Raw genomic sequence first — 71,920 nt, 5'->3', positions numbered from 1 at the left:
TTCACCCCTTCACCCACCCCCCCACCTCCCTTCTCTGGTGACCATCGGTTTGTTCTATTTAAGAGCCTCTGTTTTTGTTTGTCACTGTTTTCTTTGTTCGTTTATTTTACATGATATAGGATCAGATTGTGTGATTCTACTTAATTGAGATTCCCAGAGCGGTCAGATTCGTAGGGACCGAGAAGAGAAGGGAGGGGCTGTGGGAGGAGAAAGTGGAGCCCTTTTCATGGTGGCAGAATTTCAGCCGGGAGGTGGGAACAGGAGATGGACCCGTGGAGATGGCTGCACTGTAATGTGCATGTACTCAACCTTGATGGGTTTCTTTATTTTCCAAATGCTAACAATTTAAAGACATTTTTCTCTTTTTGTACTAAGTTATTTTTAGGGCTGTGTCAGAATCTTTGGAATAATGTTCCCTTTCTGCAATTCTGTGTGTGTGTGAGCCCTGCTCATACACACTCAGCCCAGAGCCTTTCCACGAATCATCCTACCCTCCGGAGAGATCTGTGCTCCCTGCAGACCTGCTGTCTGGGGTCTGGCCTCACCCAGTGTCAGTCACCACTGACGCTCCTTCTCAGATCTGGGACCGGTGACAGGCTGAGCATGTATGTCCTGCCCCAAACCTCGGATCTACTCAGTCTTTATCTGGTGTGGTTTTAATAAATAAGGCAGTGTGTTCTCCTAGGCCCGTCTCTGTCCTCTGCTTTGACTTCACATCCTGAGAGTATATGTAACATACAGTGAGTGTGTACACACTTAAAACACACGCGCGGCTGCACACCTTTCTGTCTTTACGTCTTCTACTTGAATTTCATGGGCCACGCTTTCCACGATCATGTTCACAAGCATCAGTCCTTCTTTCTCCATTCAGATGTTTGTCTCCAGTTAGAATGGTTGATAGCCGGGGAAGTATTGATGAAGAGGGAAGAAGAAAACATTGGCTTTCTTTAAAAAAATCCCAGTATTAAAGTAGCAGTGATGCACAAAGTGTCTGAAGGAACCAGCAAGGTACGGAAATGAAGAAAGGGGTCTTCATTGGGTCTCGGGGGTTGGGAAAACGTGTCAGAAGGGAGTCGCTCCTAGACTCCAGTAATAATTGCCAAGTCTTCTGAGTTTTCATCAAAAGATAGAAATCTAGATTTCGTGAAATCACCCAGTTGTTTGCACACTAAGTAAGACTAAAGCAAAACTGTAAACAAAAATTACTCTGTGTACCCAACAGAACCTGATCTGTGGGTAAAGAGACAGCTGCCAAGTGTATGATTTACAGTCTTAGTGTGTCCAAGTCCAGGGCATTCCTTAGGGAGAGAATGTGTGGTTACTTACGGCGAGTTGATGGGTTTTTCTTGGCCTCAGTCTGACGATCAGTGCCTTCATTTGTGAGGTGGTGTTGAATTCTGTTTCCCACTACGTCCCGCACTTTTAACAGTGAAAACAGCAGAAATGTCAAACATTGCTTCTTAAACCTGCACACAATTTTTTCACGTATTTCAGAGCAAGTATATAATTTAACTGATCAGAGAAACTTTAGATTTAGTTTGAGACATTCTGAGTTCTTTCAATACTCTTGTCTCTTTCAATAACTGGTTTCCTATCAAAATAATTTCATATTCTGGCCCTGGTTTTGTGTACCTGTGAATTTTTTCACTTCACTTGTGTGATTTTCTGCTTTACCCACAAGATTTAAGTCTAAGTAGTCTGAATACCTTCGCCCACCGACATCAACCAGATGGCCACGCACAGAGCAGGAGGCCTTGTGACTGTGTTTCCGCTGTAGACAGAAGCCGTGCGCCTGAGGTCGCAGTCCTGTGCGGTGTGGAGGGGGACGTGCCGCAGGACAGCTCCGGCCGGGCGGTGGCTGCGGTGGCTGGCGCAGTGGCCGGCTCAGGCCCCCGTTCTGAGCCCCGCAGGCCGGGCGGCTTCAATAACAGATGGCGTTTTCTCTCAGTTCTGGGGCAGAGGTCCTCGCTCGAGGCTCGGCAGTGTCGGTTTCTGGTGCTGGCCTGCGGATGGCTGCCCTCTCCCTGTGTCCCCACGTGGCCCTTCCCCTGCGTGTGCCCTCAGGAGAGGTGTCCCTGGTGTCTCTTTGTCTTGTAAGGACAGTCCTGTCAGATCAGGGACCCACTCTTAGGACTTCGCGTAGCCCGAATCACCTCCTTAGAGGCGCTCTCTCTCCAGATGCAGTCGCGCTGGGGGCTGGCGCTTCCACATGGGGAGTCTGTGGGGACCCAGGTTAGTCCACAGCACCGCCTCGTAAGGGGGTGCTCTTCCGGGACACTTGGCCTTTCCGAGTAGAACGGCTCAAATAATCTAATGACAGACATACAGGCTGGGGTTATAGACATGCTGCATAATCGCAGAGGTGTGCAAACTGAATATTCTTTATTATTACCATTATTATTTTAATTTATATCCAAGTTAGTTAGCATGTAGTGCAGTAATGATTTCAGGAGAACCCAGCGATGCATCCCTTACAGGTAACGCCCCCTGCTCATGCCAACAGTGGCTTCCTCAATGCCCCTCTTCTGTTTGCCCCTCCCCCCCCCAGAGCCCCTGCAGCAGCCCTCAGCGAAACTGAATATTCTTGTTTCCTCCTTCATAGTGGCGGAAAAAGCTTTGAGCTCATTTAATATGAAAGTAAAACATTTTAAATGGGTAAAAGTTAACAAAAAATATATACATTTATATGTATTATATTACATGCAGCATTATGTATTATGTATAAGTACATATAAATATATAATATGAGGTAACATGTTTCCAGTCTAATTCATATTCTAAAATTTAATTTTGCAGATTGCTTGACCCTAGAGGTAGTAAAGTGCATTTGTTTTTGAAGTAATTACAATATAGAAAATGGCTTTTAATTGGGAGAAAAGAGGACATAGAATGAAGAAAATAAGTTAGTAAAATAGCTGATAGTGTATATTTTCATTTTTTTAAATGTTCATTATATATATATATTTTAATGTTTTATTTATTTTTGAGAGAGAGAGAGACAGTGTGAGCAGGGGAGGGTCAGAGAGAGAGGGAGACACAGAATCTGAAGCAGGCTCCAGGCTCTGAGCTGTCAGCACAGAGCCTGATGTGGGGCTCGAACCCACGAGATCATGACTGGAGCCGAAGCCGGACACTCAGCCTTCTGAGTTACCCAGGCTCCTATTCATTTTGAGAACGAGAGAGCGTGAGAGGGGAGGGCAGAGAGAGGGGGACAGAGGATCTGACGCATGGTCCATGCTGACAACACAGAGCCCCACAATGGGGCTTGAACTCTGGAACCCTGAGATCATGACCAGAGCTGAAGTTGGACGCTTAGCCAACTGAGCCATCCAGGTGTCCCCAGCATTTTCTTCTAATGGAAGAACCTCCTTTGCCAGATGGTAACAGAGTCTCTCTCACGAAGCCCTGGTGACTGCAATCCTGTCTTCCCGTGGCCACAGCCTCAACTTCCCCAACAGCAAGCTCTATTCTGGAAGGTCTGCTCTCGGTGCCAGGCCAGCTGGTTTCTGCATGTCCGTTCGTGAACCTGTTCATCATGTAGCCTTTCTGTGTGTTGGGTGTGGGGCTAGACCCTGAGTTCTCAGATGTGTAACCTCTGCCAGTTATAAGGGAAAGGGATTTGGTTTGTTCCCTTGGTAGGGTGGTTTGTCTAGACTTCTTAGTGGAGCAGGAGTGGGGAGAGAATGTGAACTTGGAGGGTCACGAGGCTGTGCGCACGGCCGCTCTTCTCCCTGTGATCGGAACAGCCTGCTCAGCGGGGCAGGCCGTGTGCAGATGCCGGTGCCCGCCCACCAGGGCCAGAGTCTGCAGGGCGAGGGGGGCAGGGCCAGGACACGGCCTCCCGTCACCCTGTCAGTCAGAGCCCTTTCTCCCCGCTGCCTCGGGGTCAGAGGAAGTGGGTGTCCGTCTGTCGGGCTCCTCATCTCAGACGACAAGGATCACTGCCCAGCAGTCTCTACGAAAATTCAGCTCTGACGTGGTGATCTGCTAGTGACCATCCGCAGCCAATCCAGGAAGGATTGTGAGGAATGTGCAGGAGGCCGAGAAAGCCAGGTGTCTTGTGAGCAGTCAGAGGTGTGTGACACGCAGAGTGCACTTACTCTCCTGGCCACCATCGCTTCTTCCGTGGGTGGTGTTGTCACTTTCTTCTGAAAGGCCTCCCTCGTCGGGCCTACTTGGGTCCAACCAGTTAGTCACTCAGCTCAGGTATTTATGGACAGAGGATGTCGGCTCTGTGGAGGTCAGACAGTGGAGAGCTGGAGGGGGAGCAGGCCTGGCGAGGAGCCGTGGCGGGATGGGCCGTGGGCCGAGCCTGCGTGTGACCGGAGGACTCTGGCTGAGCTGGGCCTCTGCTCTGCGATCATGACTTAGTTTCTCACGGGGGGGGGGGGGGGGGGGTTTCCTCAAGAGGTTCTGCCCACAAAGCTTCCATTGTGTTCCGGAGGCTGGGTGCTGCTTATCCCCATGGCTGCCCTAAGAGCCGTCATGGGGTGATCTGAGGCGCACCCCGCTCCCAGAGGAAGAGGAGAGCCCCCCAGGTGTCCCGTGTTCACGTCAAGGATGACCCTCCCGAGGGGGCCTGGTTTGTGCGTGATCGCCGGGGGACCATCTCAGCGTCCTGCGTCTGCCGTGGCCCGCGCGTGTGCGTGGTCGGGTTTGCTTCTCCTGCAGAAGCCAGAGGTAGACCGTCCTTGGCTGTCTCCTTGTCAGAGACCGTGCGGTGTGTTTAATACTTAAACTGTAAAAGTTGCACTTGGATTGCTGCAGTTGTGACGTGGGTGCCGATTATACGTCTCTCTCCCTCAGCTTGTCCCAAGATCACTGGACGCCAGACCGTGGAGACCTGCGGGCCGAGAGAGGAGGGCCGGAGGGGACAGAGCGGCGCTGGTGAGTCCTTGGCAGTGACCGCTCCTCGCAGCCGCGCTGGGGAAGTCCCGGGAGGCCCGGCTGGACGCGGCTCCGACGCTGCGGGGGCTCGTCCGTCCGGTGTTTTCCTCTCCCGAGTACGTGCTCTGTACCGACCTCCCTTTTTTCTTTTTAACAAAAGCTGTGTTTGTGGCTAAAGGCCTCGTGCATAGTGGAGGTCAGGAGGTGAGTGCAGCACGCTCTCTCCCCACAGCTGCTCTGTGGCTGATCCGCACGGGGCCTGGTGACAGGGGCCCAGGGGGTGCACGTGGACGGAGGCTTACGTGCAGAAGGTGAGGGAAACGGTACCGTTGGTGGAAGACGGGCAGCGTGCGACAACACAGTTGCTTTAAACCGCCCGCCCCTCCCGAGAGCTCGGGGCTCAGGTGACTCTCCCTGGTGACCCCCAGAGGACTGCCTGTCTTGCATTGCTCCTTTAGGACGTCGCTTCGGGCTTTCTGTCATACACACCCACCATGAAGTGGTGCTTTTGGGGCGCCCTGGGGCTCCGTCCATGGAGTGTGTGACTCTGGCTTTCAGTTCTGGCCATGATTTCACAGTTCGTGGGGTCGAGCCCCACCTTGGGCTGGACGCTGACAGCTGGGAGCCTGCTTGGGATTCTCCCTCTTTCTCTTCCTTTCTCTCTTTCTCAAAAATAAATAAGCAAATGTTTTTAAAAAAAGAAATGGTGCTTTGGAGCCTTGCTAAGCGGGTTTTCCTTCGGGTTAGCTCTGACCCTGGCAGTATTTCATGGCCACATCTAGTAAGTGTTTGGTGTATTATTTGTCCCTAAGACTCTAAATCCCTCTCCTTGGAAAAGCGCTTGCTGGAAGAATGGTCTGCTCACAGTCACGGCCTGTGCGCTGGCCCGGCTGATAGCGCCACGCGTTTGGGTGTCCGTGAAGGAGAACCAGGGGCTTCAAAGCCTGCGCCTGCATCGCTGCTTCTAAACTAAACACCATGGAAGACGTTCTGGGGCCCCAGGGTGTGAGACTAGGAATCGTTTTAGAGACCGAGTGTTTCTAGACAGCAAAGTGAACGCAGTCACAGTCCCCAGATACTCAGCTGGCCTAAGTCATTACTCTCCCTGGGAAGGTGTATGAGTGGCTATTCAGATGACCATACACCTGCATAATCGGCTCCTTCACCTTTTGCACAGAGCTTTTCGTTTTTAACCTTGTAACATGCCCAGACCCTTCCTTTCTTCACGCCATGGTTACGTGTTGGAAGAAGTACTTTTACACTCGGAAGGTGACAGGGACCTCTGTGCTTACACCATGAACTTGTGAGGTTAGCAGCCATTTTTCTGGGATTCGGTAAAACCAGCATTTCTTGTGACTTTATTGGACTGCTGTTTGTTGGGGCCGCTGATGTGTGAAGCTGGTCCGTTGCCGTGAAGTGGGTCCATGCACACCAGGAACCCCCATCCTTGGAGACTAAGGCACCTCTGTCCTCCCCAGGTCAGCTCAGCGAGCTCTCGCCGTGGGTGATGACTGCGTTGGCTGAGGTCTTGTCGCGGGGGAGGGGATGGGACTCTCGAAATGTAACTCGTTTCAGAAAAGTATGAGTCCAGGCTGGTGACCCAAACCCAAGGCACGAATCTGGAGAGTTCCCGGAATGAAATGGTGCCAGCTCGCCCAGGGCTGGAAAATTCTCCCGCCTCAGCCACGACATCACACTGCTTGTGCTGTGGGGCACCCTGGCTGAGCAGGGGGCATGGAATTAAGGAAACTTCTGACATGGGCCCTCCACTTGGCTTGTCCCGGGACCTGGGCCAGGGAGGGCCTTCGGCACCCACGGAGAAGCAGGACGCTCAACCGACTGAGCCACCCAGGTGCCCCACAAGTGCAGTTTAAAATCTCTCTGAGCCGGGAGAGGGGGAGAGAGTCTCCCTTCAGTTCCGATGGTTAGATGCCTTTGAGCGGGTTTGGCTGGACCTCTGATGATCTAACCTATTTGGAGAATCTCTGACTCCCACCTTAAAATTAGGTTAGATAGTGCCAGAAACTAAGGATGGCTTGATAACTTTGTTCCCTGTGTCGTTTCAGCATTATGCTTTAGCGGAATACAAATTGAGGCATTTTTTGGTTTGATAAAGAGGATGTGCATCTCCCACAGACAAAGGCAGGAGGGTAAAAATGGCTGACTAGACACTGAGGTCATTGTAATTTCTACTTAGAAATATGTGGAGTAATTAGACGAAGCAAAGGAGACAACAAATGTGGATATAAGTAGTCTGATGAAATGGGATAAAGTTGTGGAAATCAGAAGGGTGGGAGATCAAATATGTGACCGCTCTCTCTGATGATGTGATCCTAGCAAATTCCCGTACGTCAGTTCAGTCCCTGCGGGATTCTAGGAAGCATCAGGTTCAACTGTGAAGTAAGCGAAATGCTTACATTATAGCCTCACAGTACCACACCTGTTGCAGTGGTTTTGGATTTGTGGATACTTCCTAACCTTCTACACGGATATCAGCAAATCCTAATTTGAAGCCCTGCCCATGGAGTTAAGAACTCAGATTCGGGGGGATGCTGATGGAACAGAGGAGAAAGAAGAAGGTATGTGACGAGGCCGATGAACCGAATTAGCCTGGATCGTCGGATTCCACAGTCAGACTAATTCTCTTCCAGCGTGTGGGCTTCTAAACCGTGATGACTTCCCTGTGGGGTTGAGAGGTGGCAGCGGTTATTCTCAGTCAAGGATGTAGCAAAACTATTATTCTGGGCTCTTGTTGAAGACTTGCTGTTCTGCGTTGGTACGTTGATACTGTAAATGAATCGTCTCTTTGACATCACGTTCCTTAGACATTGGGTTTGGTATTTACTTGAAAGACGTATCATTTCCTTTAAGGTCACAACAATGTCAGACTGAAGAACACAGACAATTCTTTAAAAGATGCACTTGTAACCAAGTTAGGAGCTGTCTTTGTTGTTAGGGGATGCTGGCAGTTTGTAGGTGGGGCCACAGCCAGTTTCAGTGTTACATTCACATTTGTTTTTGACATGCACCGAAGAATACAGTAGCATCGGCCACAGAATTGTCCACGGGAGAAGCTTTGAGGTGTTAAGGAAGGCACTGTCCCTAAGCTGTGTACGAAAACAAAAACGTAAGTGCGGGGGCGCCTGGGTGCCTCAGTCTGTTAAGCATCTGACTTCAGGTCAGGTCATGATCTCAAGGTTTGTGAGTTTGAGCCCTGCGTTGGGGCTGTTCTGTCAATACAGAGCCTGCTTGGGATTTTCTCTCCCTCTCTCTCTGCTTGTCTCCTTCTAATGTCCTCTCTCTCTCTCTCTCTCAAATGAAAAAATAAACATTAAAAAAATACAAGTGCAAGAGTGAAGAACCTTGCTCCCTTATTGCACAGTGGAAATGTCTCTCGTAGGCATGATTTCTACTTGGCTATTTCATTATGTCTTGCGAAGACCTTAATACCGAGGGCTAAATAAAAGCTTATTTGTTTTGGTCCCCCATTGTGAATCTGTCTTCTGTTGGAGAATTATTATTTCCTCAATTCGGCTGCTGAAGGTTAATATATGGCAGAATTTAAACACAACCACATTAGGCACTTCCATTTAAAACAGAGCTTATAGTCCAACTCATGGTGAATAGTTTACATTTCCCTCTTTCTGAAGATCTAGGGACTTGTTACATAAGTTGAGTATAATGTGTCTGCAAGAACAAAGCAGTATGGCTTCCAGGGCTCAGAGTCATCCTATGGAAAGCTCCGGTCTGTCTCAGTCATCCGTACCTTAGCATCCTCTCTGCTTTTCCCAGAGAAAATGTGCACTCGGATGCCCTGTAAGTAATCTCAATGCTTCTTGTTCCCCAGCTCCATTGGCGAGAGGTTAAGAGAAAGTGCATCTGTGGGTTAGAAGAGCTGAATTCGGGGCCCGAGTCTCCAGCTTTTTAGTTGTGCGACCTGAGGCGAGCCACATGGCTTCTCTGAATCTGTAATTCCTCCTCTTTGAAACCGCCACACTAACAGTAGCTCAGCATTTTCCTGAGTTGTGAACATCAAACAAGATATCGGTGAGACCATGTTGGAAAACAGCGGTCTACAGAACTAGGAGAAGCTGATGTGAAAATCTGGAAAGTAGCGCGAGTTGTCTTGTTTCCTGAGCTGAGTGTGTTGTGTCAGGCTCCCCCCCGCCTCCCCCTGACCCCGCAGACTGATGCCCAGGTGTCTCCCCGCCAGACCCCCAGAGGCCGATGTGGGTCTGCCAGGACTTGCTTCCCGGGTCACAAGGTAGATGCATGAGGCGGAGTAAGAGTGCCCAAGGCACCCGAGGGATCCGCGGTGGTCATAACAATGGGAGGTCCGTGGTTCTTACAATCGTATGGTTTCCTTCCTGTAGTGAATGTTTAGGTACCCAGGTCTCATAGGGCTTGAAGGTCCCGTGGACGTGTAGGTCTCTCAATCCACCTTGTCGGTAGAATGTCCTCAACTCTGCATTGGAGCACAATGTTGTTTTCAACGAGAATATTTAATCTTGTGCCTTTCTGTTTAATTGGACGTGGGTTTTCTTTAGTTTGGCCAGCTTCGCACAACAGAACCTTTCAGGTTTTTTTCTCTCTCCCTTCCTCCCTCCCTCCCTCTCTCTCTCTCTCTCCCTCCCCCACCCCCTCCCCACTTTTTTTTCAGTAAACAAGTCTTTACTTGACAGAAGGAGATAGCTGGAGATGCACCTTCACAGAAGCCCCGATGCTGTCCCCGATGCTGTCCCCCTGACGTGAGCTGTCCCTGTTTGTGATCTAGAAATCTGGTCATCGCGGCTCAGTGTCCGGCAGTGCAGCCGGCCGGCCCCTCCAGCGCCGCAGAGACGCTTTGAAGCCGCTTCTGTACTGTGTCGGCAGCATCAGCACGGACGGATCTGAAGGCTGTAATGGCTGGGAAAGGTGACACAGCCTCCCGTAATTGACTGTGGCAATATAAAATATGGCCTGCTCTGTTTTGTAACAAGGTGGATATTGCTTTCTTTCTGGGTTGCAGGGAAACAAAGTAAGCAGAATTGCCTTTGCTATTAAGTTTCCAGGTTAAAAGCTGCAAATCTGGGTTGTAAAGTGTGTCTTCCCTGGCGGTGTGTAGTAAATTACCATCCCGCCCTGCTGCAGGGACAACATGTTTCCAGCTTAATGTATCAGGTGCTTTGTATTTTCTCCAGCTATTTAGTGTAGGGCAAATGGGCCCATAAAACAAGGAACAGCAAGGAGTGACATATGTCATTTTAGTTTTTTTGCCTTCAAATAATTGCCAGGTAAAATAATGAAGTGCATTTTTCTTTAAATTAAGAAAGTCCAAATATTTTGGATCTTCTTGTTATGAATGAAGATTGCAGATGCGTCATTAATAGCTAGAGGTTGATTTGTACCTACAGCAAAGATTGTTATCCACGTACTGAACCCACCCACTCAGAAAGTTCTGGTCCGAGGAAGCAGATTTTTTTTTTTAGTGGGAAAAAAAGTTCTTTGTTTCAATTACTATTGCATTATTTGAAATCAAAGGGCAAGTTAGACTTAATCTGACTTTTACTTTGTGTGATTTCGGGTTTATTTATTTGCTTGAGTCTGATAGGCATTTAGGAAAACGTCTGTGAAAGGACTTGATTTCGTCCTTTCCACATTTGTTACCATCTCTTTAAAAACGGATGCAAGGGGACATGCTCACCCACCAGCAAAGCTACACAGCACCTCCTCTGAGGGGCTCTTAGGAATGCAAACACCATTCAGACAATTTCACCGGACAGACCCACTGTGGAGCCCTTCGGAGGGAGGCAACAGGGCAGAACAGAAACTTTCCAGTATTTCTATGTTAAGCTAAGAATCGTAAAAGCAAATTCATTCTAAGGAAAGAGATAAATACCATGCTAATGGCTACTGCCAGAGTTTACAAAAGGAAAGAACAATAAAGAGGCGACTTCCCTGGTATTTTAGAGGTAATAGAAATAAACCTCTAAAGAGAAGCATAAAATATTTATTGCAGAGCACACTGTACACTCTAGAATCACACAGAACCGCTGGCAGTGATTAAGTGGTCTGTGGCCGCATAGAGAGATGCCGAGGCGCTAGCATACAAGATATTGATTACATGATGATCCCAGCAGTTGGGTTCCTGCAGCTGCTCGCAACACGGGGAGGAATGAAAATAACACATCAGTTTCTGTAGGCTACATTGCACACAAAATGGTGCAGGTGATGAGCTACGTGAATGATGTTTCCTTCTCCCATTCATAAATGTGAGAGCCGTATAATGAATTAATCCGTCTGGAACCAGGAAGCCTACTATAGCGTACGGTTCTTAAAATTGCCAACGGGATACTTGGGTTTTCAGTTCCACTCTAATACTGGCCCCTCATTTGGTTTTCACTTAAAATCTCAATGTGTCATGGTACCCAAAAGGATTTGTTTCTTTCTAATGGCAGCACTCAGGTGTAGAAAATTGAGGACCCTTAAATAAGTCAGAGGGAAATAGGGGAAAAATTGCACATTTTGAAATGATTTGAAGTGATATATGAAGTTCCAATGTCGATGGGTGGTGCTATGTAGATTATGTTAAATTTCAGTTACTCCACTGTCATCAACACCTGTATTTATTATTATTTTTAGTTGCTTAACATCAAGCCTTAATTTGGAGTATAGTTGCCCTTAAATAAGAAACAAATGGTTAAGAAGGAAAATAGAAATACATACTCAGCCATGGGACGATGGGATTAAGATGAGAACTTGAGAAAGAGGAGAAGGGAGATGACAGTCTAAAAATGACGGAACTGCCTTCCTACCCACGGTCCCCCAGCCCCGGTGTCCTGCAGGCTGGGGTGTGCATCCAATTCCTCACCCACCAAGGCCTATCATGACTTTTTCACATCCTCACAAGAGTGAACCCACACAAGGAACAGCTACTCCCATCCTGTGTCTGTGGTTTTTCTCCCTCGTTCATGGAAAAAGACGTGGAGTCAAGCGCCGGAGGGAGTGTCAACCTAGAATCATAAGATAAAATGTGTCCCTAACAGGAGGTTCTTCCTAAGACTGTTGTCCCCGTGAGAAGCTTCGTCCTAGTGGAAGACGAGATGGGAAGATGCAACGGGGCCCCCACGGGGGTTTGTGGTTGGCGGGCTGTGTCTGGAGTTACACTGACGCGCGTTCGTCTCCGTGCGTGTCTTGACAGATTCGTGAATCTCTATCTGTGTATCTGTGTTAGCCAGATCATTTGTGAGTTACAGTATATGAAGCCCATACAGTAGACTGTGTATTTGCAAATATATCATACAACAGATGACGGGAAGATATGCTAATTTTGAATTTTACATTTTAATGTAAATGCATTTTTGCTGTCTGGCTGCTCGGAATGGTGTAGGCTGTCTCATGAAGGGCGTTTTATTTAATAATCATGCCGGTCTGAGATTAAAATTAAGGTGTTTCACATTGAAGTGTGATACTGATCACAGGGAAGAATGTCAGAGAAGGGATAACACTTATTTAAAAATTTACTAATAAAAGTTGCCGGCATCTATAGAACTAGAGACAGAAGTTTGCCGCACACCTGGGTTGCCTCACTCATCTTCAGTGGCCATCGGCATCGGGCCGGTCCTGTTTCATCCAAATCCCCAAACACTATCCTCCATCAAGGCCTTATTTCAAGGCAGTTCTTAGAGCACTTAATACGTACTTCAGTACCTGTCTCTAAAAGTTCTTTTGAGAAATGGAACTACTGGACTATTATCCTTAAAAAAAGTAGTGATTACTCCTTAACGCCATAAAATAGTTTATCAGTGATTGGATTTCCCCTCATTGCTGTATACATTATTTTTAGACTTTTTTTGTGTTTGAATCGAGACCAAACAAATTCACATTTAGGGAGGCCTCCCCTCCTTTTTTTAAATAACAATAACTCTTAAAAAAGAATATGCCTTTTAGAGCTTAGAAATCCACTTCTACAGATTTATGTAATGGTTCTGCCTTATCTTTATAGATTTGGTTATCTTTCTTGAAAATGTAATACTCCTCTTAGGTGTTTTCTTCTGAAGAATCATGCAGACCAAGGAACCTTTTGAGGCCCTGGCCTTCTTTCATGAGTCTTACAAAGGAAATGAAACTCTCTAAAGTAAACGGTGACCCAGGAGTCCAGTGACATTTAATTTGGGCGCTTCCCGTTTATATAGTGGCCACAACTACCATGAATCTAAAGTGTGCGCTTTCATCTATTTTATCTCGTCAAAAATTTCATGACTTTGACCTTTTCTTTTCCCGCAATCCATACATATATAGTAGAATTTTAAAAGTATTTTTGGCAATCAAGATTTTCTTCTGATCCTTGTGTGAAAAAAGAAACATTTATGATCTTGAAAAAAGCATATGTTAACTTCCCTTGAATTCTTTAGATCAGCTCAAAGATGAATTTGCCATTTTAAGACTATAATATTGAAAAGATCTGTCTTCAAAGTGAACCCATGCATAAGTACTTTTTTTATCTTAGGGAATTTATATTTTTTTAAAGGAAAACAGCAACCGAACTTGAAAACCAGTATGTACCCCATGGATCAAGCTTTTCAAAGAACGATGTCTCAAAAAATAGAGCTTTTGATTTCTTAAAATGATCTCTGAAGTCCCATCTTGAAATACATAAATCAACAAATTGAATTTTAATGGAAAATCAAAGGTGTTTTTTGAAAGGCTCTCAAATGAAGCTTTGAAAACTAGGAAGACACAGTTATCAGCTTGTTGTGATGACGTTGCCTTGACGCCCGCATTTTATTCTTAAGTAGGAAAGGACACAGCGTCAAGGACAGATGAAGAAAACAACTTATCTACAAACAGAGGCACGCCCCCCTCTGAAAGACTTTCCTGAAAGTCTGCTGAGCACCGGCCACTACAGTCAGACTGACATGTTGTACGTGCCTGTTCATGGTTGTCATTGTGTGTCTATCTTTCGATTATAAAGCGATAAAATGGAAGGTGAGGCCAGTGAGTAAAACGTTGGTGTAGATTTCCTCTGACCCGTTTAAAACTATTAAACATATAAAAACAAATTGCTGCAAAGCAGTTTCCTGAGGCTTGTTGTGTTGTTATTCCCACGTGCACGTGGGGGACGTGCTGCTCCGGGGTGGGCTGGGACTCCAGGGTTGCAGGGGTGGTGCTCAGGTCACCATGGCTCCCTCATGGCGCCACTTCTCATGCTCGTCCGCACCGGAAACGGGACAGATGCAAGATGAACATTGTGCGATTTCAGACTAAGAAGAGCTTTCCTTGGAGGAGGAAGAATTGAAGAGATAAGTCAATAAGCAGGAGCAAATTGAAAGTAACTGGTAAAGTGCCAGAAAATTAAAGTGGCACATCTTTTTAGGGAGTGTGATAAGGGCCCTGCATTGATGACGGCCTCTGTGCACTTTGTTCTTCTGTGTGTCCTCTCCAGGTGGAAAAGAGAGCATCCCTGCACCCGTTTGCTCAGTTTCCTGCCGTGGGTAATTACAAAGAATGCATCGTTATTGAGAAAGAAAGTTAGTTTTCAGTGAAGGCTGGGCCTGTGTACCATAATGAGTAAGACTTCATTAAATCTAAAATTGAAGTGTAGACGATCGAGTGATGTGTCATGTATCATTCCTTAATTTTGAGTGTGTATATTTCATTCATGACCCTGGGAATATTTCTGAAAAAATGCACTGTGAGTGGAGAGCCCGATGCGGTGCTCCGTCCCAGGCACTGTGAGGTCATGATCTGGGCTGAAATCAAGAGGCAGGTGCTTAACCAGCTGAGCCGCCCAGGCCTCCCGGCCCAGGGAATACTGAAATCCTCTGTGTAGAGACAGTGAAAAAGGGAATCATACCCACAGTTTGCTCCTTGAGTCTGACTTGGTTTCATTCATTCACACTATGACCCGGGATCTCAACTTTTTGGTTTCCAGGATAGTTCCTGCTTAAGGTGTACGTGTATGTGTTTACATAAAGAACTCAAAATTTCCCCACATTTGGGGTGCTATAGAGTAGTCATTTCATTTTATATGATTGAAATTGGTCCCGTCTGGGATTCTCCTGCTAATTGTTATTAAAACAAATTATATTCTTGTTTCAAAAACATACGATGTTGCTTGATGGAAACTAAAAACAAAATTAAGGTTGTGTGTGAAAACTATAGTTCAAATAATTACTATGGAAGTGTCAGCCCCTCGGGAGAGTTTTCTTGTGATTTTTTAATGTTTATTTATTATAGAGACAGAGAGAGACAGAACATGAGTGGGGGAGGGACAGAGAGAGAGGGAGACTCAGAATCTGAAACAGGCTCCAGGCTCTGAGCTGTCAGCACAGAGCCCGATGTGGGGCTCGAACCCATAAACTGTGAGATCATGACCTGAGCCGAAGTTGGATGCTTAATTGACTGAGCCGCCCAGATGCCCCAAGTTTTTTTTTGTTTTTGTTTTTGTTTTTTTAAGTTTACTTATTTTGAGAGAGCAGAAGAGAATGAGGGTAGGAAGAGAGAGAGAGGGAGAGAGAGAGAATCCCAAACAGGCTCTGTGCGTTCAGTGCAGAGCCCAACATGGGGCTTGAACTCATGAACTGTGAGATCATAACCTGAGCCGAACGCTTAACCAGCTAAGCCACCAGGCGCCCCTGCTTCAGTAGAGATTTAGGTGAAGGCTCACGGTGGTGTTTTCTTGAACTGTTGGTTTCCACGGATTGTTCTGTCTGGAGTCCTACATTCCAAGTAGCGTCAATCTGTGTGTTAGCCTCTCCAGCCTGGCCTGCGGTTTTCCTGTGGGTGAGGCTCCGCTCATCCACAGGGATGTTCCGGAAGAGCCACCAAAGTGTGGTGGCTCCAGTCTGTGCAGGATGAGGGAGGAAGATCAGGGCTCTGCGCTGCCCTGCGCCCGGGGCTCACCTCCGCGGGGCTTCAAGCCGAGGACAGAGGTGGACTCAGTGCATCTTGTGATGCACACTCAGTTCACAGGGTTCGGAGCTGTCCTGTTCTCCACTCTTCAGCCGTGATCTCTTTATTTCGTGTCATTAAATGGATGGTACTTCAGTGCGTCTGAAACTTAAAAATTGAAATGCATTTTTATTAAAAAAATTTTTATGTTTATTTTTTATTATTGAGACGGAAACAGAGCACGCGTAGGGGAGGGTCAGAGAGAGAGGGAGACACAGAATCTGAAGCAGCTCCCGGCTCCGAGCTGTCAGCACAGAGCCCGACGCGGGGCTCGAACTCACAAACCATGAGATCATGACCTGAGTCGAAATCGGACACAACGGACTGAGCCACCCAGGCGCCTCGAGATGCTTTTTTATTTATACTGCTGTATATTCACCTTTGTTGGCTGTACTTAACCTTATTGAATCTGTTGTTATTTAGATATTTTTCTACTGCTTTTTTTCTATATATTTTTGTTTTTTTATCCACTTGTTTCATGTGATCCTTTAATATTTATCACTTCTTTTTTTAATGTATGTATGTATGTATTTCTTTATTTAGAGAAGGAGGGAAAAGTGCGAGGGGGGGAGGGACAAAGGAGAGAGAGAGGGAATTCCACGTACGCTCCGTCCTGTTGCACAGACTGTGAGATCATGACCTGAGCCCAGATCAAGAGTTGGGTGCTTGGCTGACTGAACCACCCAGGCGCCCCTTATCACTTCTCATTTTTAACTTAATCTATAAATGTTCAGTTATTTTGTATTTCAGAACTTTTCTGTTCCTTTCTTTAAATGTATTGTCTTGTTTTCATCCTCTTAATTTCTTCCTTTACATTTTATGAAATTTTTATCTTATTTTTAAGGAATTATCTGTATTGCTTTGACTTTCTTCATATTTTCTACTCAGCTCTCAGAATTTTTCATTCATGTTCTTAGCCTTTTAGGTTATTTTTCAATTTTTTCCCCACCTATTAAACACATTTTTAAACAGTTTTATTGCTCTTTTATTAAATGTAAATTGTATTTTTTAGATAATGACAGTAAAGAAGGGAGGCTACAGAGGAGCTGGCCCGTGGGAGCATTCACACTGCAAGGCAGGTGGTTGGAGACTTTCTCTTCTTTATTTGTTTCCAAAGTCATTCCTCCCACATCCCCCTTTATAGATCTCTCTTTTCTAATATCAGGTGCCAGATGTTTCTTTGGAATTCTCAAACTCTTAGGATCATTATCCAATTATACATGTTTGTGATATTTAAAAACAGTACACATGCGAACTTTCAGTGTAGTGTTCTTTGAATTTGAGCAGGATTCCATTTGTGGGACAAAAATCTTTTGAAAAATATGTTTTACAATGAAAATAAATGTTAGATTTTGGGCAAACTGTTGACAGTTTTTGCAATGGCAGGAAGTGGAAATGAGCAAGACCTCAACTTGACAGGAGAGTGAACGCTTCTGGCGAGGACGGAGTTGGATTCGGAAAAATACCGGGAGGGACTGGTTTCCTGATGAACACACCCGAGCCTCCAGGACGCGCTTTCTTGCCCTTAAGAGTAACGATAGTTCCGTGTTCACATATTCAGTGTTGCGGTGACGGCATAGAACGTCCTTACTGTGAATGACAGGGACCGTGTCTCTGTGGGCCCCGTGGCACAGGAGGGCTTGTGCGAGGCTTCCTGGTAGGACTTGCCCGGCATGTGGTCTCTGACGCTTGCTGTGGTGTCATCCACATTCCTTTTTAGCTCCTCATAAAATGTCCCATCCTGGTTAGTTTTCCTGGGCTGCTTCCTGGAGTTACACAGGGCCAGCGAACCCTGGTCAGGAACGGAGTGATTCCTGATAGAGAGTTTTAGCCCTGTCTTTACAGGATGTGTCCATCTATAGAGCAATCTGGGACTATCACGTTCATGACTAAAAAATTCAAAACAACTAAGGAGAAAAAATATTCATTTCATGAACTGATTTCTGGCCCTGGTCTCTCTGAGAAGTCTGAGAGGTGATGGAAAGGTTTTGTGTTCCACTGGTCTATGCAGAATAAACACGGAAAGCCATTTTGTAACATTGAAAAGTCCCCAGGCAACCCAGACCACAGTGAGCTTAGGGTCTGGTAGTGTGTGTGTGTGTGTGTGTGTGTGTGTGTGTGTGTGTGTGTACACACATAACAAGTATACACACACACATATACATATACATATATTTCTTGACTTGACAGTTCCGTTGAGCTTTCCTTTTGAGTTTGCCTGACTTTGAGGACTCCGTGAAGGAGAGTCAAAGACCCTGATCAGGCTCTCCTGCTGATCTTCATCCTCACCGACCGGGGTTCCCATGTAAATAGTAACATTTCCCTTGCCTTTCTGGGCCTTGAATCTTCCCGGTGCCCCCAGCCAGCTCCTCACTGTACCTGCCCCGTGGTGGACCGTGAGACTCCTCACCTGCGTGAACTGCCCTTGGTCTCTGCTCTAGAACTTTGAGTTGGTTTAGGAATCGCCTAGACTCTCCTACTTTAAGCTGTCTGTTAGGTGATCTCTTATTTTATGGGAGTAGTGACGACGAATGGCAGATGACAGATGAAAAAATGCCGAGTGGTGAGGCCAACCGTGATGTTCTTTTACATCTGAGAGATTTTCCAGATTCAGTCTTTCAAGAATTAATACTCTTTGCTAGAATACTGCTAGTTTTTGTCCCCAAGTAGAAACCCAGAGAACAGACGAAGTAAAACCAAAAATTCACTTAGCAAATTCAGAGTTTTAGACCGATTCTTTCTCCCCCGCCCCATGCAGTCATTAGGGAATTTGCAGGAGGCCAGTCCTTGGTTATTTTACTCTCTGTCAAGTACCCAGATCCCGAGCCCCTTTGATAAATATCTGTTTCTTACAGTCTTGACTTCCCTGAAGGTGGATCATAATCGGTTTCAATATTTCAGTTACTCCTGAATCCTTGGATATCTGGACATTTTTGCAGAATCTTTTAAACACTACTCACTCATTTATAGCAGGGTAGTATGATATCAGTGTTTGCATCCGCCGGATTAACAATGCTTCACTTCCTGACTTTATGCCCGAAGGGCAAGTCCAGAATGCAAACACCCGTTGTAAATTTCTTTTCTTGGGGAAGATTTTTTTAACTTTATTTATTTATTTTGAGAGAGAAAGAGAGCGACCGTGAGCATGTGCGAGCAGAGAGGAGCAGAGGGGGAGAGAGAATCCCAAGCAGGCTCCACACTGTCCGTGCAGACCCCAATGCAGGGCTCAAACTCGCCAACCGTGAAATCATGACCTGAGCAAAACTGCGGCAGATGCTTAACTGACTGGTCAACCACCCCACTTAGGGAAGAATTCTTACTTTGGTTATTTCTTGGCTGTCACGAAGATCCAGGGGGAAGAAAAGCCTTTCACTGGTGGTCAGGTGCGGTTTGGTGTCCAGGGTTAAACCACACAAGTAAATCAGGATCTTACATCTGTAAAAAAAAGACTTCTGAAACACTGGAAATGCAAATTGATTTGTTTGTCCTCTGGAATCCTATTGATTATAATCTTATGAAAATCTTGAAAATGATTCATTCTCTAAGAGATCAAAGTATTGGAAATATATATAATATACTAGATGAGGAAAGTGAATGATAAAATTATTATTTTAAAAAATGCTTTACTGATTTAACTTTTCCATTTAATTTTAAGGATGCCACTCAAGAAATGTAAAGTGTAATTTTCAGGTCTGTTGAAAAACTTTAGGAAATTAGGCAAATGGCAGGAAAAATGATCAATTAATTAAACTAGAAGTTACAAAGTTGTTTTGGTAACTTATCAGAGAATTTCCTGAGATTCTATTTTTCTGGTAATTGTCATGTAATTTGAAAACTGCATCACAAAAATTGCTTCTTATTGTTATAATTGCCTTAAAAGGAGTAAAATTACGTACTTCTCTTTTTTTACAGTTTCAAACTGTATTGCGACAGTACCTTCAGCAGCCTCTCTAATCCTCTGTCTTGCCAAGTTAAAGATTTAAAATGTAAAATGAGTTAAAAGACTCTGCTGTAAGGTCTGAGTACTAATAGAAGTTCCAGTGGGATAACTGGTTATTCTAGAAGTTTACCCACACGCAGGACCAGGAGAGCCATGCTGCTGAGTTATGCAGCCTGTTTCCGTATTGATTTCTTATGCTTGATTTCATGCTTTCGATAAAACCAATTTTCAAGAGCATATTCCTAAGCATATTGGTTTCTACAGAAGTGCAGTAAGGACAGGGTCAACTTCTTTGTGTGTGTGTGTATGTGTGTGTGTGTGTGTGTGTGTGAAGGTATGTATGGAATAACTTATTTATACACTAGTTTTCATAAAATTTGCATGAATTTTAGAGGCGTCTGAGGGATAGCCTAAAAATAAAGTCATTGGACAGCCTTTCTTTGGGTGGCAAATTGAATGAAATGCAACATGGAATAAAATCTTACTAAAGGAGTTTGTAAGTGGTGAAAAGGAATGGAGACTCTACCATTAACAGTCCAAGAGTCTCTGCAGCATTCAGGAATTGGTGATTGTTTCATTGGCTGGAAACACTGTACAAGTGAAGCCCAAGGAACGTTACAATGACATTGAGTTATTCATTCTTCTTACGAAGCCGTCATGCTCACACTGTGTCAATAATTAGAGCGATCAGGATGGTCCTCTGATCTGATGCACTCTCTTCTTTTTCTGTCCCTCCCTCCATCCCTCCCTTTCTTCCTTTCTTTCTATTTTCCTTCCTTCCTTTCAGGATTTCATCCATATGATTTATTCATGCTAAAGGAATAATAATAATAATAATACACTGAATTTTATAGTGCTTGAGATAATATTGCAGAGAAATATCACATGCAATTTTATCTTCACCACAAAACTCCTTGGAAAATAGGTCAGGAGTTAGCATTTTACTTAAAATATTATTTAAATATTATTTAAGTATTTTCAGTGGCACATGGGTGATCATGACGTTCATGACATGGTTTTGCCCACATGACGACCTTCCCTCTAGGTAATCACTTTTAACAGTTTTCCATCAATCATGTCATTTCTTCTTTTCTTAATGTTTATTTTTGAGAGAGAGAGAAAGAGAGAGACAGACACACAGACAAGTGGGGAAGGGGCAGAGAAATAGGGAGACACAGAATCCGAAGCAGGCTCCAGGCTCCGAGCTGTCAGCACAGAGCCTGATGCAGGGCTTGAACCCATGAACCATGAGATCATGACCTGAAGCAGGATGTGTAACCAACTAAGCCATCCAGGTACCTTTCCGTCAATAATTTATTAATTTTTCTAAAATCTATATTAATTATGGACCATAATGTTTACATATAGCATATATATTTGCACAGATAAATATTTGTGTATATTTTGATATAGGTTTTTTATTTACCTACAAACTTGAGTTGTACTGTGTATTTTGTACAAAGCTTGCATATAGACCTGATTAATTAAGGCCATTTCTGTAAACTAGAACATAAAAATGCTTAATTTTTTATTTTTATTATTTTTTTCAATGTTTATTAATTTTTGAGAGAGAGGGAACACAAGTGGGGGATGGGCAGAGAGACAGGGAGACACAGAATCCGAAGCAGGCTCCAGGCTCTGAGCTGTCAGCACAGAGCCCAGTGTGGGGCTGGAACTCATGAACCACGAGATCGTGACCTGAGCTGAAGTCCGATGCTTAATTGAGCCACCCAGCACCCCATACGTAGCTTAACTTTTTTAAAGTTCAGTTCTTTCGCAGAGATGTCCCAAATTTATTTATGTAGTGAAGTTCCCCCCTGACAGACCCTTAATGCTGTTTCTGCCTTTTTATTATGAAAAAGCTACATACATTGCTGCACATTTACCCCTCTATTTATATATCATTTCAGAGATATTTTGTGGCTTATCTCCTCTACTGGTTCTGTTAGAGTAGATTCTCGGAAGTGAGAATTTTAAGGCATAAAATCTTACACAGTCAAAATTTGAGAACTTGTGTGCAGCTCCCTGCCCCCAGATCCTGCACCGTTTTGTGCTCCCAGAGACGTCGTACAAACATGTACCTGCTCTGTGCTTCTGTTGACACTGGCCGCAGTGAGTCTCTCAAATCTGATCCAATCCGTATCCTGTTGTTTTGTTTGGATTTTCTCTGATTCCTAGTGAGTTTGAGCAGCTTTTCAGGTTTTTTTTTTCTCCCATAATATTTTATTGTCAAATTGTTTTCCATACAACACCCAGTGCTCTTCCCCTCAAGTGCCCTCCTCCATCGCCACCACCTGTCTTCCCCAGCTTTTCAGGTTTTAATAACCACGTCTGTCTTCACTGTTTTGGCTCACCTATGAATATTCTTTGCTTGGTATTGCATTGTTTTTCCTTTTGGTAACCTGTAGTACTTGCTTAGATGTTCAGAATATTAAATGTTTGTCTTCTATATGTGTCCTGAGTATTTTCTTCTATGCTGTTGCTTATTGTTTAACTTTGTTTATTGTGCCTTTGTTACCCTAAAATTCCTGACGGTGTGTAATCACACTTTCCCCCCTTTCTGTCTTTGTGCTTTGTGCACTGCTGAAAAGTTATCTTTTCAGAACACAAGTGATGGACGTTAGCTGCATTTTCTGCTTTCGTATTTAGAGGTGAGCTCTTCAAACTGCTGGGAATTAATTTTTGTGTTTGGCGCAAGGTAGTGACGTAACTTTGTCTGGTTCATTGTCCTGATATCACAGTCAGGTGGGGTGTGCTGCTTCACCATCTGCTTAATTTCTCTTCAATCCTGGTCTTGGCTTAGATTTTCAGCGTGTTTCATTGATACATTTGCTAATTTCTGCCCTGACTTTAGACTTTAAAAAATACTGTGTCAGGGGCACCTGGGTGGCTCAGTCGGTTAAGCGTCTGGCTTCGGCTCGGGTCATGATCTCACAGTTTGTGGGTTCGAGCCCCACATCGGTCGGGCTCTGGGCTGACAGCTAGCTCAGAGCCTGGAGACTGTTTCTGATTCTGTGTCTCCCTCTCTCTCTGACCCTCCTCTGCTCATGCTGTCTCTCTCTGTCTCTCAAAAATAAAACACTGTGTCTTTAGACAAATAAAGTAAATAAATAATAAGTAAAAAATAAATAAAATTAAAGTTTCTGCCTTACTTTCCCCCCATCCACCATATTTGGCCAAAATATCTAGTTTAACTCCTTGATGTACTTTATTTTTTTATTGTTTTAATTACTATTATTTCTTAATGCTTATTTATTTGAAAGACAGAGCACACATCGGGGTGGGTCAGAGAGAGAAGGGGACAAGAATCGGAAGCAGGCTCTAGGCTATGAGCTGCCAGCACAGAACGGGACACAGGATTCAAACCCACAAGTGATGAGATCATGGCCTGAGCTGAAGCAGGATGCTTAATTAACTGAGCCACTGAGGCACCCCATCCTAGATGTACTTTAGAATCAACATGTCAGTCACCCTAAAAAGAATCCTTCTGGGATTTTGAGTGCGCCTAAATCTACTTCATCATTTAATGTAGTTGATGATCACATTACATATTTTTTCTTATTTCTAAGGATTTGAGCCTGCCTAGGAGGAAAATTTAGTGCTTACCATGTTCTGTTTAATAATATATTTTCTATTTCTTTACCCTTTCATTTTATGGATTATGAATATTTAGAGTTTTAGGTTTTTTGACATTTACTTTTGTATGAAGAATGAGGTATGGGTCTTAGGCTTTTTTTAAAAATACGTTTTTATTTATTTTTGAGACACAGAGACAGAGCATGAGTGGGGGAGGGGCAGAGAGCGAGGGAGACACAGAATCCAAAGCAGGCTCCAGGCTCTGAGCTGTCAGCACAGAGCCTGACACGGGGCTCGAACTCATGAACCACGAGATCATGACCTGAGGCAAAGTCAGACGCTTCACCAGTGGAGCCATGCAGGTGCCCCTGCATCTTAGGGTTTTTTCCTTCAAAATGGATAACCAATTGTTCCTGTTACATTTATTGTATAATCACCTGCTTCCTGACCAGTTTGAATGGAGATCTAGAACTTTCTTCAGGACCGTGCCCAGAAGACTTCAAGGTGACTCCCCTGCAAACACTCTGCGAATTGAGTTTCCCAGGCTCCACCTTAAGTTGCATTTTCTCCCTCAGTGTTTGAATAACTGAGGCATTTTGTCAGGGAGCTGGGGCAGTCAGGAGCACGTCAGACTCTCTCTCTCTCAAGCTTCATGCGTACATTTCTGCCATTGTAGACGGACACACGGGGGGTGGGTTGCTTACAGCCCCTCTGAGGGGAGGCTCTACTGCCATTGATCTGGAATTGCTTCAGAAAGCAAAGATCCCTGTTCTTAGTTGTGGGCAGAATAAACCTCTCCATGTTACTTGGTGTTTTATTATTCATCTTTATTCTTGGTGCACACTTTCCCACCAACCCAACCCTGGGCAGTTGCTTAGTTTCTTGGAAGTATATTATATGGCCTAGGAGGCCACTAGGAGGCAACGCAACTTAAAAATAAAATAGTTCATCATGTATGAAGAAGAGTTGATTTTCTTTCCTTGCTTTTTTTTTAAATTAGGAAGAATGATGAATCATAACACCTGCCCTAGAAATTTTCCAGAGCAAAATAATATTTCATAATCCATGGAAGAAGACTAGAATTCTTAAAAAGTATTGTCCTGGAAAGAATGACACTTAAATTACAATGGAAGTGTTTTCGGTTGGTCAGCTGGAAAAGCTCCAGGCATTTGCATGCTGATTAAAGAAAGTTGAGGATAAAATATAAGTAATCCTTGGGGAAAAAAAACAAACAACCGCATCCATTTTCACACACTTGGATTATCTAAAGTAGGGGAAAATAGCAAGTGTGTCTAATGATTGAATCAGAATTCTAAAAATGTCCTGTCTGGGCAGGAGTAACACAATAGCTGGAACAGAATGGAAACTGATTAGGACAACAGTACGTTCCAAAGAACGACACGTGTACAAGATGAGGGAGGAAAGAACTAGTAGAGATGAACAGATTTGTGATGAAGGGATGGGTGTCAGAGCTGCTCCAATATATGTAAGAAACCAGCAGTTTTATTTAATGGCGGCCAAGAAGCTGGAGCCAGACGTGTGGAGGCCCCATTGGCTTAGGTGCTCCTCTAACTCTTTAGAACTGTTTCCTCAACAGCCAAATGGTGATGCCTACCTGCAAGGTTGTCATGATAAGTGAGGACGAGTTCCTTCACAGCCAGTCCAGTCCAAAGCTGTCTGCGCTCCGTTTCTTCCTCGCACACCCACTCAGGGGACCACCATTGCTTTTGTCAGGGCCCGGTGACCTGACCTCCGGGCTGTTCCATCCTGGGCCGGTTCTCAGGCTCCCGAGCTGGCGCAGCGTTAAGCACAGCTGATCATTCTCCAGTCCTCGGAAGACAGTCTCCATCTGGCTCAGACACTGATCTACCGCCCGGCTTCCGGGCCTTTCTTCCTCAGGCTCCTCTGTGGTTCCTGCTCACTCCCCGACTCCTAGGTGGTGGGACACCCGGGGCTCAGTCTGAGCTCATCAGTCTGAAAGCTTTAAAAACCACCCACATGCAAGTTAAATATCAAACATAAATCTCCAACCTCCCCTCTCTCCCGAGCATCAGATTGCACATACCCTTCCTTTTCCGGTGTCTCCACGTAGACAAGCACCTGAAGCTCGCTTTGTCCGAAGAGGAGCACCTGTATAACCCCATGGAGCCTGCTCTTTCTCCTGCCTTCCTCAGGTCCGCAAATGGCAACCTCATCTTTCCAGCTATTTGGAACAAAACCTTTGGGTGCATCCTTTACTCTTCGCTGTCTTTCAGGGGCCACGTTCTACCCATCAGGAATCTCTGTTGGCTCCACCTTAAATGTGTCCTCTACTTCTCGTCATCTGCTCGGCTAATGCCCTGCTCACATCCTTCAGTAAACATTGCCTGGATTATTGAACTAGTCTCCTAACTGGTTTTTTTGTGTCTGGCTTTGCCTCCTCTTCTGTCTGCGTTCAGCACAGCAGCCAGAGTGACCCCGTGGAACCACGGCGGTTCATGTCACTTGCCTGCCGTGAACGCTTTCCTTCTGCCTCATCCAGGGTAGTCGCGCTGCTCCTTATAGATCAGCCTGCTCCCCCCTTGCTCGGTACCTCTTGGGCTTTTCCCCCAGCATTTCCACATCTAACACTGTCCACTCGAGTAACACTGCCTGCTTGTTCCTCAAGCAAACCCCACGTGCTTCGACCTTAGGATCTTTTCCTTGCTGTTTCCTATCCCTAGAATGGCTCCATTTGTGAAGTTGTCTGTAGACTTGGTTATGACTTGGCAGTGACATAGTAGAGGGGATTCAACACTCAGGGTACTTGAACTGATTGAGTATGTGAGTCCCTTTCTGCTTTAGAGACTACAACTTTATTAATTAGTGGAAGAAATTGATTGTATACCATGTAATAATCACTGAGTTTCCACGAGGTGTCCAACAGCTCAAGTGTGACAGGTTAGAATGGAAACATGTTTTCTTGCCATACAAGTAGCTTCTAAACATGTTATTTATTTACTTAATATAATTTATTGTCAAGTTGACTAACATACAGTGTGTAAAGCGTGCTCTTGGTTTTGGGGGTGGATTCCCGTGGCTCATCACTTACATACAACACCCAGTGCTCATCCCAACAAGTGCCCTTCTCAGTGCCCATCACCCATTTTCCCCTCTCCCCAACCCTCCATCCACCCTCAGTTTGTTCTCTGTATTATGGCTTGCCTCCCTCCCTCTCTGTTTGTAACTATTTTTTCCCCTTCCCTTCCCCCAGGGTCTTCTCTTAAGTTTCTCAAGATCCATATATGAGTGAAAACATATGTGTCTTTCTCTGACTGACTTATTTCATTCAGCATAATACTTTCCAGGTCCATCCATGTTGCTGCAAATGGCAGGATTTCATGTATTCTCATTGCCAAGTAGTATTCCACTGTATATGCAAACCACATCTTCTTTATCCAATCATCAGGTGATGGACATTTAGGCTCTTTCCATAATTTGTCTATTGTTGGAAGTGCTGCTGCAGACATTGGTACGTGCGCCTCTATGAATCAGCACTTTCATATCCCTTGGATAAATTCCTAGTAGGGCTATTTCTGAGTTGTAGTGCAGTCCTAGTTTCAATTTTTGAGGAACCGAGTGGTTTTTAATAACTGTCTTTGCTTGGAACCTCATCTCCAGTACGTAGTGTCAATAAAAGTGGGTCTACGTAGAGCTCATAGTGGGCTGATAAACACCGTGTGTCCATAACGCTTACAGGAGAGGTAGGTGTCCCCTGGGGAGTGCCTGTAAGAACCCGTTGTTAAATGCTTTGGGCATCACCATGCAGTTCTCTGGGATTTGTGACGCGATTTGACCTCTCATCATTTTGGGTAGTGGGCTCTGAGGAGTCTGGAGCAATCTAGTTCTTTGGGGGCACTGGCAAATTGTTCAGCTTTATTTGAAATAGCAGCATTACATTGTAGAAAGAGTGGTGTTATAAAGAATCGGAACAACTCTGTGCTGAATAATTCAGAGTACGACCCTTAGGAAAACCCCCAGATGCCAGAGCTGTCCGGTTGCTGGTCACACCTGTGTTTTGTAATTAATGCATTTCGTAAGATTCAGGGCAAGTAGAGGAGCTGATTCATGGTAAGAACGATCATCGATTAGCGGTCTTTTCATCCATTTCTTCCAACTGAGCTACAACAGTAAAATCTTTTCAAAGGAGGATTTTCCAATATCTGTGGTGGAAAGATAATGATCAACCTAAAATCTTGAGGGAATAATCACTTCTGAATGTGGTGGAAAATTCAGGCCCCTGAAACTTTTCTCTGGCTTTTATCAAGCAGTTGTTACCGCAGTCAATACCCTGTCACTGTTAATTAGAAACTATTTGTGCCGTAGCTGATTTGTCACTCTGTAAAACTCCTGTGGCGCGACGCAGGGCAGTCAGTGCCACGGCTCAAAGGAGAACAAAAGTCAGTTTTCAAAGGATCCAAAACACACTAAGTGGTGACCCAAGTTTGCTCCCTCCATTATTGCTGGTAGGTCGGAAAGCTAATTAAAAATCTCTGCTGGCACAAATGTGTGTTTGGTGTTCTAAAATATGTCATCTCTCAAAAGCTGACAGAATGAAACCACTGAAACTAGCCTTTGACTCGACTTTGTTTTCATGTGTTCATTGATTCTGACCCTAAAAATGCTAAAGTTCTGTCTTTATCGGACCAAAATGTGGCTGAGTAGATTTGACATTAGCCTGGAGAAGTTTCTAATCATGTGGACAAATCCAGGAAGGCAATTATTTCTGGTCTCCTTGATGGCCAAAGAAAAATTGAAATCATAACTCTGATTTAGCTAGTTGTCTAATTATCTATTTCAAATCCTGTTTTATTTTTTCCAGAGCCTCACAGAAAACTCTTTAATAATTTTCTCTTTTAAAGGAAAGCTTGATGGTCCATAAATGAAATTGTGAAGACCAGATATTTTGCAATTGACTTATGTGTCTATACCAGTGACAGAAATGGGAGAATTTAATAAAATACAACACTGAAAAAATAAAGTGACTTTTAAGAAGTCGATCACTCCGTGATATAAATATAAATCACAAATATGTTGTGATTGCATATCTGTTTTACAAGTGCTAGTTTTGGTGAATTAACTACTCTTTCTGTTTTTTTTTTTTTACAACGGCCCAATACTTTTTTTTTGGGGGGGGGCAAACGTCCATAGACTCTATCATACAGTGGAACAGTGTACGGCTCACAATATCAGTTACGGCATGGAATTACATTTGGAGACCCTTGGCAATACTAACATGCTTGCTCCATTTAAAGATGCTAAAAAATAGCAATAGTGAGTATAGTTCCTGCAGAATATGCTACATGAGCCACTTGCTAATGCCGCAGCTGGGGGGGGCGACATCTGAGAACGTGTGGGAGATGCCGAGTGCGCCTTAGCCATAGGCGGGCAGGAAAAGCTTCAACCGTAGGTTGATTTCTCAAGATTCACGTGACAAACACATGCGCAGAGGGCCTTTGAAAGAAATACCATGCTCTACCTTTCTGTCTTATTTGCGAGAAATAAGGAAGATAAAAAGGGAGAAAATAAAACCATACTCATACTTTTACGAGGACTGGAAATTTCTCTCCAAAGAGAAATGGGCGTGAGTGCAGCCCGGCCAAGGCTGGCTGTGGATTTGTGCGGTGGTGCTGGGGCTTGTGTGTGGGGTGGAGACTGAAGCAAGGGACCAGAGTGACGAATTTTTTTTGTTTTTGCATTCTTATTTACTTTGAGAGGGAGAGAGAAAGACACACAGAGAGAGGGTGTACATGAGCTGGGGAGGGGCAGAAAGAGAGAGGGAGACAGAACCCCAAGCAGGTTCCACGCTGTCAGTGCAGAGCCCAACGTGGGGCTCCATCCCACGCACCACGAGATCATGACCTGAGCTGAAATCGAGTTGGATGCTTAACCGACTGAGCCACTCAAGCGCCCCCATGGTGAATAAGTTTTGAATAATTTTTATTGAAAATTGAATAATTTTTCAAGTATTTCTTCTAATTACTGTATGAAGAGGAACCGCTAATTATTCAGCATTTTTTTTTTTTGGAGTGTAGACTACCGTTTTTTATCTTGTAAAGCTAACGCCAGTGTTCTGTATTCTGCTTGGGGAGACCTCAGGAATGGCATCGAGGTAATGGACGAGCGTGAGGGTTGCGTTGGCAGAGGCGGAGGCGTGGGGCCCCGAAACCGCGCGTGCTTGTCGCGGATTTCCCAGAGCGTCGGTCCGCTTCTGTGTCGCAGCTGTCCTGCTGGTGGCCTTTTTTGTTTCCGCTGATTGGGCTGTTGGACGGGTTGACTTCCTTATGTTGTGTTTCTGGCAGTGAACCTCAACCTTCATGTTTTCTCTACGGTTTATAGGAGCTCCTAGAATCTCTGTGTGCATGTGTAAGAGGTTGGGTTGGCATGTGTGGTGTGTGCGCACGTGTAGGGATGTTACTTTTCATTGGTGACCTCGCTTACTGTTTTACTGAGCAGGCAGAGGGACTTTCCACAGGTCCCCATCATGCCGCCTGCCCCCTGCCTAGGGCGGCACCCGTGTGCCATGCCTTCCTCTGTACCGGCGCTGAGCCCCCGGCACTTCCATCCTGGGCCCTGCCCACCGCCTCCCCGGGCCTCTGCAGGAGGAGGCGGGTGCGGAGGCTGCCCCTCCCACAGCTGTCCCCTCCCACATCCTGCTCTGGCTCCTCCCCTCCTGCACAGCGGTGGCAAAGCTCTCGCGGGGGCTTGTAGCCCCCAGCATTCTATGGCCTTGTCCCCAGTGACTCAGCCCCTGTGCCTCCCCTCTGGTGACTGCCGCCTTGACTGTGGGGGGCATGCGCATCCTGGCCAGACCTCTGCCACTTTCAAGGTGTGTGTGTTCACAGTGCCCGCTGCCTTGGATGGCCCTTGCCTCCCGGCCCCTGTGATTCCTCGTTTGCTCAAAGGCCCCCTTCTCCTTAAGACCCGTTTCACAGCACTGTATGTAGGATTGCAACCTCCTGTCGTTTCATATAACCCTGTTTCTCGCTCCTGCCTGTGCTCACTCCAGGGCCAGCACCACCCGCTGCTGTAGAAAGTGTTTTACTTCGTTTCTTGGTTTCCAGCCTCCATCCCTCCGTCCCCAGCAGCCGTGCGGGCACAGCTTCCTTCCAGTCACGCCCTCGCCCTGGTCGGGGCACCTGCAAAAGGTCTCACATGGCGGCACCTGGTGGCTCAGTCACTTACGGGTCTGACTCGCAGTGTCGGCTCAGGTCACCATCTCATGGTTTCGTGGGTTCGAGCCCTGCACTGGGCTCTGTGCTGACAGTGCAGACCCTGCTTGAGATTCTCTCTCTCTCTCTCTCTCTCTCTCTCTCTCTCTGCCCCTTCCCTGCTCGCACTGTCTCTCTTTCCCTCAAAATAAAGAAATAAATAAAAAAACTTAAAGTTCTCTTACCCACAGAAGGCGTTCAGTCAAGGTTTTTGATTCAGAGAATTACACATTAGAGAAAAATTACCGGCTTTCCCCACGTGTGTATTTGGTGCATTTTACATATTTTCTGTTTGTGTTTCACAGCTGGGAATAACTTACCCCCTTTCCATGGTTCCTAAAAGACAGAATCAGGAATCCTTTATGTAAAATAAAGGGAAATACCTTTTTATTTATTACCTGTCATTTATTTTATGTTTTATTGTCTACTAGGTATTCATCACCTAAATGTTTTTGCATTTTCTTGAAATATTTCCTCAGCATTTTAGACCATTGTTCCCCCTGCAAAATACAAGTTCCCCAAGAAGCAACAGCAATAAAAACACACCACAAACACAAGAGACGAGCTAGGAGAAGAGCGCGGTTAGTCGTCCGGAGCCAGTACTGAGCCTGCCGGCCCCGGGCCCCGAATCTCCCCGTGGTGCCGAGGGCCGTGTGGACACGGACTCTGCAAGCGCCGTGGCCGCTCGCCTGGGCCCCATGGCGGGCACGCTCCCAGAGCAGAGTGGAGGTCAAGGTCACTGACCCACGTGGCTCCCGTGACTAGCGCCCAGCCCACCTGCCTGCGCTCATGCCCGCCCCTCCCCCCCCCCCCAGGGGACGCCTTGTGTGCAGGGGTGAACGCGGCGAGCTGGTCCCATGCAGGCGGGCGGACCACCCCCGGCAGTGGGAAGCGACAGAGCAGTGTGTTCATCATTCTTCCCTTCCTCTGCCCCAGGTTCTGGAACGCGCCTGCGGTCTAAGAAGGGACAGCCGCAGCGGACAGTAAGGGAGCAAGAGCAAACGTGCGTGGTTGTTCCCATGGGCGAGGGCCTGATCGGTGGCGTTACGGCCTGGATCCTCAGGACGGACAGTGTCTGTGGCAGGTGTTTGGGGGCCTGCAGCTGGTACATTAAGAATATGCAGGGGGCGTCTGGGTGGCTCAGTTGAGTGAGCATTTGACTTTGGCTCAGGTCATGATCTTGTGGCTCGTGGGTTCGAGCCTCGCGTCGGGCTCTGCTGACAGCTGGGAGCCTGGAGCCTGCTTCAGATTCTGTCTCCTTCTCTCTCTGACCCTCCCTCCCTCTCAAAAATAAACACTAAATAAAAAAAGAATATGCAGATTTTGACCTGCTGAATGAGGAGGGACAGGCCGCCCACACGGGGTTAGCAGGATCTGAGCTCCCGCTTTGGGGAAGTGAAAACTCCGGACTCTGGACCAGACTGTGATGCTGTAAAGTGCCCCAGTGGCAGCTCAGAATGGGTGTTTTCTCGTGATAGGGGAGAACTGTTATTGTTCCCATTTTACAGACGAGGGGAGCAGAGGCACAGGCACTGCTGCTACTAATCAGCGAAGGTGGGATTTGAACTCGGGCAGTCCAGCCCCAGCGTCCGCACTCCGGACCTCCGGAGCCTGTGGCCTCTTGAGGGGGCCCGCCGCCTTCTGCCTGGTCCTGCCCAGTACCTCTGCGCTGTTCACGTCTCTGGTGATGCCTCCGTAGGAGCGTGGCCTCCAATTGGGTGGCCCCGCATTCATCCCGCCTCCCCCCGCCCCCTCCCCCACTTTGGCTGCATCCTTTTCTCTCTGGTCCGGGTCTCAGACCTCACAGAAGGAAAGCGTCTGTCGGTGAAGATGTTGGCTTTCCCACCATGTCCTTTTCCGGACCAGGCCTTCGTTCCTAAGAGGGGCTCTGTGGAGCCTGAGTAAAGGAGTGAGGCCAGGATAGTTGTGTGTATCTGATTTGGCTGCTTGCTGACCAGATATATTTACTATGTGGTATGTGACCTGGTCTAAATATCCAGGTTCATCTTGCATCGTCTTAACATCCAGAGACGGGGGTGTTTCTGCATCGTCTTCCTTGCTGGCAGGCGGATGGTTTTGGTGGGGTGTGTTTTCAGTGACTCAGTTAATATAAAGATTCTGAAGATAGTTAATTTTAACATCTTGGAGACAATTTGTGACTATTATTCTTATGTGATAATAAACAAGATCTCATCGCTGTGTTTGAGAACATGTTTGCTGTTCTTTTCCCTGTGTCAGAGGAAGCTAGGGACTGAATGTAACGCATTACTTTGACCCTGGGGAATATACTCTACAGACTGAAGGAAAAATAATGGCTGTTTCTCCAGGTCGAATACATTAGTGTGCAGCAGATAAACCACAGAATTTTCTGGAATGATTCTGTTCTGCCGCTGTAACAGGTAGAACTCCTGGGGGCAGCAGGATGCTGCTAAATTCTCAGCCTTGGGAAAAGGTAAAGTGTTTCCACCTGGCGTCTAGGCAGGTGCTCATACCTGGTGTGGTGGCCGGTGGTGTTTCTTCCTGCCCCTGCCGTCTCCCAGGGCCTGCATGGAAGGCTCTAGAAGGCACCCATCATCAATGCACGCTACTGTGAATTTTTAATAGGTTTTAGATAGAATTGTTCTCCATTTTAAAGTATTCTGTAAGGCGAATGTCAAAATAAATTAAAATTTTGATCTTACCAAGCTTGCAGATACACTCCGCTTTCTTACCCTCCTGTGACAATAAAGGAACATTTACTAACTGTAAATTGCTTTCCATTGTTCTGCCTGACCTTTTGAAGGCTCTGCTGTAATAATATGTTAAATTACAAAAACTGTGATCCTAAGTAAAAATTATGGATTTTTGCATGGATTCATCTGAACTGTAATTGATTGTCTAACATGGAAACCATGCTATGTGAATTATTTGGCACAGTGCTAATATTGGCTAATTTAGAATGTAATTATAATCAGCACGGATCCCTTCAGCTGCACTTATGAACTTGGCCACAGCGGGAAAGTATACAGGACTCCCCACAGTGCAGAAATCACTTGGTTCTTTGGAAGACATATAGTCCAACTTTTTAATTATATTCGGCTGGAGTTCTTTTTAATTTTATCTCACTAAAAATGAATGGATTTTAATATGACAAAGGTGATGCTCACGTTGTAAAGGAAGCACATTAAATAGAGTTTATAATACTCCCCACTGAGATGAGCTTTAGCATTTAAAATGAGAAAAGACTCTTCTTTATATTAAAAGTTTGATCAATCCAAGTGATAACCAGAATAAAATTTAAATACCATCTTGATAGCGTAGGCTTGCCATATTTCAGATGTGTGCCGTACTCACCTAGTCACACAGACTGTGTAGCCCCCAGAACTTACTTGCTGAAGTCCCAGGAAAATAAGATGCGAGCTTCCTACCCCAGGCCATAAGAAGAGAGAGGCGTGAGTTTTCGGGACTTACCCGAAGAGACGGTGTTGGTGTTTCCTCCTACAAGGGCAGCAAGAAGAGAAAATTCTGGTCTGGTGGTGATACTTGATAAATAGACAGGGGTGCCTGGGTGACTCAGTCAGCTGAGTGTCTGACTCTTGATTTCTGCTCAGACTGTGATCTCACGGTTTGTGGGTCGAGCCCTGCATTGGACTCTGAGCTGACAGTGCAGAGCCTGCTTGGGATTCTCTCCCTCTCTTTGCGTTGCCCCCACTCTCTCCCTCTCAAAATAGATAAGTATTAAAAAAAGATTCTCTCTCCACCTCTGCCTCTCTCCCCTGCTCACACGCTGTCTCTCTCTCTAAAATAGAAAGAACTAAAAAATGGACACAGATAATCATAATACCCAGAAACATTTCATATCCAGAAACAAGATATTATATTTTCCTGACACGTGAAGTATACTAGAAACATAGGAACAGTGGAACTGACCTGCTGACAAAAAACAAACCATTTGCAAAATACTCTTGGCTCCAGTACGATTGAGGTTTCATAAAAATGAGAAACTTTGCTTTTTAGTATAAAGCAGTGTTGACAGGCCACGAACATGGTCCCTGCAAGGGCAAGGAGAAGACTGGGAAAGATAATTATTCGTCCAGGCTCCAAGATTTCTCTTGAAGACTCTCAGAGGGAGGTGGGTGTCAACAGTCAGCCTGTGAGTGGTTGCTTGGAAGCCGTGGGGCTGGGGATCCTTATAGAAGCTGCCTGCACAGCCTTTCCCTCACCCTCAGCGTGGGTCAGAACACCCGGGGGCTTGTCGATACCCAGACTGGTAGGCTCCTGCCCAGAGTTTCTGGGTTAGGGTCTGGGGAATGATTTTTCTCCAAAGTACCCACGGGATCCTGTTGCATTTGCTCTGGGGACCCTGCTTTGAGAACCACTTCCCTAGGGCTGTGGGGCCACTGGTGGGCCTGGAGGAGGAGGGGCAGCCCTGGAGAAGAACCCTTTTGGTGTTGGTGGTCGAGAATCATGGCAGGGGACGGGGCCTGGCAGGCAGCCCGTGCCAGCATCCCGCTCATGTCCTCGTCCACAGGCTGCGTGTCACCGCAGGGCCACTCAGCTCACGCGTCCGTGGGACGCTGTCGCAGTCTCCCCGGGGCTAGTGGAGCGCCCCCGTCTTTGAGCTGCTCAGGCCCTTTCTCTGAAATCGTCTTCATTCTCTCCTTCTATCACGTTCTTGCTTTCTATGCCATTATCCTTCTTAGAAATTTTTTAAAATATTTATTTATTTATTTTTGAGAGAGAGAGAGAGAGACAGCATGAGCAGGGGAGGGGCAGAGAGAGAGGGAGACACAGAGTCTGAAGACAGGCTCCAGGCTCTGAGCTGTCAGCACAGAGCCTGAGGCGGGACTTGAACCCAAGAGATCTGACCTGAGCCGAAGCCAGATGCTTAGCTGGCTGAGCCTCCCAGGCGCCCCTCTGCTCTATTATTCCGATTAGCAGTCCAACGTGCTCCATTTTCTCCCATCCCAAGAGAAAGGAAAAAAATCACCCATAAACCCAGCAACACTCCAAATAAAAAGCCATGTCTTCAGTACTGTGCATACCACAACTCTTTAAAAATTTGATATTTACTTCCTCCAATTCTTTATCTCCTGACTTTATAACTTATCTTTTCTTCCATAGAGTTCTCATTTCTGCCACTCCGCTGAAATGCCCACCGTCAGCCCCCCAGTGACCTTCCCCTCATGACACATTTGAAGTTTTAAATACTTATTGTGCTTACAGGTGAGATGGTACCTTATCTGGGATTTGCATCAAGCCGTAGAGGTGGGGGTTGGTGAGAGCAGGAATGGAAGGCCAGTGGCAATGGTTAGAAAAAGGTTGAAACTGGGTGGTAAGTGCTGTCAGAGTGGCTAATGTGAAGAACACGGTAAACAACAGATGTCGGCGAGGAGGTGGAGAAGGGGCAGCTCCTGCACTGTTGGTGGGAATGCACACTGGTGCAGCCACTCTGGAAGGCAGTATGGAGGGTCCTCAGGAAGTTAAAAACAGAACTACCCTGTGATCCCACGATTGTGCTATGAGATATTTGCCAAAAGGATACGAAAATGATGATGGGGCACATTCACCCCGATGTTTATAGCAGCGCTATCGACTATAAACAAACTATGGAAAGAGCCCTAATGTCCATCAGCTGATGAGTGGATAAAGAAGATGTGGTGTACATATATAATGGAGTATTACTCAGCCATCAAAAAAGAATAAAATCTCGCCATTTGTGACAACATACATGAGGCTGGATGCAGTCAGCATGGATGAAGTCTTATGCTAAGTGAAATACGTCAGTCAGAGAAAGACCAATACCATCTGATTTCACTCATATGTGTTATTTAAGAAACAAAAGAGATGAACATAGGGGAAGGAGAAGAAAGAGGGAAGCAAACTCTAAGAGACTCTTAATTATCAAGAATAGACTGAGGATTGTTGAGAAGGGCACGGTTGGGATGAGCACTGAGTGTTTCATGGAAGCGATGAATCACTAAATTCTGCTCTTGACACCAGCGTTATGCTATGTGTTAACTGACTAGAATTTAAATAAAGATTTGAGGACAAAGGAGAAACTGGGTGATGAGTAGCAGGGAATTCATTGTACTGTTTACTATCTATGTTTGCATTTGTTTTATATTTCCTAAATATTATACAAATATAAAAATTGTTTACTCAAATTTTGTCACCAAAAAAACCTGCTTAAGATATATTATCATGTCGACTTAAAACATTTTCGAAATAGCCTTTACGAGTTCTGGGAGGTTTTATTTATTAAGTAAAGATGTAGCAAAAGCAAAATTATTAAACATTTCTTATCGGTCCATTCAAGAGCCATCTTTAGAAATTCTTTGACTCATGCCAGGTGTAATTTGATTCCATAAATTATTTTTTAAAATGCACGTATAAATGCACATTTCATACAATTTATAGATTTCATGTTTCTATCTAATTTTCTTTATTAGCTATAGGCCAGAGATGTGTTTAATTTAAACTCTAAATCCATTGAGTCTTGAGTTATCCTCACATACCAACAGTGTCAAAGAAATTGTACATGCTGGTGATACTGAAAACCTGCTTTGTAAGAGCCATTACTTAAGTATTTAATTATAATGTGGTTCTCATTAAATGATAAAAATCAGTTTGTAGATTAAAAAAATGAGATCATTGTACTTAATTATCATATGAAGACCCACACTAGGATGGTTACCTGAGCATCCATTAAATCTTCCCTTTTCTTCAGTGGCCTGTCTGGAGTCTGTCGAATGAGCATGATACTTGCATTTCCCAAGATATTTTTTTCCTAATTAAATGCCTATGGATTGTCAGAAGTGCAGTTATTGAACATTAGTGTGGTAGTTAGAAAAAAAATAGCCCAACTGCCATGTAATTATCTCCAAATTGTATACGGCATAAATATAAATTATTATATCCTTAGAGTCCTGAGGGAGGTTTGGAATATAAATGCAGTGAGATTTTTAAAAGGCACTGTGCATACGTGATCATAAGAACCTCTGAATACTGAATATCGAGGTCTCCCAGAGACTGAGGATAAATGGCATTGAACTGCACTGTAGAATGCTGTGTTAACATTGATGTAATCCGATAGAGCACAAGCACCGTGTGCACTCAGCCCCACGGAAGGCAGCCTGCTCAGCTCTGACGACTTGGTGGTCGTATGTCTGAGCCTGCAGTCCACGGGAAAGGGAAGATCCTGACTCATAGCCTAGTGCTTAGTCCTTTTATTTGGAATGGGTTTTTATTTCCTCATCAGTAATACAGTTTTTATGTGTCATATTATCAATACATTATCCTTCATAATAGCAGGCATGGTAACAAATACACTTGTTTGATTATTAAAAATAGACATTCTGAAATTTAATAAGTGCTTGCTAAAAATTTTATTTTTTAGGGGCGCCTGGGTGGCTCAGTTGGTTAAGCGTCTGACTTGGGCTCAGGTCATGATCTCACGGTTTGTGGGTTTGAGCCCTGCGTCGGGCTCTGTGCTGACAGCTCAGAGTCTGGAGCCTGCTTCAGATTCTGTGTCTCCCTCTCTCTCTGCTCCTCCCTACTCATGCTCTGTCTCCCTCTGTCTCTCAAATATAAATAAATGTAAAAATTTTTTTAAATTTCTTTTTTATATTCTCTGCTTCTTTTGCAATCAGAAGAAACTTAGAGAAGACTGAGGTAATTCTTTAACTAAAAGTTATAGCCAAATGATTTAATAAAGGTTAGGTAAGTCAGAAAGTAGGGTATCTGAGGGGGAAGCATTGTGATTTGTATCTGCAGGCACAGGAGCAGGTCCTTAGGGAAGCTCGTTGATGGGGACAGATTAAGGATGGCTGAGGTTTCTCTGACATTTCTCTCGAGAAAGGGGCCCGTGTCCCTGCGCTGAATGGAGCTGCACCGCGGAATTGCTCTGACCAGTTCTTAAGAGAATGTCAGCTTCACCTCCTGTTTCCCAGAACGGTTGTTCTGGGACCCCTGAGCCACTGCGTAACAAGTGTGAACGTTCTGACACTGCCAGAAGGGTGCCGTCGCCTGTGGGTCTTTCCGCTGACCATCACCGCCGAGCCCAGACTTGGGACCACCCCCGCTGTCACTTCCAAGGTCCATGCGTGTGTGTCAGGGTGTGTGGCTGGTGTGCCAGCCGTGGACCAGCAAGTGATTCAGGGTCAGTGCCCACAGAGAGTAACAGTCACCCACCTGCACCCTGAGCTTGCTTCTCACGCCTAAAATGAGGTCTCATAAAACAAACGGGTAGGCTTAAGCCAGTAAGTTATGGGAGTGATTTGTTGGGTAGCAATAAGCAAGCTTGGTTCCCTCAAATGAGGGATGTTCCACTCGCAATGAAGAAACAAAGACGTCAGAAAGCAGAAAACAATGCTAAGAATACCCACAAAGACAGTCTTTCTGTTACCCCTTATGAGAGCACTCTAGTAAATATTACGGAGTCTGAACATTGGGTCAAAGAGCTAATTATTGAAATAAGGTAGAATTTATTCATTTTGTCTCAGACACACATTTATTTCTCCTTGTCAAAATATCTCTAACATCTGAAAGAAAATCTGTAAATTCTGATTGCCTTAGTAAAAAATGTTTCTACCTCTTCTCCGAAGATTATCGTGTATTAGCAGATTCAGATATCAGGCAGACTTAGAGGATAGTCCACGTCAATGAAGACCCGTTAAACCCATTTAGGAGAAAAGCATGTACTTGTAAACGTTTCAGATGCTAATTTTAAGAAAAGTGAAAGGTGGAACCCTAGAGCTAGAAGGTGTAGTTTTTCTCAGGGCTCATATTCCAACACCACTTGACAAGAATGCTCTAGCAACCTCATTGCCTCACGAGGCCTTTGTTGTCAGTGAGATTGGCGCTCTTGAAAATGAGCTCCGTCACTTAAATCCTTGCTGGGGGGAGTGGCCTGCAGGAGGAGGATGGTGCGCTGAAGAGCTAGTGATGTCTTTCAGAAATTGCTAACCACATCCTGTGCTTCCAGAACAGTGTGAAAGAAGCATTCCTGGTCATCAGGAGAGCTTGTCGGGTACTGCTCTGTCAGGAGCATGTGCTGTTGTGAAGCGTCTACATTATTAATAAAACCGAGTTGCAATGTGACTCACTGCTTATGAAAGTGCCTCCGTGAACACGTGGAGAGACATTCTTCCTTCTTAGAAGTCATTGTAGAGAGTCTTTGTTTTGTTTTGTTTTCCTTCTTATGCTCCTGCCTGCTAATCTCTTGGCTGCTTTTTTTGTTCTTCACCGTACGTACTGGAGAGTGGTCAGGGAGAATCCAGAGGGCGAAACACAAAGCAATTAATTTGGCTTTTCTGCTCAAACAGGTTCCGTGGCGTTTAGTGCCGAAACTGACAACAGCGAGAGCTCTCAAGGACTTGCTTACTTCACTTCCCGGTACAGCAATAGTTACTTAATTGTATTTCTCTGTCATTTCATGGATTTATTAAAAAACCTACTCATAATCAGTACACAGTGGATGATGTCACTCTGTATTGTAATTTATGTCTAAGATAGTATCTGAATCACGGTGGATACTTAATTATATATTCTGAATAAGATTTTTAAAATCACCACCAGCTTTTGTTAAAACGTTCTAGAGTTTTCGAAGGAGAGGCCACATAAGAAGTGTTTTCTTTCTTCCCAGTTTTAGTGAGATATAATTGATTTACAACATCATGTAAATTTAAGGCCTACAACATGTTAATTTGATACACCTCTATATATGATATATGTTCCATCATATCATATAGTTACCATTTCTTTTTTGTGGTGAGAACACTTAAGATCTACTCTCAGCAACTTTCAAGTATAAACTACAATATTATTAGTTATAATCACCAGTGCTGTGTATTAGATCACCTGAACTTACTGGTCTGAAAAGTGTAGCTTGACCAACATGTCCCCATTTCCCTTACCCCTCAGTCTCTGTGTCTGTGCATTTGGTTTTTAAAATTTATTTATATATTTTTGAGAGGGGGAAGAGGGGGAGAGAGAGAGAGAGAGAGAGAGAGAGAGAGAGAGAGAGAGAGAGAGAGAGGGAGAGACTGGGAGCACGAGCAGAGGCGGGGCAGAGAGGGAGTGAGCATCTCAAGCAGGCTCTGCACTTACAGTGTAGACAGGGGGCTCAAACTCATGAACCATGAGACCATGACTTGAGCTGAAATCAAGAGTCGGACACTACGCAGATGCCCCTGCATTTGGGCTTTTTAGATTCTACATACAATTGGTAGCAGATAGTATCGGCCTTTCCCCTTCTGACTTTTGCACTTAGTATAATGTCCTCAGAGTCCACCCATGTTGTCACAAATCTATCTATCTAATATCTATCTATCTATCTATCTATCTATCTATCTATCTATCTATCTATCTATCTCTGTATCTCTGTCATCTATCTGTATCTTCTCTATCTATTCATCCACTGGGAGACACTTAATTTGCTTCCATATCTTGGCTACGGTGAGTAATGGTGCAGTGAACGTGCAAATATCTCTTTGAGATCCTGTCTTCATTTCCCTTGAATATATACCCAGAAGTTGGATTGCTGGATCTTTCACCAATAGTGCCGAATGGTTCAATGTTTCCTTGTTGATTTTTTGTCCAGATGACCTATCCGTTGCTGAAGCGGGGTATTGAAGTCCCCTACTATCATAGTGTTGTCTGTTTCTCCTTTCAGATCTGGTACTGATTTGGTTAAGATAATTGGGTGGTTTGATGTTGGGTGCTTAGGTGTTTATGATTGTTAGACCTAGATGAATCGATCACTTTATGATTGTATAATGACCTTCTTTGTCTCTTGTTGCTATTTTTTGGCTTAAAGTCTACTTTGTCTGTTGTAAATATAGCTAGCCCTACTTTATTTTGGGTTCTGCTTGCGTGGAATATTTCTTTCCATGCCTTCGCTGTGAACCCATATGGACCCTTGAAACCAATAGAAATCCCTGTAGGCAGCAGAGAATTCATTTGGCAACTCTGTACCTTCTGATTGGAGAATTCAGTCCATTTACATTTAGAGTAACTAGTGATATGTGAGGACTTACTAATGCCATCTCATTGTTTCCTGGCTACTGTATAGTTCCCTTATTCTTTTCCTTCTCTCTTGATGCTTCCTTTGTGAATTAATGATTTTACATAGTGGTTTTCTTTGATTCTCTTCTTTTTATCTTTTTTGAGTGCACTGTAGATTTTTGTTTTCTGGTTACCATGAGGATTACATGAAATATTTTCTAGTTACAACAGTCTGTTTTGTGCTGCTAACTTTAACTGCATACAACTCTACCCTTTTACTCCCTTCCTTTTTATATTTTTGATGTCACAATTCAGCTATTTGTATATTGCTTTCATCAATAGGTTATTGTAGCAATAGTTATTTTTAATACTCTTGTCCTTTAAAGTTCATAAAAGGTTAAGTAGAATTCAGTGGTTAACATTCTACCATATTGCAGTATTAGAGTATTCTGAATTTGACTCTACACTTACTCTTATCAGTGTGTTCTGTCTTGTCCTATGTTTTCATGTTACTAATCAGCATCCTTTCATTTCAGCTTGAAAAACACCTTTCAGCTTTTCTTTTAAGGCTGGTCTTGTGGAAAACGCCTCAGCTTTTATTTCTTTGGGAACCTCGTCAATTCTCCTTCACTCCTGGTTGGCAATTCTTCTGCTTCTTATTTTTTTCCGTTAGCGCTTTGACTATATTATCTCGCCCTCTCCTGGCCTGGAAGGTTTCTGCTGGGAAATTGCTGATAGCCTTATGAGGATTTTCTGTAAGTTACAAAATTTTTTTCTCATGCTGACTTTAAGGTTCTCTCTTTGTCTGATTTTTTACAGTTTTACTGTAATATGCTTTGGAGATGATCTTAAATTGATTTTCTTTGGTGACCTATGAACTTTATGAACTGCAGTATCCATTTCTCCCCTGAATTGGGAAGTTCATAGCCATTATTTCTTTAAATCACCTCCTGCGTCTTTTCTGTGTCTTCTTTTGTGGATTCAGATAACCCACAGAGTGTTTCTCTTGGTTGTATACCATGGATCCTGTAGATTTCCTTTAACTCTTTTCCTACTTCTCCTCATTTCTCTTCTAATTGGATAATTTCAAGGTTTCTGTCTTCAGTCTCACAGATTCTTTCTTTTGCTGAACTAAGTCTGTTAAAGCTCTTTATTACAGGGGCGCCTGGGTGGCTCACTTGGTTGAGCATCTGACTTTGGCTCAGGTGATGATCTCACGACTCCTGTTAGTTTGGGCCCATGTTGGTCTGGGATTCTCTCTTCTCTCCCTGGGACCCTTCCCCACTTGTGCTTTCTCTCTCTTTCATAATAAATGAATAAAATTTAAAAGACCACTCATTATTACAATTTTCATTTTATACATTATATTTTTCAGTCCAGAATTTCTGTTTGGTTATTTTTTGTGTGTGTTTTCTGTCTCTTTGTTAAATTTCTTATTTTGTTTGTGCTTTTTCTGATGTTTCTTATTTAATTGAATGGTCCCTCTGTGTTTTCTTTTCTTTTTTTAATGTATTTTTTAATGTTCTATTTTTATTTTTGAGAGACAGAGAGAGAGAGTGTGAACAGGGGAGGGTCAGAGAGAGAGGGAGACACAGAATCCAAAGACAGGCTCCAGGATCTGAGCTAGCTGTCAGCACAGTGCCCGACGTGGGGCTCAAACCCACGAACCGTGAGATCATGACCTGAGCCAAAGTCAGACATTTAACTGACTGAGCCACCCAGGTGCCCCCGCTCTGTGTTTTCTTCTATCTCATTGAATTTCCTTTAAAAAGCTATTTTGACTTCCTTTTTTTGGGTAGATTACCAATCTCCATGTTTCAGTTACTGGGAGATTATTTGGATCCTTTCATGAGATTGTGATACCATTTTTCCTGATTTTTCATGTTCCCTCAAGTTTTGCTTTACACTCTTTGCATCTGAAGTACCAGCCTCCTCCTGCAGAGTCTTTCCTGTGTTCCAAAGAGAGGTGCCCCTTGGGCCCTGCTGGAGATTCCGAGGCTGCATCACATTTTCTGTGGATGCCCCTGCTCCACCTTCTTGCTCCTTCTTGGGGCAGAATTCTCAACGTGTATGTCTTCTCCGCATCTTGTAACATGCCAGGCTGAGCGCTGACAGTCTCTCTCTGTTTTCTCAAAGGAGACACTAATCTCAAGTTCATGGTCACTCCTTGACCTACAGATTTGGACGTGCTTTCTGCACTTGCTTACCAGTTCTCTGCCAAAGCCTGTGCGGGTGAGGCGTGTGGCATCCAGGTGCTCTGGTGACAGTTGGGGATAGTCACGAGTGATACATTCCCAGGGGCTCATGGGTAGGCTTCCTGAAGGAATCTGTGAGGCAGATAATAGGATCTGTCCTTTTAATGTCCTCTGAGAGTCCTATCTGCTGTTCTTTCTGTTTCTTCCCAACTCCTCACAACTCAACTCTTTTGATGTGGTGAGAGAAGTGAGAATCTCTGGCAGGATCTCGCACAGCTGGGGAATCTGGGTGCCCGCTCCCACAGTGTCCTTTCCCCACAGGAGAAATCACACACGGAGGAAGAGCTCTCTTGCCCCTGACCTATGCGGACTTGAGGGATGGGTGACAGGGTGAAAGTCAAACTGTTCCTCTTGCCCACCTCATTGCATCTAAACTGTTATTTTTTCTTCTTGTTTCTGTTGTTTTGCTCCAATGGGGTGCTGAAACGTCTCTTCTAGAAACCTGGACCTCCAAAAAGGGGCTCTTGCCTCTGTGTGTCTGAGTCAGCATTCTCCAGGGGCTCCTGGACCGTGACTGAGAGGGCTTGGGGACAGCGGGTGGGCCACTGCAGGGTCCACAGCCAGACTGAGGTCTGTCTGCCTGTTACCAGGCATGTGGCTGGGCGACATCCCTCCTGGGTCCCTGTGTGTGTGGTTCTGGATCCCACACATCCCTCAAATGCATCTCCTGACAAGGATGGATGCCGAAATTTTGGGTTTTGGTGGGGAAGGATGAAACCAGGGGTATCTTCTGCCGCCAAGATGTTGACATGACTCTCTGAAATGTTAGTGACATTTCGACACCCATCCAGCAAACTTATTAACAGTGGAGCAAAGAGAATTTAGGTATATTAATTTCAAAGATATAGGCATAAGAATTAGAATTTCAAGACTTTTCAGAAAAGGTAATTTGATAGAAAGTTTGAAATTTTGCAAGTACGCATTGTTCTTTGGAAAGTAGTGACTGCTTGACAAATGTAGATTTTTATCATTACTGGCGTTTTGAGAAAACATCGGCACTGAAGATCCTGACGTTGTGGGAAATGTCATAAGCTTTTCACGCACCCAGTTATTTTGTCACCAAGTATTATCAGATTTTCTGCTTAGAAAATGTTTTTTGGCTGAAATAGGCTAAAATCTGTCTTGGATGTAGGCACATTGGAAAAGTGACAGGGAGTTTTCAAACCTCTCTTTGAAAATATGTATTTACACTGGGATACAGTAATTCACCAACTGTGGTGACAGAGGAGACACAAGCAGTTTAATTAGTCATAACTTGTCAAAAATGTTTTGGTCCTTTTGTTGGTATGGCTTTTTATCTGAAAAATAATGGACGCTCATATGATGAAAAAATGAATGGAATGCAGTTGAGAGATAGATGCCTTTTCTCTTCACCACAATATTTAGTGATGAGCTAGGAAGTGCACACCAGGAAAGTCACTCTGTTATGTCAAGTAGCTCTTCTGTCAAAGTTGAGGTGAAATTCTCAGCCGATGATAACTGAATCCCTAATTTCACACGCCTCTCAAATCTTAATATTTTAAACTATACCTCTCGGAGGTTAATATGTCCCAGTAAAAGTCTTTTATCTAAAAAATTTATTAGGTTTTGTCATGATGACCTAGACGTAACACAAAACACACAATTTTAACCATTTTTAAGTATATAGTTCAGTTGCATTAAGTATATTCACGTTGCTGTGCAACCATCAACTCCGTCTGTCTCCGGAACATTTTTATCTTCCCAAACTGACTGTGTCCCAACTAACAATTACTGTCCATTCACCTGCCCGTGGACACGTGATTGCTTCCACATTTTGGCTACTAGAAATATTGCTGCTATGAACATGGGTGTGCAAATACCTGGTTGAGTCCCTGCGCTCCTTTATTTTGGGTATATATCCAGAAATGAGATTGCTGGATCCTATGGGGACTCTAGGTTTCATTTTTTAAGGGAACTCCATATTCTGTCCCACAGAGGCTGCACCATCTTCCATTCCCATCAGCAGTGCACAGGGGTTCTAATTTCTCCACATCCTGCCAACACTTTTTTTTTAATTTTTAAAATTTTATTATTTTTTAATCATAGTCATTCGAACAGGTGTGAGGTAATTTTGTAGTTATGGTTTGCATTTCTCTTATGATGAATGATGTTGAACATCTTTTCATATGTTTGTTGGCTATGCCTATCTCTTCATGTCTGTTCAAGTCCTTCAGCCACTTTTTAATCAAGGTGTTTGTTTTGTTGTTTGGTTATAGGAGTTCCTTGCATATTCTGGATTTTAATCTGTTTTCAGATTATAATTTGCAAATATTTTCTCCTGTTCCTTGGGTTGCCTTTTACTGTGTTGGTAGTGTGCTTTCATAGGCCAACATTTTAAATTTTGATGAAATCTAACTTATCTATTTTTTCATTTGTTTTCTCTGATTTTGGTGTCAGAGCCAAGAAATCATTGCCAAATCCAGTGTTATGAAGCTTTTCCCGTATGTTTTCTTTCTTCTTCTTCTTTTTTTTTTTTAACATTCCTAAGTTTAATTCACACCAGTAATAAAATTGTATTACATTTCTCAAAAAATAAGCGTTCCTATTTATATCCAGAAGACAGACTATACAGGCCTACCCCAGGCCCAGGAGGGTCATACAGATAGATAGTGGAGGAAGGGCTGTCCTTCCCAAGGAGGAGTGGCCTGCTGGCCAGGTGGGTGGGCACACGGGCAGACAGTCACATGGACAGATTGGCCTGGAGGCCAGGTGCTGGGCATTACTGACCCTGTGATTTCAGAGGTGCCCTTGAGCTGTCCCTACTCCTAGTCCATCTGACATGAGCTTATGTTCTGCAGGAAGACTTTGTCTCCCTGTTTTCTTCTAACAGTTTTATGGTTTAGATTTAGTTTTTTGCTCTTTGATCCACTTGCTGTGTGTTGGATGTGTGGTCAGGGTTCATTATTCTGCACTGTGGCTACTTAGGTTTCCCCACACAGTTGAAGACTATCCTCTCCCCATTGAATGGTTTGGGCGTCCTTGGTGAAAATCATTTGTCCATATATGCGGGGGCTTATCTGTCTGTCTTATTCCCCCAATCTCTAGGTCTGTCTGTACACCAGTACCACACTGTTTGGTTACAGGATCTTTGCTGTAAGTTTTGAAATCAGCAAGCGTGAGACCGCCCCCCTGTCAACCTTTTTTTTTTTTGTATGTTTATTTTATTTATTTTTGGGAGAGACTGACACACACACACACACACACACATACACACACACACACCATGAGCAGGAAGAGGCAGAGAGAGAGGCAAGCAGATGCTGCACTGTCAGTGCAGAGCCCAATGTGGGCCTCAAACTCACTATCCATGAGATCATGCTTTGAGCCAAAATCAAGAAGAGTTGGTCATCTAACCCCCTGAGGCACCCAGACACTCCTGTTCCTTTTCAAGATTATTTTGGCTACTGAGGGTCTCTTGAGATTCCGTATGAATTTTAGGATGGATTTTTCTATTTCTGGAAAAAAATCATTGGGATTTTGATGTTTACTTATTTTTGAGAATCAAAGAGAGAGCACAGGCAGGTGGGGGACAGAGAGAGAGGGAGACACAGAATGTGAAGCAGCCTCCAGGTTCTGAGCTGTCAGCACAGAGCCAGACATGGGGCTCAGACCCACGAGTCGTGAGATCATGACCTGAGCTGAAGTTGGACGCTTCACCTACTGAGCCCCCCAGGTGCCCCTAGGGATTTTGAACATTGAAAAAGTGATTATTTACATAAGGTATGATCTAGCGAACAAAGTTAAGCATCTTGACTTCATTTTCTTCAGCAATAGATCATGAGACTCTTCCTATGTGAGAAGACAATGTTAATACCTACAGTTCTTCCCATCCAGTGTCTGAAATACAGATTCTAGTTTGTGCCTTTTGACTCTAACTGTGCATCTAAAATACTTCTGTGCTGGGTCCTGGGGACAGAGTAGTGAGTGGGCAGAGAACTTAGAAGTCTTCAGGTTGCTCTTTGGCTTTGCTCTTTTTCCACACATGCCCAAGGTCTGGCTGACTGGTTGCTGGGAATAAATGAATGTGTGACTAGCGAATAGCCACACAGCCCAGCCGGAGAGACACTAAGTTTAGTTAAAATCTTTTCTAATTTTGTTAGAGTGCATTTTCTTTAGCAGTGAGGCAAAAATAGCTTTTGTTTCCATACGCTATGCAGTGAATTTGTAGGAAATCAAGTGCAGAGGCACCTAAAATTTTTCTCAAGTATCCATTGCAAAGTTAGTGGAGAGATCGGAGGAATCGAAAATCAGAATAACAGCCGTCTGCTAGTACCAGGTTCTCGTGACATTTCCCTTCATTTTTCTCTTAACACATATTTAATTTTGAATTTGTTTTTAATAATCTTCCAGAATAACAGATTGTTGGAACTGTAAGTCATCGAAGTAAGTGTTTAATCTAACTACCGTATTTATTTAAAATAGACATCACCCTTTTGCCCCACTATTGTTTCCTCTGCTCTCAGAGGAGAGAAATGTCCGAGTCCCTCATTATTCTGAATCGGATTTACCATGTACCTTTTGCACTAGCTCACACATTTGCTATTTTTGTGTGTGTCAGCGCTGCCTTTGTAAGTAAAACGGAGGTCCTGAGGGATGTGAGGTACAGCCTCCACAGTCCTGCTGTGCTTGCTCAGTGCTCCCTAAGTATTACTGTTCCCCCTGTTCCTACAGTAATGAAATGTAATTAACGGAAAATGGAAAAATACCCTCCACGTTAGTGGACTGTGGCTTTTCCATGGTTTTGACCTTGGAGAAAGGACACGTTGGAGGTTACGTGTCTTCTCGGCTATTCTGGTCCCAGTTTACTTACACCCCATCGACTTGAGCACCCACTGGAAAATTCCAGTTTTCTGAGTTTCTGAACTACAGCTGTGGGACGTGTGGGGTCATCTCTTTGCGGATGTGCTTTATTATTGAACCACTCGACTAAAACAATTAAAACAGTTCACCCCAAGTTTTATTATTTCCAGAAAACAGTCACGCCCCAAAAGGCAGACTTGTAGAGACAAACCAAGTTGCTGAGGCAGAGTGAACTAGTCTGATACTCCCTCATCCTACCACAGGGCCTGTGAGTACCAGGTAACACATGCGAATAAATAGCTGCAGAATAAATAATGCTGATTAGAAAACTAAATAGCCATGTTAAAAAAACAAAGAACAATACCCGCCCCCCCATCAAACCCTGAATTTCATAAGAGCCTCTTAGAAATGGGCAACACCTTACACTTCATTAACAGGATAAAAGAGAAAAATCATACTTTTTCAACAAATTCATAAGAAGCATTACAAAAACCAAACACTTTTTCATGACGAAAACAGCCAGCAGATTGGGACTAAAATGGAATTTCTTCAGTCGGGTAAAGGGCAGCTATAAAAATGACAGCAAACATCATAATTAATGTTCAGCAATGCTGATCACTTTCAACTAAGACTGGGTGCTCATCACTTTCATTCAACAATGCACTGGAGGGCCTAGCCAAGGCCAATAAGAAAGAATAAGAAATAAAAGGCATTAAGATGGGAAAGGAAGAAGTAAAAAATATTTTTTTTTGCAGATGACATTATTGTGTCCATAGGAACCCAAAGAAACCTAAAAAAATCTTACAAGAACTACGAAGTGAAGTGAACAAGGTTCAGAATAGAAGATCAATATACAGATTCAATTTGTTTCTCTATTATAAAGAAGGAAACAATTTTAAATGTTATTTATGTTAGAAGGAAAAACCCCCCAAATGTACCCAAGAATGAATCTAAAATATGTGGCTGAACTTTGCAAGAAGGACTATAACATACTACAAGGAAAAATGAAAGGAAATCTAAAACTAGGAAGGTACGTACATACTCATGGGTCAAAACCCTTAATATATCATCAGGAAGCACGTTCTCTCTGAATTCGTTCTGCAGATACAGTGCAATCCCTGTAAAAATTACAGCAGGCTTTTGGGGGCAGAAATTGGCAAGCTGATTTTAAAATATTTATAGGAATGCAAAAGAGCTAGAAAAGACAAAATGATTTTTAGAAAGAATTATAATATGTAATTTTGTGACTTACTACCCAGCTATAGTAATCCAGAAAATGAAATTTCAATGTAAGGGCACAAAAACAGATCCATGAAACAGAGTCCAGAAAGATACTCCCAGTGATATGACCCATTAATGTTTGCAAAGTCACCAGAGAAATTCATTGGAGGGAAGAATTATTTCCAAGAAACATGCTGAAACAGCTAGAAAATTGTATGAAAGAAAATGACCCATGCACTCTGTGCTCAAATTATTTGAGGGTGATTGTAGACCAAGCTTAAAGTGTAAACTCAAATGTAATTATAAAACTTAAATCTTCCAATATAAACATAAAATGTTGATGCTTTTCCGATGCCAGAAAGGGTAAAAACCATAAGAGAAAAAAATTGGTTAATGAGACTTCATCAAAATTGAACATTTATTTCTGTTCACTAAAAATTATGATTAAGGAATTGATATACAAATTAAAGACTAGGAAAAAATATTTACAACGTATGTATCTAACCAATTAATGTTGCCAAAAATGTACAAAGCACAAAGATAGATAAAAAAAAGAACCTAATCAAAAATCATAAAAAGACTTGAATTGTTTATAAAGACAATTTTAACAATGGCCAATAAATACATAAAAAGATGTTCACCAGCATTAGTCATCTCTTAAATGCAAATTTAAGCCACAAGTATCTTCATATTCCCACCAGAAATAGCTAAAATTAAAAAAAAAACTGACAAGAATAGGAAAAAACTATAACTCTCATACTTTGCAGGTGATAGTGTAAAATGGTCCATCTTTTAAAAAATACTGCTTGACAGTTTCTTATAAATTTACACATTCCTACTCTCTTGCAGTTCCGCTCCTAGATATTACACAAGGTATGTGTCCGTGAACAAGAGGATATTTATAGCAGCTGGGTTTATAAGAGCCAAAAAATGAATGCAACTCAAGTGTCCATCCACGTGGGTAACAAATTATAGCATATTTATATTACTGATGAGTATTGAGCAATAAAAAGCAGCGAACTCTTGATAAACATAAAACATGGATCAATCGCTAAGCGATTATTTTGAACAAGTCAAGTCGGGCACAGAGGTGTACAGACTTCCCTTTGGAGGCACGTCTGACCCAGGTGCACTCATCTGTGGGGACTGACAACACGCTGGTGACTTGGGAGTGTGAGGGCATGTCTGTGCTGAGAGAATTGTCTAGAATTGTCCTGCATCATGACGTGGATTTTCCACGTGCCAGAAGTCTGCAAAGTTCATAAGGCTTGTGTATGTCGTTAATTAGAAAGTTAAGAAGTTGTATTCTGAATCCAGAGCAGGGCATCTTTAAAGTTAATCCCCATTAGGTGAAGCAACAATTTCAAGGAGCCGAGTTCTAACAAACTGAACGGCTTGGGAGTCAACACTTCCCAGGAGCCTCCAGAGATGTTTGTAGTCCTACCAAGATTGTTTTGACCTGTTTTTCCAGTGACCTCATTGATTGAGTGAGTCCGTCCCTTCTTCACTGATGCATTAATACGCCTAATTCTGGGCTTGCCCACCTAGTTCAGGGCATGGCCAATTCAGGTCATTAAATATCCTCAGGCTCTCCAGCCTCTAGACACATGGGACAAAGCAGTTTCTGGTCCTTGGGGGTGGGGGGTGGGGAGCGGGCTGTGTGATTAGTTTGGTCCAGTGAATTATGAGTGAAAGTGGTCACGTAAGGGCAGTGGGAAAGCCTCCAGGGCCAGCAGTGTTCCGGATAGTGGCTGCTTGGGCATCCTGGGTCCCCGAATAAGGACCGCACAGAGCAGAGAATGCAGTGATTCAGAGAAGGACATGTGTGTAGTTTGTGCAGGAAATCAAACCTCCAAGATTTGTGCACTTTTCTCTATGCTTCACATGTTTCAAATTAACCAAATTTTGAAACTTAAAAAAATTCATATAGAAGTATCTGGAAAAGACAGTGTGGGATGGGGTCTTGTGGGGGTTTTGCCTTTCTGGACAGCCTTCTATTTGGACAGCGGGCGGGGGGGCAGTATTGTGGTGGAGCCGGGCTCAGCCTAGCACAACCTCGGGAAGTCGGATGGGCAGGCAGTTGATGTCAAGGCTGGGGGCCGTCCCAGGGGGTTGCTCTGCACCGGAGGGAGCCCACACGGAGATTCTCACGGCAGACATCGGAGCCAGAGGGGCGGTCAGCATCAGAGATCGCTGTCGGCACTTTCTCTTGGTCCCGGGTGTCGAGATGCAGGTGGTGTTTGTTCTTCAGTTTCTCAGAGAATTAGGGAAGCAAAGCCCAATTTGTCTGAAGAGACAAGCCTGGAAATGAGGACACAAAGAAATGAGGCAGGAACGTCTCAGAGTGGGTGCCCGAGTAGATCCGAGTCACCAGCAAAAAGGCAGAGACTTCCGGATGTAATCTTCCTTGGGAATGGGGTCTTTACAGACATAGTTAGCTAAGATGATTTCATACCGGTTAGGGCAGGTCCTGAATCCAACGACGGCTGTCCGTCCGAGAAGGCCGCATGATGACCTGGAGAACAAGGGGAGGTCAGTGATGCGAATGTGGAGGCAGCGGTTGGAGCGGGGTACCTGCAGGCCGGGGAGCACCCAGGCTGCCAGGCCACCATGAGAAGCTGGAAGAGGCTAGACGCACCGTCGCAGAGCACGCCCCCCACCCACACCGAGAGTTTGGGCTTCCAGCCTTCACAACTGAGAGAGAACACATTTCTGCATCTAACTACCCAGTGTGCAGGACTTTGTCTTGATAGCTGCAGGAAACGAACCCAGCCTGGTCCCCGGGTTCCCAGGACACGAGGCCAGCTCGTGTATTGCCCCTTCAGGGGGATGGGTGAGTGCCAGAATCTGCGGTCGGCAGGAGTCGGGGGGGCTTGGTAGACCCCGCTCTGGAAGCTACAGGAGTCTGGGGCCAAGGAATCAGCTGAGTTCTGCTCTGACACTCTCGCTGGCATGTAGGTTGACCCCCCAGGAGCAAAGTGCACAAATGAAGGTCAGTACTTAACACCCTCACCTCTGCTCTCTGTCCCCCGTCCCTCATCCGGGCGCAGGTGCCGCAGTGGCTCTGTCAGCTGTCACCGTCCAGCAGACACCCTTGGCCCTTGAACCTCAAGCAAAATCGGTGCAAGGCTGCCTTTGCACAATTTTCCAGCTTTCCTCCTCTTCTCTATGAAATTGAAATTCCTTAACCATCCTAAGTGTTGCGAAAAATCTCCAGTTTCCTTTAAACAATTAATGATTGTGAAAATTACAGTTTGTTCTTCTTCTGTCCCCCTAGGAACACCAAATGCTACTCTGAATGTCATTAATTTAATATGCAAATGATCGGTTTGGCTCCTTGTCTGAGTTTGGGGTAACCTTGTCAATCAGCCTGTTGGCACTAATGAGCTGTCTGATGAAAGCTAGGCCCGCTGCTGGGCAGGCCATGAAAACCTCGACCTGCCTTTCCCCGCTTTGGCCTATGTGACAGCATGTGATGGGAAGGGAAGGAGCTTCGATTGACACTTGTCCGAAGTCACCTGAGTCTTAAGTAAGGACGATGCAGAGATCTTACTGGAAATTTCCTCCAACGTGAAAAAAGAGCAGCCATACTTTTCAAATGAGCTGTTTGAATGTATAAAGCTGATTGTATGGCTATCTTCTTGAAGTGAACTCTACGTATGCTAGACCATTCCATTTTGTATAGCCACTCTTATTTAATTCTTAGAAACATTATTTTAGCATGTTATAAAACATTACTATATATGACTTTTTAAACGTTCTAGTTAATGTTCTTGTGTCCTGAGAAACGTTCAAAGTGTTTAGGTAAAATGGTGTTTCTTAGAACCATTCAACTAAGTGGAAAGACAGAAAAACATCTTCAAATGTCACTGAAGAATTCCTAACAGCAGAAATGTGAGACATATAAAAACGCTGGAGCATTTGGATAAAAGTTTGCTAGAAACTTTTAAAGGAGTGTCTTTTTTTCCACAAGAATTACTGTGGGTAGAAGGTTTCCTAGAGAGGGACCTTAGCTCGGAAGCAGAATTAATGGTGACCTTGGACGTCTGGTGTGAATAAACTGCCCTAATAGTTGCTGTGTGTGAATGAAAAATAAATAGAAGATGCAGTCTTTGTCTCGTGTGGTATACAAGTTGGTGTGTGGGTCTTCATTTCTTTGGCACGTTTGATTTAGTGTTTTCGGTTGATCTAAAAAGTCCCACCTACGAGTGCGCTTGGATTGACAGTGTTGTGCAATCCATCACCGTGGGAGTGGGACTCCCAGGGGCCATTCTGTCTGTGTCTCCACAGATTTATTTCGTGGTCTTCAGTCAGAGTCAGAAACAGTTGGTAACTATGAAGTGTGAGGCTTATCCAATCTGATAGTGTGAAGGGGATATTTGTTTACCTCTCAGGAAACTTGTCTTATCAATTGGGGTACTTACTCTCCAGTGACAATGGAATGAAGTAGTAACAATTATTATGACTTTCAGATAAGGAGATGAGGTGCAGAGAGATCACACAGCCGCTCCCCAGTGGAATAGCCCAGTAGCCTGCTCTTATCCATGGCCTGGTCCTCTTTTCAAATGCAGGTCAGACAGAAAGACCTCCACTACAGGGTAAAGCAGTGTGGGAACAGTTTGGATATCTCCCTCATGAAGATACAGCTTTTCTCTTTGATATCTTTCTAGAACTATGTTCACAAAAGTGATCGTGATTAAAATTAAAAGTTCTTCTGCAACTTGTCCTCAACATCACTAATCATCATGGAAACACAGAAGAAAACCACAGTGAGATATTACGTCACACCTGTTGGGATGGTTATTATAAAAAAACAAAGCAGAACAAAAGATAACAAGTGTTGCTGAGGATGTGGACAAATTGGAACCCTTGTACGCTGTTGGTGGAAATGTAAAATGGGGCAACTGCTCTGGAAAACAGTAGGAGGTTCCTCAAGAAATCCACTTCTGGGCATTTATCCAACAGAATTGAAGTCAGGATCTTGAAGAGATATTGACATCCCCATGCTCACTGCAACATTATTCACCATAGCCATGATATGGAAACAACCTAAGTCTTTGTCAATGGATGAATCAATAAAATGTAGTGTGTACATGTAGTGAAATATTGGTCAGCCTCATAAAAAGGAAATCCTGACCTTGGCAACAACATGAATGACCCTGGAGGACATTTGTGCTTAGAGTAATGAACCAGTCATAGAAGGACAAGTATTGCATGATTCCATTTGTGTGGGGTATCTAAAATAGTCACACACACACAAGTGGAAAATACAATGGTGGTTGCCGGGAGATGGGGGCAACAGGGAGGTGTTATTCAGCGGGCATGAAAGTTTAGTTATGTAAGATTAATAAGCTCTAGAGATCTGTACAGTATATTGTCTCTAGTTTACTGTATTGTAAACTTAAAAATATGTGCCTCTCATCTTCCTCTTGGGGCTAGCGACCTACCTAAGACATATTCTTTTCATGTTGATAGCAGAAGGACAAGAGTACAGACTTGACCACACAAATACACTTTAAGCCTAGTGTCATGTCTGAAAGATTACACTGGCCCAAACAATCCCACGTGGAGGCAAAAGGCAAAAAGTGGGGAGACACACTCTTTCCATGAAGGTTTGGGGGATGGGAGTGTGCATTTTCATGTTTATTTATTTCTGAGAGAGAGAGAGCATGAGTGGGAGAGGGACAGAGAAAGAGAGAGAGAGAGAGAGAGAGAGAGAGAGAGAGAGAGAGAGAGGGAGACACAGAATCCAAAGTAGGCTCTAGACTCTGAGCTGTCAGGACAGAGCCTAACACAGGCTTGAACCCACGGACCATAAGATCATTACCTGAACCAAAGTCGGACGCTTAACCAACAGCCACCCAGGCACCCGGGAGTGTGCATTTTTAAACAGAATCTATCACATCCATCTATTGTTCCCATATTTCAGCTATTATATATTTTATACATAATGCTTCTGTTTGATGCTTTTTTTTTCTTACTGATACTATCCTTATACCACCTATATCTAGTATATATAATGCTAATTTAAACTTTTGGATCATCTATTATAATGTGGTGCAAATTCCAGCAAGAAATTATACTTCCAGTGTGTTGTTTTCCTTTAGGAATGGTGGTGTTTTTTGAATGTTATGTTATTTTGTTTTGTGGCTGAACCTCAATTTATGTCCACTCTGAAGAGCTTTGGAAGTGGAGAAGAGCTTTGGAAATAGGAGGTTGGAGACCTCCAAGCAGAGAAAACAGAGCTGACCCTTCCTTAGACTGTAATTCACCAGACCCGAGGGTTTAGCTGGAGAGCGGGAAGGAGAGGAAGCATGTAGTTTCTACCTGAACCAACACAGGCCATTGCACGACCCCACTCCTGACAGGTACTAATGCCTTATATAATGGGGAGGATGTGCACTCAGAATTAAGAACCGCTGTCTGGGGGCTCCTGGGGGCTCAGTCGGTGAAGCGTCTAACTTGATGTTGGCTCAGGTCGTGATCTCATGGTTGGAAGAGCGGGCTCCATGTGGGCTCCACGCTGAGCATGGAGCCTGCTTAAGAGTCTCAGTAACCACCTGCTCTCTCTCCAAAAGAAAATGCATTCACTATCTGGAGATTCTGTACAGCTTCTGCTCTGGGATCCTGTAGACCTCTATTTTCCCCTGGCTTCTCTGTGAGGACTGTATTGTGCTGAGAAGAACTTGAGGTTGAATATCATGGGCATTCAAGGACTTAAGGCAAAGGACTCCTAAAAAATATGATTTAATTAAAATAATAAATTTTTCTATCTCACTTCTTATTCATCTGTGAAATGGCACCTGTCCCAGTGGCATCCCATAGAATGAATAAATAGAATAAATCACATAGAATAAATAGCGTGGGTTGAGATAGGACTCAGTTGAACACATTAAATAAATAAATTTGAAAAGCATTTACAGTCAAGTGTAGCTCTGTGTATTTAGGAGACAAACCGTGAACTTCACCTCTGCGCTGCTGGTTCAGATCCTTCTGCAGTCGGTGAGGACTTAAAATAACTCTTATGAACATTATAAATCAGTTTGGTCTCTACATATAAGGACTCGAGCGGGGAGTGGAGGGAACATTTTAAAATTTCTTTTTCTAGCCCTTTCATGCTAATACCAAATGTCAGCGTAAAACAAATGAAATGCCATTCTGAAATATTTATTAGATTCTTAAAGTGAAATACCAGTTGTGCTTAGAATGTTCATAAAATATTTGAAACACCACTAACATGATCCTCTCTTTTTGTGCTTTCTGACACTGTAAACCTTGTCTCTAAGTGCAAGAACACTGAAGGATGTATTAAGAGTATATATATATCAAAAGTAGTTGCAAAAGGTACAGTTGTGGTAGGAAAAACGTGTATTCAATTCAGAGGAAGTTTGGACCTTCTATCTGTAAGGCAACTGTATACCATACAAAAAATAATGAGTCTGTGTAGGAAGGCACGACTGTCCTTTATAAACATGATCTACCTTCTGCCTGGACCAAATAGGTGCATTAAATAGGGATGTGGTATTAGTTACCAATACCCCCATTTCCAAGTCTTTTATGGTATTTCTATGGTACGACTGAATTAATAGGTTTCCTAAAGAGTATAGCATTGCTTTTGTTTTACTAGTTGGGAGCAGAGGGTGTGGTGGCACCTTGTTGACATCCATTGGCCCTTCTTACCTTTGGTCAGGCAGCCAGTGTGGTGTCTGCTTCCTGCTGAGAATTGATCATCCAATTACGCCTTCAGTAAGTGGACCCATTCGTACAAGCTGGGTCTGGGACCCACTGTGGGAGGGACGGCCCCAACTCTGTTACTGCGGAAACGGGGCGGTCTCCTTTGTGACAGCAGATCACAGCGACTTTCCCTAGAGATTAGTGTCCACACAGGCCAAGTGCATAATAAATCCCAGTGGTCTGGTTTTCTGTCTCCCAAGTGTACAGCCACTCAGATAAATGGCCACAGGTGCCTCCGAGGAGGGTGTGGGAGGACTGATAGTACGGAAGAGTGGGTGCAGTAGGATCCAGCCTTAAGGGGAGCCGGCCTCCTCTTTGGTGAAGGGGCTGTGACCCAGGCAAAGGCCTCCTTCCGGTCTGGGTGAGGGGCTGTGTGCTTCTCCGGTCGTGGTGACTCAGGTCAGCGTCTGCTCACCAGACCTCGGGAGGATCCAGTTATATAGACCAGATGACCCAGTGGGCTGCTCCTCTCTCTTTCCAGCAGATTGGTCACCCCCCAGGGTCCCTGTAGGGGGCGCTCTCTGACAGCCCATCTGCCCTGCTGCCCAGTTTGGTGACTGTGTCTACCTTGCAAATCTGTGCCTCGACTTGCTCTTTTATCCTTGGCGTGATCTTTAGCCCCACGCGCTCTGGCTGAAGACCTGAGTGTTTGTCGTCATGAGAGGGATGAGGGTTTCTTTGTTTGTTTGTTTTTTAGCTACTTTTCCATCGAAGCTCTTTGGTTCTCTGAACTGGGAGTTTAAACCTCTGAGATACCCTTTTTTCTGTATATCCCGCGAACTCAGAAGCAACTACCTACCCTACAGTCCTTTAAATCATCATTGCTGGAAGTTACAGTTAAATGAAGTAGGCACTTGGTTTCCCAAAGTCTTCTCTTTGATAGAATTTTTATCTCAAGATCCCACCGGCGATTAACTAATTATAATGCCATTTTAAGCCACAGCTGGCTGGATAGCCAGTTCGGCTGATGAGGACATCACACCATCCAAGCTCCAACAGGGCAGCAGATCAATGCCAGAGCGCCTGCTCAGAACGAGTATTTCCTGGGATCCCTCCTGGTACAGAGTGCTATGTCAGTGCGAGGCCTTTAAGGGAAATAAACACCTAGACATTCCACAAAGAGGGGACCTAATCAAGAGAATAGTTCTAAAAATATCAGAAGAGCAGGAAGGGGAGAATGGGGGTGGCAAGATGACCCAGAACTTGGTAACATTAGGAGTTTGCCGTGAGCACAGACCTCTAAGAGGACAGGGAGGAGATGGTGTTATCAGAGTCCAAAACGCAAGTACTGGCTCCTGCAAGGTGCAGCAAGGGGGCGTGGCCATTTGGAAGAGTGTCCCCACCCTCCTCCCGTGGCTGGGACGGGTGAGGATTCACTCAGGCTGAGGAGAGCTGGGAAAAGGGGCTCCCTGGTCCGTGCTGGGACTGGAGTGAGGAAGCCAGCAACTTTCAGAGACCCTGCCAGGGGCCAGGAGAGGTGGAGAGAGAGACACAGAGGGGGAGAAGGAAGGAGGGGAGGAGGGAGAGAGGACAGAGTTCTCTCATCTTCTTAGCCTCCTGTGCCAGTGACGTGTTAGTAGTAACAGGACACCAGATGAGGTGGCCTGGGAGTCCTGTGTGGTCGCCTAACTCCAGTCTTACTGAGCAGAGAAATGAGGGGTAGGTGTGGGCTAAGTGACAGATAAGTGGTCCAGGGAGATTCAGATTGACCAGCAAGCAAACAGGTTGTTTCTTGGTTTGTTTGTTTAAGATGTGAACATATCTTTTAGTTGCCTGCATGCTTAGGAACAATCATTATTGGTATTTTGTTGTTTTCCTTTTTATCTTATTTCCATGTTTGTTTATTTTTGAGAGATAGAGAACGACAGAACATGAGCAGGGGAAGGGCAGAGAGAGAGGGAGACACAGAGTCCAAAGCAGGCTCCAGGCTCTGAGCTGTCAGCACAGAGCCTGAAGTGGGGCTTGAACCCATGAACAGTGAGATCATGACCTGAGCCCAAGTCAGATGCTAACTGACTGAGCCACCCAGGCGCCCCTGGATTTTTGATTCCAGAGTGATGTCTTAGTTGCATTTTTGGTGGAATTATAATAACCCAAACACCACAGAGGAATAATTATTGAACAACTGTAACAAGCTGCGGAGGATCGGTTCCCACACGACCCCGTTTCCTGTCGTTGCAGCCCCCATCTCCTTGGCCATGGTGCCCTTCCCACATGACTTCTGTTGTGTAGGAGCCTCATGCTTCAGCGCACCAGGAAGCGTGGGAGGGGTCTCTGTGTTCAGACCTCACGTGGCATTGAGGACCCTTTTAGTCCCCTCTGGTCTTATGCCATTGACTCGTTTGATTAGAAGCTGGAAAAACTCAAGGAAGGAAGAGGGTGGGACACCTGGGAGGCTCAGCTGGTTAAGTCTCCCGACTTTAGCTCAGGTCATGATCTCACAGTTCATGGGTTCAAGCCCCACGTCAGGCTCTGTGCTAACAGCTCAGAGCCTGGACCTGGTTTAGATTCTGTGTCTCCCTCTCACTCTGTCGCCACCCCCCCCAACTCCTGCTCTTTTCTCTCTGTCTTAATAATAAACAAACATAAAAAAATTTAAAAAAAAGGAAGGAAGAAGCATGCATCATGCACACATGAGTATGATGTCATTGGAAACAGGGATCTAGCCAGGCAGCTGGATGGTGCACATGACCGTATAAACACGTGATTAAACACACACGTATGTGTGTATATGTTCTTTCAAGTAAAAAAATAGTTAAAGCTAATTGGGAGACGGCTCCAAGAAGTGGCCTCCCTCAGAAATACATAGCTTTGTATGTGAGAGACTGGTCTGGCGTGGGAGCAGCGTGGAGCCCCTGATTCCTGAGGCGGCCAGCCCGAGCCAGCCTGAGCCTCTGCAAGGAAGAATCTTTGGAGAAAGTACCAGCCGGTCCAGGTGCGGAGAGCGCTCCAGCTTGAAGGTCATGGCCACGTCGTGGGTCTCAGGCCTCAGATGGAAATGACAGTGTCCTCCTTGGAGGCTGCCTTTCACAGGGCAGGACCGTTGTCCCCAGGAAGATGTCCTTTCCCCACGTCACAGAATGTGAGGAACCCATGCTTACATCTCGCCTTCCGGCCCGGGGCCCCTCGTGTTGGTGCTGCCGGCTCTGCGGACCACCTCCAAGGCAGGATCCTGCCTGCTTCGCAGTAGGCCCCTCAGGCCGGGCTTCGTGCTCCTGCTGCGCCCTGGCTGCTGCCGAGACGCCTGTGCTCCGTGTTTTGTGGAAGCGAAATTCTGGGCACAGAGAGGTGAACTGACTTGCCCAAGGTGGTACAGCTCTTAGGCTGTGGGGCCAGGATCGCACCCACTACAGAGAGCTCCCCCGCACGGGTGCTGGTGTATTTATGTGTAGGTTGCTGGCACCTTCGTGCTAAATGTTTGCCGGCTGGAATTCGACATAAAGTAGAGGGGCATATTTACGGCAACTGTGGGCCCTGAGAAACGCTCTCCATCTAATAACAGTGAAGTAGAAAATCTCCGCGAAGAAAAACCCGACTCAGCCGGGATCTCTTCTAGCGCGGAGCACACTCAACTCTCAAATTCCCGGTGACAGAAAGATGCGCCGTGCGGAAAGGGTCACGTCTGATCATCCTCAGGAAGGGGTGGTGGTGGTTGATGCCCCGCTCTCTGAAGCGCTATGTCTAACGTGTGATCGAATTAGAGTGCGTTCCCAGGAGGTTGACCTCTGTGCTCAGGGTCCCTCTCAAAGACCATATTTTGAGACAGTTCTTGATTTCAAGGTCAGTGAGAGGATATATGAAGCTTTAGGACATATAATCCATCTGTAAAATTTCATCAAAACTGGGATGAAAAACTAGATTCCGTGAATGCTAAGAAAAACCACAGTCTAACCACTTGTGAACAGATACCTCATTGCTTCAGTTTTGGCTAATTCCCCAGTTATTACTCTTTTCCTGAAGGGCCGTCACCACAGTAACGAGTTTGGGAAGCTAATCATTTGGGTATGTAGTTCTCTTAAAAATGACAACCCCATTCTTTTTTCCTGGAAATCTGGGTGATAGAATGATAGAGCTATGGTCCCAGAATTGGATGAAGAATGAGTTGTCAAGAGAGATTTGATTTTCAAATACACAGAGGTGGTAGCAGACCAGAGCAAGGAATGGATTTTCTTAGAGGCGTGACAGAAGATGGTAGATGGATGGTTGCATCTGGGGGTAGCGAGTGCACAGATGCAGCCTGGGAGGGAGAGTGAGGTCAGCGTGTCCGTGTGGAGCAGTGGCGGCAGTCAGATGACAGGTGGAGGACCGAGGGGTGTGTTACCATAGAAGCCAAAGGCAGCGTCCAGTAAGGAGGGAGTGCTAAGGAGTGTGGTGTGCCAAAAAAGGTCGAGGAGAATGAAGATTAAAAACACAACACATCATTTGATTTGGGGAGAAGTAGGTCATCCCTTAGTTCCCAGGAAATTGAGAGAAAGTTGCTTTCTGCCTCTTCCCAGGTGAGCACTAGGGCATTCACGATTTAACCCGACTTTTCCAGAACACTTAAAACAATTTTTTATGTTTATTTATGTTTGAGAGAGAGAGAGAGAGAGAGAGAGATAGAGAGAGAGACAGAGATACAGAATCTGAAGCAGGCTCCAGGCTCTGAGCTGTTAGCACAGAGCCCGACGGGGGCTTGAACTCCCGAACCGTGAGATCCTGACCTGAGCCAAAGTCAGACTTGACTGACTGAGCCACCCAGGCGCCCCTCCAGAACACTTTTGAAAACAGAAAAACATGTGATTCATCACGGGCTTGCAGTCAGTAGTAAAGTGGGGACGCGTGTTAGCGTCAGGGTCCTCTCTCTGTGCTTTCATATCAGGGTTTGGACACTTGTCCCCTGTGAGGAGGAGGTGAAAGAGAGTTAAGCCAGCGCAGGCTCGCCACTTGTGAAACCGATATCTCGTAGCTGCAGTTTTGATTAACCTTAGCCCTCGTGGAAATAGTCTCAGGAAATGAGAAGAATGAAGAACAAACATGGTGGCACTAATTAGCTTGTGGAGATAGAGAAAAGTCACCAAACTTCTTTATCCATTAATTATACTTGTAGGTAGAAGAGGCCCAGGTAGGGGCACCTGGGGGGCTCAGTCGGTTAAGCTTCCGACTTCAGCTCAGGTCATGATCTCAGGGCTCATGGGTTCGAGCCCCGCATCGGGCTCTGTGCTGACAGCTCAGAGCCTAGAGCCTGTCTTTGTCTCCCTCTCTCTCTGCCCCCTCCCCTGCTCATGCTGTCTCTCTCCTCTTTGAAAAATAAATAAAACATTAAAAAAAAAATAAAAGAAGAGGCCCAGGCACACTAATGGAGAATGTTGTCATTAAAGTACACACGCACACATACCCATGCACACACACGCACACACACGCACACACGCACACACACAGGCACACACCCCTCGGAGTGCTTGGTCTCAGAAGCACAAGTAACTCACATTAAAATAAGAACAACTTTTAATAAACCAGCGTCTCCAGTGCACATCACATTAAACACCGTAGTTTTGCTGCTTTCAAGTGGTCCTAAAGGACGCGGCTCCTGGTGCTTTTCTCTAGAGTATTCCCAGCGAATGAGCAGCTGGAGGCCTTGCTGGAATTTAATAAACTCATTTTCGTGGTGCAGCTTGTGCCGGGCCCTCTCTGCGACTGACCCGGGCGCTCAGACGTGAGTGGCGCCCCCAGCGCCCGTCTCGCTTGGCAGTTGCCTCCCCTCTGGCCTGGCCCGCGTCACCCAATTTCCAATCCTTCCGCAGTTTGTTTGGTTCTCCTTGTTTGCACTTGAAGCAAAGCTACAAACACTCTCCATCTTAACTTGTTAAAGCGATTGTTGTTAATCATGATGAATAATTTAATTCTGCATAATCAGAATTACCTTCGTAGATGCCACACGAGGCAATAAAAAGTGGAGAGAAGTTTTCTCAGATGGACCAACTTGATTGTCCTATAGAAGATTTTTTTTTTTTAAAGAAATAATTGGAATACATCTGAATAGCAAATAATTGTCCTATTAAAAAGCACAGCTGGCTAGAGACAGAAAAGAAAACAGTATAAGGGATTCGTGTGAAAATTAACAGTGAATATTGAATTTCCTGAATTTTATCTCCAAATTGCCTGACATGCTGTTTTCTTTTCGTCTCCTTATTTCCCACCTGGGGTTGGTCTTTTCACTGTGGATGGTGGTTCTCTTTTAATCTTGCAGTTAATCAGTTTTGGGGCAGTGTGAATTTTGTGATTATTACAGAGTGGGACAGAATTCAAAAGTAGGCCAGGACGGAGAGCCTTGACAAACTCTTTCCGTTGCCCACTGTCGTCTCTGCTTGCTGTCCAGGGGTCTGGCCTACTTCAGCTGCACCCGCGCCGGATGGAGGCTGAAAGCCGTCCACCACGCGTCTTCCGTCCACACTCATCTGTCCAGTCCCGTCTCTGCCGTGAACGATAGCAGGTCAGTACCTGGTATCAGCGTGGTCTGGTGTGACTCACACGGGGTCACACACATCGACCCATCTTAGAGAATTGTACCTGAGCTACAAGCATCATTTTCATCAGGGCGCCTACATGGCTCAATTGGCTAAGAGCCCAACTTCGGCTCACATCATGATCTCACAGCTGGTGAGTTCAAGCCCCGCGTCGGGCTCTGTGCTGACAGAGCCTGGAGCCTGCTTTGGATTCTGTGTCTCCCCCTCCCTCTACCCCTCCCCTGCTTGTTTTCTTTCTCTCTCTCAAAAATAAACATTAAAAAATGTCCTTTTGGTCAACAGAGTCCCAGGCCTCTTGGTCATGAGAGTGGAGGGAATATTGTACTGCGTTTCAGTCACAGCACAGCACATTCGTTGGCCAGGGGCTACCGCATTGGGAAACCCTACGTGGATAAATGGGGAGTTTCTAGAAGATGGCTTGCTTGGGCTTTTATCTTACTGCGACCTCTAGGCAGAATGTAATAGCATTTTTGGCTCATGTGCCTGGCATCACGGTAAGTGTTTGCTACAGGAAGTTAATCATTTGAATGATAAACCTCCCAGCATTTGAATTATGAACTGGGCGCCTGCTTGGCACGGCCGTTGGTGCCAGCTGGCTGATCTTGAGCCCGTGACACTTGATTGTCTTTTGCCTTCCTTTGAACAAGTCATCTCTCAGCTGTCTTTCTTACAAAGTGAAAATAAGTAGCCTCGATTCCGTGCTGCACCCTAACGGATTGTTTTCCTCAGTCAGGGAGTCATCACGGAGCTCGTCAGCGGCATGTGGGTAAACACGACATTAAACACGGGGCCTCACTGTCTGATGGGACATTAAACTCAAGGCGATTGAGGCCAGCTCGGCCGTTGCCCTAACTTTTCATTTTTCAGCCCCGTAAACATGCTCTTGGCTAACGGGTGAAGCGGTTCCTGTTCATCGCACTTGATTTTCCTTCCGTAGCCACAGGGCTCGCTTTGAAGGAACCGCGACGTGCGTTTGGTTCGCTTGTCGTGTTGGGTCGCTCTTACTGAAGATGGAAAGAAAGTGCATTCTGGTGTTGGACGCACATGCTAGAGCTTCACGATGAAGGCAGGAAGCGAAGGATATGGGTCCCTGAAATCAGGTCGATGTGATTTTTTGCGATGTTTTCATAAATACTGAAAAGAAAAGGTTGGTGAACTTGAGAAATGCGCAGGAAGGTTCTCTCGGGGCCAGGAGCTGGGGAAGCCTGCCTCATTGCTTTTCTGTCTTCCATTTATCCCTTTCTGAATACGAAGAAAATGTACTTTGAGATATAGTTTCGAATTAAGGAAAATTAAGGGCCCCCTTTGAAAAGCAGACTCTGTTCTGGTCTCAGTCTTTCAGAAAGTTAAGAAACCATTCTGACTGTAGTTGGGAGCTCCTTTTTTCTTTCCTTCTCTCTAGCTCACTTTTAAATTATTGTTTAGGTCTTTCAAGGGGGAGGCACACCCTGGTTTACTCCAGCTGGGAGCTTCCGGCAGACCCTGCAGATACACATCGGTGGGAGGCGCCCAAGCTGAGTGGGGGGGGGCTTGGTTCCTCCAGGTTTATGAGGAGCATTAGCCTTGTGGTGTGGACCATGCAGTGTCAAAACCCAGACCAGACGAGATCTAGTGCATGCGGGGTCTTTCAGAAATCTGAGGCCGTTTAATCCTTTTGCAAATTAGTGGCACCTTGAGTGGTTCTCTGACCACCGTGTGTGTGAACTGTCGCACACCAAAACGGGAAGCACAGTGAAGCCCTTTGTGTGCATTCGAGATCGTCACGGGACAGATTGCTGGGTAGACACGTATTTACATTTACATCTTCAGATGTTTAAAAACCTCTACTGATCGTAAGTCAGGGAAACTTGTGTTTCCCTGCAATGGTGAGGAATTACAGTGACTCAGCCTCTTGGGGAAAATGCTGTGAATGTGCTGGAAAATTGATCAGGGAGAAGGACATAGTGACAGTGTGGAGTCTATAACAGTCAGGCATGGTATTCTCATATTTCTACTTAATTGTCTGTGCGGGAGATTAGGATGATTAACTGAGCTCCACATTGGAGCCGGGGGAGACATCAGTAAGGGACAGACCCGCAGAAAAGAACAACGTGACCTCGTCAGCAAGTGCTAAACAGGCCTGGCTTCCTGGCCAGTGATGGTGTGGTGTCCAAAGGCCGGGTGTAAAAATCTTGTTCTGCCATTTACAACAGGGTGACCAAAGGTGGCAATTGACCCTGGAATTTTTTTTTTTTTTTTTTTTTTAGTAGAACTACTAGTCTGTGCTTTACTCAGGTCTAAACATGACACCAGGGGCACCTGGGTGGCTCAGTTGGCTAAGTGTCTCACTTCAGCTCAGGTCATGATCTCTTGGTTCATGGATTTGAGCCCCGCATCGGGATCTGTGCTGACAGCTCAGAGCCTGGAGTCCGCTTCGGATTCTGTGTCTCCCCCTCTCTCTCTCTGTCCCTCCCCTACTCTCTTTGTCTCTCTTGCTCTCAAACATGAATAAACATTAAAAAAAAATTTAAAGATGACAGTAAAATTTGGTGCTTGTGGTTGCAAGTATGTGAGTTGGCCGTGTAACTGGAGGGTGCTGTGTAAAGTTAGTTATTCTAATTAGGCAAATAACATCCCCACAATACATATGGTGTGAGGTTTCTTTCTCCTGGTTCATTTCTCCTCATTGGCAACGATTGATGGAATAAACCTTGCAGTGGGTAAAGTCAGCATTCCTGGTCTGGAATATTCTAGAATGAGGGTCAGTAGAACTCAATGATTAGCAAAGTTTAGAAAATTGTTCTTCTAGTCAAATTGGGTCATTCACTGTCTTTTAAAATGTAACACATACAATGCCATTTTTGTTCCTGGAATTCAGAGACTGTGATTTCTTAGAACTCACTCAGAAATGATCATTGCTCCTGCCATTGTCTTGCCTTGGCACTCTCTTCCTAAAAGTCTTCCCTTTATCTTAGACCTTCTTAAGAGGTAAACTGAGGCATATGAAACGTTTTGAGAGTTCATTGAGCAAAGATGCCAGTCTTCCAAGATGTTTGCATAAACAGTGCCCATCCCACGGCACTGTCATTTTGAATTGGGGAGCGCCACCTGGGAAGTGGTTAGGAGTGCTCCCCGGACAGGAGCCTGGGAAGCACTTAGGTTAAGAAGGTGCAGAAGCAAAGGAAATCTTGACTGGCTGTGGCTTAAGGCCTCGTTGGCTCTTTGTAATCAGTTGTCCTTAGGTTTTTTTAAATTTTTACTTATTTTGAGAGAGAGAGGGAGGGAGAGAGAGAGAGAGAGAGAGAGAGAGAGAGAGAGGATCCAGAGTGGGGAAGAGGCAGAGAGAGAGGGAGAGAGAGAATCCCAAGCAGGCTCCATTGTCACCTCAGAGCCCGATGCAGGGCTCAAACTTCCAAACTGTGAGATCATGACCTGAGCCAAAATTAAGAGTAAGACACTTTACCAACTGAGCCACTCAGGTGCCTTGGTTGTCCTTAGATTTCAATTTTATACTTTGGAGGCATTTACAGCCTCATATTTTGGTTCTTTTACTTAGGCCGCTTGGGCACTCGGGCCACATCAGTCTCCTGTTCTCCTCATTTGGTTAATGCAATAACCGTAGTTAAGTGCCACAGTTTATATAAAGTTATAGAGCAGGCACTATCCTTAGACGGTCTGTCGTGAATGTGTAATCTCCTGGTTTGAGCGGTTACCCTCCGTACCCCGGCTTCTCTCCTGAAGCACATTGTAAATTCTTCATGGGAAGGAATATTCAGTGAACTTTGGCTGTTAGGCAGTAACACGGGGAGTCTGTGATGGCAGGAACAGGCAGATGAGTGGGAAGAGCTGCTCTAGGAGGAGCTACTTGAGAGAAAAACAAGTGAGAACTTGAGAGTAATTGGTCAGAAAGAGTTCAAAACTACATTTATTGATAGGAAAATGTTTTGAAAATTAGTTGAAAGTTTGGTGGATTTGAGATGAAGGAGGCAAAGTGTTGACTTGAAACCACTGATGTAGGCACTCTTGAAAAGGAGGCTAATTAAAATGTTTGGTCATTTTGGCTGCTGTGTTCAGCAGCAGAAAACACAAACAAGCCTGTAAGCAAGCACGTGAGAAGACCTGAAGTGGATGGACGAGGCAGTTGGCGTTGGCAGGCGACCAAGAGGTGTTCCTGACACCGTCCTTTCCCGTGTTCCATGCAATTTTATTTTCTTGGCAGCAGTTTACTAAAGAAACAGAGACAGATTCACTCTTAAAAGAACCCTCCTCTGAGCGAGGTGGAAGCCTGTTAACTAGCTAGATAACAGCAGCCTCCAGGATTTCAGAGGTCTCCTCACTCCTGCCTAACAGAGACGTAAAGTGAAGACGTAGGTGTTGGACTCAGTGGTGCTCCGACGATTGGGGCAGCTTCACTGAGGACTATAGAATGGATCACTTACCTTCACTTCCTCAAGCTTCAGCCTAAGAGATACCGTTTTCCTGGGCTGTGAAAAATAGTGTTCTCTGTTGGTCTTTTATGTAGATCAGTGCTGCCCAGTGGAACTTTCTGTGCTAGTGGGATGTTCTGTATCTCTGCTGTCCAGTGTGGTGGCCACAAGCCACATGTGGCTCTTGAGACCTAGTATGACCAAGGAACTAGATTTGTCATTAATTTAATTGAACTAGACTTTAAATAGCCACACTGGCTAGTGGCTGCCGTATTGGACAGTAAGTTCTAGATTGTAGCCCCAAGTGTTCCGTAGGGGATCGAGCGTGGGTTTGGCATCAGATAGAGTTTGAACCCAGTCTTTTATAGGTCACAGGAACTCTGACATATCAATGCAGTTAATAATGGTGCTTGAGGGGAGTATGGGAATTAAGGAATATACTGATGTCATTCACATACCTTAGATAGTTAGACACAGAGAGAGAGAAAGAGAGAGACAGAGTGACTGATGTATGTTAGGCCAACTTTGTTCTTGCTTTCTGGATCTTTTATAGTTAACAGTAATTGCAGGTTGTTAAGGAATTACTTTGGGACAGACACTGTGCAGAGCACCTCATGTGCTATAAAGGTAAGCAAAGTGACCACGGCGGTATGTGATGTAGCCCGGCTTCAAGCCTAAGGCTGAACCCCAAACCTACATGTTTATGTGTCTAATGTGTATATATACTTAGTCCAGTTTTGCCTTCTAGCTCCTTGAGTCTGGGAAGCGTGGCTCATACTTCTCTTCAGTCTCGCTCAGCGGAGAACCTGGAATGAACAGTTGCTCAGCGTGTGTGTACTTATGAAATCTGGTTGGCCCATGTCCTGCAGAAGGCCTTGGCAAGTAAAGGTGGCGTGTTAGGGGTGGCCAAGTCACTCCCAGAAGCTCTTAGCAGTGTCTTTTTTCCACTTGAGAATCCCAGAGTGCCGTGGGATGGGCACTGTTTATGCAAACATCTTGGAAGACTGGCATCTAGATCTCCACATTGCCCACAGTGACCCGAAGCACTTTGACCAGAAGACAGTCTATGGGCCTTATCCCAGAAACAGCCTCAGGGTGTATTTTGGGGTGTCAACTTGCAAAGACATTCTGAATATCAGTCTCATTGTCTGCACTCTTGGGCTACAGAAGTTTACTGTTGTTTTAGAAAAGAAAAACATAGATCTTTGGTTATTTTCGTGTTGTCTTCTATTCCTCATGTGATAATAACAGGGGGCCTGAGTCAGAGACTGAGGCCCAAAGACGAACAGTGCAGCAGAAGGGGGACAATTCGTTCTGCTCCTCAGAAGGACTAGACACTTTCCCAACTCACAGGACGCTGAAAGGTGGATGTAGTTTTATGGAACTTGGCTGGAGGCAGGCGGGGGAGCTGACACTGACCCTGATTCTGGCTGGGTTGCTTAGGGGAGTAGAGTTGACTCCCCCTTACCTTGGGCTCCCTGTTCTTTGGGGACACCAGTACGTACTGTGCATGCTGCACAGAGTGTGAGCACATCTGGCCTAAGGCAGAACTGCTCTTGTCGCCGGTGGGTAATTGCCACTTTCCTGTCCTCTGCTCCAATCTCTACCTCTGGGATCAGGTGAGTAAGGGGCTGGCCAGAAGAACTTATTGGTGCTGGTCTGGGCCCTTACCTGACGTTTAGGGTCATATGGGGACCTCACTAGTATCTAGCAGAGTGTAAGATCTATCTCCCTGATAAGAACAATTTCACAAGGGGACAAATGAAACCATCTTTGGCCTTCCTTTATATCTCAATGACCCGAAACTGCCCTGGGTGTCCTATTGCTGTTGAGAATAAAAACGAGACAAGGCATTATCATCAAAAATGGATATGGCTTCCATCGTGAGTGGTCCTGCTCTCTATAAGGGCAGCTTAAGATCAATTACTCTGAAAACCTAGTCATTATTTTTGGTAGACATTCCTTAAATATAATTGGCTTTTTGCAGAAATCCTATTTAACTCATTTAGTTACTTGGTGTTAAATTTTTTATCCAATTTATCTTGGAGGTACACCAAGAAGTTACATTTCATTAAAATTAGTTGGCTTTTGGGCACAATACTGAAAACTTCTACATGGTTTTCATGGGTAATTTGCAACATCTGCTTTAAAAATCTTCCTGGATAAAAAACTTACTTCTGAGCTCTGTAGTGCAGAACTTTGATACCTTTTGTTTGAGTGGACCTGTGTGGACTCTTTGGTGAGAAAACATGTCCATTCCTGTTGACCTTCCCTTTGCCCGTCTCCATGTATCAGTCACAGTTTTCTGTGCAAGCATAAATCCTGAGCTTTTATTAGAGGATTAAAACTGCAGTCTTTTTATTTGTTTATGCGAAAAATAAATCAGTCTGTCCTTAATTGGCAGCATAGATTATCTGCATGTTCTTCCAAAGAGCTTAACCCTTAAGCTGTAGGAAGTCAGCTTACACATTAGCCTAGAACATTTCTTTGAGATTACTTGAAGTGCGTGCAGTAATCTAATCTTGCTAGAGAAGCATGTATTCAGACAATCAGACAACAGTCTTGGCCTTAAAAAAACCACATACACATGTACAGTTTTTCCTTTGTCTTATGCGCGTGCCCATGTATTTTGTCAGAGAAATGTTATTTGGGTATTTATGGCAGGGCCGACGTGGGGGTGTGCTGGCCGCTCAGGTGGTGTGTCCTTCGCCGGAACCCACAGCATAGACACGTCTTAGGTCTCGGGACCAGAGAAAAACGGAACACCTGAGCATTTTTTCCCTCTTGACCATTGTTAGTTTTTAAGTCATTATTTCCCAAACTACATTCTGCAGAGCCCTTTTCATAGGAAGGCCGCTAACTGGTGCATGAAGACAAGCTCCCTGCGCCTCAGACCGTGCTGACCTCCCAGTCTGATAGCGCACTGATGGCCACGCGCAGGCGCAGGGAACAAGAAACAAACGTAGCTTTGTTTTCATCCTCCATTTGCCAGTATTTCTTACACTGACTGTGTGTGTGTGTGTGTGTGTGTGTGTGTGTGTGTGTGTGTGACCTGGCAGGACAGCATTAAATAGATACCAATTTGAGGAATACCTTTGTCCTTTGGTGCTTTTCCTCCGTATTTTGGTTGCCAAGAGACTTGGAGTAAAATCTGCAGATGCTGGAACGTAAACCTCTCATCTCTGGCCCGGACGAGGTGGCCGTGGCCATGGCGGTGGAGCTCCACTTGTGAAGTGTGCACACCTGCTCCCGCTGGCGCACCCGGCCCCGCGGCCACTCAGCGCTGCCTTTCTCAGCAGCCGCGACGTCAGGCTCTGCCTTCGTTTACCCATATATTTTAACTACTTACCTCTTCCTGTCCTAGGCGTTTTACCGACTCTGGTTATCGTTTTGGTTCAGTTCTTCTAAAGGCGTAGTGAAGGCTGGA

General features: G+C 44.8%; 1 protein-coding gene and 1 long non-coding RNA gene across 10 annotated transcripts in view; one reads left to right on the top strand and one right to left on the bottom strand.

The window, feature by feature from the left end:
- Nucleotides 1-5,483, top strand: part of SOCS6 (suppressor of cytokine signaling 6) — a 193,128-nt gene extending 187,645 nt beyond the window's left edge. For 8 of the 9 annotated variants that reach the window (XR_003902437.1, XR_003902436.1, XR_003902438.1 and 5 more), the window contains 2 exons: nt 4,807-4,887; nt 5,120-5,483. The gene's annotated coding sequence lies outside the window, so the exon portion shown is untranslated. The other variant, XR_003902444.1, reaches the window with a different exon arrangement.
- A 46,308-nt stretch (nt 5,484-51,791) lies between these two features.
- Nucleotides 51,792-57,613, bottom strand: LOC115277274. The gene is made up of 3 exons (XR_003902341.1): nt 57,528-57,613; nt 52,303-52,362; nt 51,792-52,148 (listed from the first exon to the last, which is right to left on the bottom strand). It is a non-coding gene; the product is annotated as an uncharacterized LOC115277274 (long non-coding RNA).
- Nucleotides 57,614-71,920: the final 14,307 nt, after the last annotated feature.

Source organism: Suricata suricatta, chromosome 14 (genome assembly GCF_006229205.1).
Source record: "Suricata suricatta isolate VVHF042 chromosome 14, meerkat_22Aug2017_6uvM2_HiC, whole genome shotgun sequence".
NCBI classification, from domain to species: Eukaryota; Metazoa; Chordata; class Mammalia; order Carnivora; family Herpestidae; genus Suricata; species Suricata suricatta.
The sequence above is the reverse complement of the archived record's forward strand: the minus strand, read 5'-3'. Positions and strand labels throughout refer to the sequence as shown.